The sequence below is a fragment of the Lissotriton vulgaris genome, chromosome 7 (assembly GCF_964263255.1).
Source record: "Lissotriton vulgaris chromosome 7, aLisVul1.2, whole genome shotgun sequence".
In the NCBI taxonomy this organism is placed as follows: domain Eukaryota; kingdom Metazoa; phylum Chordata; class Amphibia; order Caudata; family Salamandridae; genus Lissotriton; species Lissotriton vulgaris.
In genome coordinates this window covers 1,460,497,701-1,460,569,789 of record NC_141695.1, presented here as the reverse complement: position 1 = coordinate 1,460,569,789, position 72,089 = coordinate 1,460,497,701, and positions in this window count along the sequence as shown.

Below are 72,089 nucleotides of genomic sequence, written 5' to 3'. Positions count from 1 at the left end.
AATGATAGGTTTGGTGATATTTTAAGTTTATTTTCTCTTTAACCACATCGCTGCTGTGCATTTTCCCCTCCTGTGCTGATTTATGGAGAACTCCACTATTCATGACGAGCTCAGCTCGTCATCAGCACAGCTCCACTGTGCCTCATGACGAGCTGAGCTCGCCATGAGCATGGAAGGGGTTAAGAGAGTAGTCTGTACTTTGTCTTATTATTAAAATTAGTCAAATAATTATTTACAGGCATTTTGAGTAAATTTGCTTAGAATAAGCCTGAAAAAATACCAGTGTGTTCCATAAATAATTAGTGCCTATCCTACTCTAAAGGACGTACCCATCTTAGCAGGAACCCACGGAGAGCTGCTTTTGGAAAAGAAAAAGTAAAATTCTAGAGCAAAACTCTACTAGCTATGAAAAAGGTTGAACTCCCCATAAAGAGTAGGTCTGAAACTCACCTCACTTCCCTAACAGCCGCAGTATCAACGGTTCAAACAGATAAAGGAATTGATCCCAGCTGTAGCTATGATCGGCATAAGACAGAAAGTCTCCTCACAAATCGTAAGGAAAATGTAGAAAACATCATTAGCAGTATCTTATGGCAATTTTAGCACAATAAAGTGCTATGGGACATGGCAGGGTAGGGGTGCCAGAATGCCTTTACTCTCTAGCTAGGAACATGTACTTTATAGAAAGCGCAAAATATGTTGCAAAAACAGGAGGTTATATCACCTACAGCCAATGAGAAAGGATCTACTGATGGTCCGTCGCCTTCTCCCACAGTAATCGTCCATGTCGACATGTAGTTATTTGAATGTGGCTATAGCATATTACAAAAAGATACATCTAGGAAGGTTCTAATGATAACCTTTTGAAGCCTACTCTGTTAGCTGTTCAGTGTCCCATTGGATAACAGTGGTCTATTCTATAAAATTAACATTAATTGAATTGAATTGAATTGAATTGAATTGAATATTGATTTATATAGCGCGATTGCTGCCCAATGGGCGTCCAAGCGCTGGGCATGTAGACAGAGCTGGGCAGTGCCGAAGAGGTTAGAACTCGGTGGACCTTGTAAACAGAAGGGTCTTCAGTTGTTTGCGGAAGGAGAGCAGGCTCGAGTTGGAGCGGAGTTGTAAAGGAAGTCAGTTCCACAGCTTCGAGGCGTTCAGAGAGAACATCCTGCCTCCGGTTCTATCTCTCCTAATTTTAGGTACCACAGCCAAGAAAGCCTCCGCAGAGCGAAGATTTCTACTTGGGTGGTAGTGGGTGACTAAGTTGTCATTGATTGCTGGGCCTGTCTTCCAGAAGGCCCGGTGGGCAATGCAGAGTGCCTTGAATACCACTCTCTGCCTCACTGGCAGCCAGTGCAAGCTTTTTAATCCGGATCTGACTGACTGAGTGCGTGGGATCTGTAGCAGGGTACGGGCTGCATAGTTCTGTACCACCTGCAACTTTCGTAAGGTCGTCTCAGGGACTCCCACGTATAGGGCGTTGTTTGAATCTAGCCGGGATTGAATCAGGCCTTGTACTGCCACTTTTTTGGCTTCCATAGGCAGAAGGGGTAGAACCTTCCTCAGTGTTCTGAGTAGGCCGAAACATGTGGCAGATAGCTTAGTGGCCTGGGTGGTGAAAGAGAGCCTTTTGTCCAGCCATACTCCTAGGCTTTTTACACTTTCCTTAGGAGTGGGAGGGGTGCCCAGATAGGAAGGCCATAGGGAGATGAGTGGCACTGGTGATACTGGGCCCAGGAGCATGAGCTCAGTTTTGTCTCCATTGAGTTTTAGGGAGGAGGATGTCATCCACTCCTTGACATCTTCTAGACATTTCATCAGGCCTTCCAGGGTTTGCCTGTTGCCCTCTTGAGCCAGAGAAACCACTAGCTGGGTATCGTCGGCATACAATATGATTTTAATTCCGTGCGGTTCGAAGACCCCAGCCAGTGGTTTCATGTATATGTTGAACAATGCAGGGCTTAAAGAGGAGCCCTGTGGCACCCCACAGCTCAGTGACTTGCTGGCTGACACTATTTCCCAGTCAAAGATCTGAAAATTAATATCTAACATGTCCTGGTTAGATCATGGAATATAAATCTACAGCAATAATTTCTGACATTAATATACTTGTTCATTATAAGCATATGGTAGAAGAAATAATCTAGACATAATGAAGCATAAGGTGTGAGGAAGGAAAGAAAAACATTGTGAAGCAAACAGCATATTTCACGAAGATGTCAAGTTCTACAGTAAAGTTATAACGTTAAATCATCATTTTGCAAAAAGGCATTTATTTTTTTAAAGGGGTAAGTAAAGAATCAAGAACTATTGAGGCCTAGCAGTGGAAGAACAATAGAAATGAGAGCTTTCTGCAGAAATAAGCAGCATTTTCATTTTTTGCTCATTTAATAAAAGCACACTTTCAAGCCACTATTTTAATAGCCAATTTCTGTGTTACTGTTTAGGCACATTTCTATGTTATTATAAGGTCAGATATACATACAAATGTTCAATTTTCACATAACCCTACTCTTTGAATAATGAAAAGGTTGAATTGAGATTAATGTGTACCCAAAATTGGGGTTGTTTGCAATATTTTTGGAAGCCTGTTTCCGTTTCTGTTTGATTTAACCCCTTCCGTGCTCCCGTCGGCCGTTGGCAGACGGGAACACTCCCTTCCCAGTGCTGCGCATGACAAACGTCCGACGCAGCCCCGCCCACCCTTTAGAACGCCCACACCACGGCGGAAAAACAGCAGCGGTTAAGGCGTTAATATTGTGTACTTATTTTGCTGTATTAGTCTGTTTGTTTTTATGTTTCGGTTCACATGGGGCACTATGTATGTTGTACATGTCTGACAATCTAGACTATCTAATATCACAAATATATATTTGGTTTGGTTTCATTGTTTTCATGAGATCTCGATGTTCAGATCTCTCTAACTACACCCTACTACAGTCCTATCCATGTGATTGTGCTTCCACATATCCACGCATACAGATATATTTCTGACAAGAGCCTCTGTTGTTGATAAAATGATGTAAGGCCCTGGCACTTGTTAAGTAGGGTCTCCTTTGTGTCTTGAAAATAGGCTTCTTTAACTGGCAAGATTGTGGTGAGATATATATTAAAGACAATTCTACTGTAGAGGAATCTCAGGGATGCACAGTTCAACAGGTACTGACTTCATCTAAATTCGGATGAAGGCTTGCTTTAAAGGTTTTTTTTCTGCTGCCTTTGCGTTTCCAGAAGTAATATGAATTGTTGTTAGATATTTGGTGAGTTATATGTAAGAAGATCGATGGAAACAGTATTTCGACGTAAAGAAAATCTGCAAAATTGTTGTTAATTGTCATATACATTAATTAGTTATGACTGACTATTCTTAACTCCACAACATCGTATCTTAACAATAAATTTCACCCAAGTAACCATGCGTGGTGTTAAGAATCGCAAAATTATATGTAGCTATATTTATTCACCTACATGGTATTTTTGCAGTCATTATTTAAGCTACAGTATTGTTTTGCATGACAATGTTCTGCCCATGATATTATTATAGAAACAATGTTTTACATACGTATTCTATTTAATCCTATACACAAGGACACTGGACTAATGCGATTTTTAGCCACCGTTTTTTTTCCATATTTGTGGTTTTGCTGAATTTTCCACATAGTCCATGATCTGCTTCATAATCTAGAGATTTTAACCAAAAACTTCTTCTATCTCAAATGGATCATATGTGACAATAAACTCTGCAGCACGTGTTACAGCGAAGTGGAAGGCCCTTCACAAATGTAGACCGGCCACCTTTCTGTTACTTATTGCTCTGTTTTTGTATTAAACTGGTACTAATGAGAGAATCCTTTGCCCAAACACATTAACATGCATTTTTCTTGAATTATTTTAACAGCTGAGCAATGCTCTGGCACATGTGGTTTGTATTACTATATTCAACAAGCAATGATAAAGCCAATGGATCTCACCTTTACAATTTGAGTGCTGAGCTGTTGGTTGTGCCCATGTCTGTCAGTAAAATATTGTTTAGAAAATATGGAAGAAAACAACATTTCAAAATTCTGGATGAAAAGCAGGAACATATCCTATGGTATCTCAGAAATGTACATTCAATTAAATATTTTCAATCTTTATAAATAGCATGGTTCATTTTTCACTCAGGATCATCTGAACATAATTTATAAAGAATAAAGAAGTGTCACAATATAAAGGGAAACAGTTTTCAATGAATAATTACTTTCCACAAGATTCTTCCATTTAGTCTTTTATGGTAGACCAGGGGTCAAATGTATGGGCCTTGAGGAGAAGTGTCATGATAAAAACACTTTTTCCCTCAGACACCAGCTGAGTAAGTGCCTAAATGCCTTTATTGTGCCAAAGCTGTTTTTATGCTTTATGTGGAATTGAGGGGATAAAACAAACACAGCCCTAGAATCTGCTCTTCAAAAATACCCTAGAAATAATGTACATGCTGGTGTGCATTTACAGAGAAGCTGGGATGGTGGGGACCAACACAATGTGTGGGAGTGTTTATTTGAAGGGGGAGCAGAATAGGATAGAGAAGAAAGAAACCACCTGCCCTCTATCAGAGTGTTAAATTAAAAAGAAAAATGTAGTTTTTCTAAATGTGAAGACTGTAAGAATATGAGTCAGCCAATCAAAAGGATCATAGATAGGGTATGCTCTAGAGTTAGGACCAACACGTGAAGAGGATGGGTAGCCATCAGATGAGAAGCTTTAAATGAAAGTGACAGTAACGCCAACAAGTGGTAAGCAATCAGTGAGCTGTAAGTCCACTGTAAGTTCACAATGGTTCTTTTGCAACCAGATAGATTGTGCTGCCTTGTCAGGGAGACCTCAAAAGTGGCTTTGCTCCTTCCTTTACTGGAGTCTTTCTAATATGTTCATTAGTCATTCTACAGTCATCAGTCTGCATTACAAAGTTGTTTTTGAAGTGTAGAGATATTGTTTAGCTTTGTCTTTCTTTCTTAATCGACGTGTCAGCAACATCAGTCTGTCCTTGATTGCTCCATTGAAGCCAGCTCCTACATCTGTCATTTGCTAGAAAACAAACTGACAGTTGACACCAGTGTGTTCTCACATTTTCTTGTTTCAGACTGGCAAATTGTTCCTTTAAGTGGCAAACCCCTTTATTCAATACTACACGTCTCTTCAAAAGCATACTTAGGTTGAACGTATGATTTATTCAGCATTCCGTCCATCATTTGTTTGATTAGCACTTTTCACCCTAAGTGGAATGGGTATGCCCAGACGTGGGTCTCTTGCTCACTGTGCCACTGGATTCAAGATAGCCTGACCGATGAAGGGTAATACCCAGAAACTGGTCCCAGGATGCTTGGTTACGGTCCAGGGAGGACCTGGCTTGACAGTTTAGTCTGGACAGTTCCCATGAGGCACCGGGTCAAGACTGATTTTCATATGTCTGGGTCTAAACTGGGGTGGCATGGTGAGCAAAAGAACGATGGATTTAACACAGATCTCTTGACTGGGGGTGAATGTATGATTTATACAGCATTCCATTCATCAATTGTTTGCGTAGCACTCTTACTACAATAAGCACTGTAATATAACACCCATGTCTTAACAAGTTGTTTAAAATTCTAAAGCTATTAAACCTAAAATCTAGAGTTGTGGCTCAAAAACCGTCCCAAAGAGTCTCTTGAATTCAGTAGGGCCACAGAAGTAATATCAGCCTTGATAGAGTATATCACAGTAAGTGATAACTCTTTGCCTTCCCACCTCAGTCAGACAGTGGTAATGAGGCTGACTCTAGCCTTGTTGCCTTTTTTTCTGATCACGTTCTAGTGATATTTTGTTTCCTGCCAGAGTTTAGGAGCCATGTTTAATCTAATCAGTGTTAAAACTATGGCAACACATTGTGGTTTATTGTATCAACGAACATTCAGCGATGGGGTTGGGGATAGTGTGAGAGTTACATTTATTGTTAATTGTACTTATGTTTCATAATAGGTGATTACAAGTTTCCTTTACTTTTGGCAAGCATTCTCTTACATTAACACCCGCACATGTCTTTATAGGCGGGGGTTAATGTAATCTCCTGGAATCAGAAATGGGCTGAGCTCAAAACATTTGTATATTACTTTCTTGGCTGCTTAATGATTTTGCACCCATACAGTGCCACACTTTTCGAAAAGATGACCAGTGAATTGCGCTTGACTTTGACCTACTAAGTATTCCTTTTGTCACTGGTAGCACGAGATTCATTCCACACCTATGTTTACTGTACATGATCCTGTCTCAAGGGATAAGATGTTTGATTTGAAGACCTAAAAGCTCCAAGTTATTATTGACTACTGGAGACAACCATCTTAACAAATGATCTACAATGTGGAGGATGTTTGATGTAAATGATTACAATGTGGGTGTACTTCTAAACCCTGAATGTCATTCTTGCTGCAGCAATGTAGTAGTATATTAACAATCTTTTTGTGTCATGTATTTCCAAGTTCGGTTTTGTAGAAGCTTGCATTCAATGTGGGATCTAACTTGGGTATCAGATCATATCTTATACTTTGTACCATAGTACCAAAAAACCTAGCCTGCATAAAAAGTATTTATATTTTGTGGACTGCTCCCTTCAGCTGTCAAATTGATTGTTATCACTTGTCTTTTACATTAGTAATGCAACCTCCATGGTGGTCTTATTATTTTGGATTTTTAAGGTACCATTTATCTGCCCAATTTAAGAATGTCAATTCACTTTGAAAGCACAACCGTTTGTCTCCGAATGGGCTATTAATCAGTGAAATCAGCCCCTGATGCTAGCTTGGGAAGGGATATTTCTTATTGGCATGTCCTCAATGCTCTTTCCTGGCTAAATGATTGACGTATGTTTTTAACTTACAGTTAAGTTGGGACCCACTGCTATTCTTAAAGGCTCAACAAACCAATAGACCTATAGAAACAATCTTTCGATTTGCATTAAAATTGGGTCATAGACCTGTAAAAGAAACAATAGCTCTTTTTAATGCCAAGTGTCTTTCCATTGCTTCATATGGGGTGAGTGTGTGGGGGTAGTTTGGGTGCTCTAGACTTCCAATTTTAGAAAATTGTTTTCTGATGGGACTATTGATGGTCTCACAGGGAACTTCGACCATTTTGTGTCCTTCGGAGGTGGGCTTACAACTTCTAGAGGACGGTGTGGGTATGGCTCTGTTTCCTCTATGGATGAAGGTATGGAATACACCAGAATTGGGATTCTCTAGGCTCATCTTTCAGGATTTCTTGGCCCTAGATAATGCTGATAGTATTCCCTGACTTGCCTATATTCGACCACAGTTTTAGGCAGCTGCAGCTCACTGAGGTTTTTAAAGTACCACGTGCAGCAAAAACCTCAGTTAAGACTGACTACTATGAACAGGCCCAGGAGAAGCACGTACACAAACTTTCGGCATATTTCAAACATTGTGTGCTCTTTAAAAATCAGTGAGATTAAAGGTTTTAGTCCCTGGTTTGCGCACCTGCTTTTTAAATTGATATTCGGAAGGCTATAGAGTTTTAATCAACTTAGAAACCCTGTAAGTTTGTGTTGCTGCTATAAATTGTACTAGAGAAGCACTTTACATAAGGAAGCAATATGGTCAGTAGTTTTGTGTGTGTGTGTGTGTGTGTATATGTGTCCTATTATTCGATAATATCAGTTGATGCTGCTGTAATTGACACACTGAGTGTTTTTAATGAAGCCTGTATTATTACTGTACGCCCATTTATTGTATGCTGCTGTAATTTAACCATTTGATGTTTTTATTGATATTTGTATTATTATTGTATTTTTTCATGGCTGTTTTTATTCATATCTGTATTATTATTGTACTCTTCTATGGCTGTTCAAGTTGAATAAAGATTTATTGAATGAATGAATGGATGGATGGATGGATGGATGGATGAATGGATGCACCATTCTTGTCAAAATGTTGGTACGTGCTTGGATTGCAAGGTTTAGGATTTTAGATTTAGTTAGTACGCTGCTGCCCTATTATCAAGATTTCCATTATCATTACTATAGTTAGGATAATTTTTAAATGACAAACACAAAGGAGGGAATTACTTGAAAACCTTTTCTCATTTCTAAGAACTGCAAAAGTAGAGGGTTGATGAATCAGAGACAAACAAATGGTATGCATGAGGGAGCAGAGCATGGTCCAATGATTGAAAGTTTAGTGGTCATTCCATTTGGACTAGTGTGGAAATCAGGTACTCCCTCACGTCAATTATTCATCAAACAAGAGTTTGAATTTAAATTGTCAAATTGTAAATGTCTGTTTTTATGAGATTTTTCTAAGCATAATTCAAGTTTTATTAAAGTTCCATTTGGCTTTGTATAGTTTGTCAAACATATTTAAAGCCAAGCTTCAGTAAATACTCAGCTGAAGTTGTCACCAGCAGGGGCGTGGCTTCTATAGGTGCCGAAAGTGCAGTGGCACTAGGACACACAAGCCTGAGGGTCCCACTGAACCCTGTTTATTGTTATATTTGACAGTTCAAACAGAGACCGGAGGACCTATTTCTTTCCTTGCGCTAGGGCCCATGACACACTGGCTACCCCACTGTTCGCCAGACGACTGCAGGTCACCTAGAAAATGATCAGGTCAGCAAGAAGTTCGAGCAAGGCAGGGTAGAGAAAGGGGGCACAAAAACACGACATTTCTGACAGGAAAATACTGAGGTTTTGAGCAGCTGTTCAAAGTTAGGTAGTTCGAAGAAAAGCAAATGAGTGATGTGGCATCACAAAGAGGCCAGAATCCTCGTTGCGAATACTGAACCAGTCACACAAATGAAACAAATAAGAAAAAGTTTACAGGAATCACTAAAGCTACACAAATTGCAAGTAGCATAGAAGATAAAGTCCCCAAAAAATGGCCAGTACTTGCCAGGTGACCGCTACTTACGTTTGTATAAAAATCAGATCTCAATAGATCTATGGCATTTTTTTACAAGCCCAGTGACGTTTCTTTCTCTGATGGGTAATGATTGAGAAAAGGTCAAGAAATCGTATCTAGTATATTGGGATAATGTGTTAGCATATTATCAGGGATGGCGTTAAAATTATCGCCGGTTTAGCGGCAGAAAACTGCTGCTAAAGTGGCGATAATGGGCTTGATAATATGCCCTGGAGAATTCCAATAGAAGGTCATGTTCACACCAGAGCATGGACTTCTACTGGAATTCACAAGGGCATATTATCAAGCCCATTATCGCCGCTTTAGCGACAGTTTTTTGCCGCTAAACCAGCGATAATTTGTAACGCCGTTCTTGATATTATGCCCCGTAGTTCTTATACAAAGTTATTCCTATGATCCAGAGTAATGAAGCAAGCAAAGATGTGACCTTTGTGGGTTTTTTTTACAATTTTTACTGCGATTGTACTGGGTTATTCTGGTAATCCAGAACGATGATTCAAACGAAAATGCATCCATCGTGTGTTTCGCCCCTTAACCTTGCAAAGCAGTTTCATTCCAAGGGTGCCGCAATGGGAAGCGCAAGGAGTCATTCAGTCTTCATTGACCTGCAGTTCAGCAGATCTTATTTTCTTACAAATGTCAAAAGTAAAAGTGCTAAGGCTTCAACCACCTCCCAGATAGATATTCCCTGTTAAGCGGTAAATTGTTGACCATACTTCTGTGTTCCTGTGCACAGAATTCCAGCGAATGTTCTCTGAGAACAGGGTCATAACAATCAAGCAGGAATCGGTACTGGGTCTTTAAGTAGGGCTTAGAGGCAAACTAGTTTAAAATCTGTTTTCTTTCAGGTAACACAAAGTGAAGGTTTTCAAGGTTACTTCTCTGCTAATGTTATTAAAACCCAATTTTCTCCATTGCATTGTATTTCTGATACTAGGTAGTAAATAACTTAGAATCATTTCTCTATCATTTTCTCAGGTGGTGATATAAAATAAGGAACTTATAATCATTTAGGTCTATTTCAGAAAAAATTAGTTTACTTTCACAGTAAAACGCTTTTGGGTAGTTGCTCACAATGAGGGCATACCATTTTAGTGTGACTTATCCAATATACATGAATACGTTTTCTTACATGGCAAAGGCATGTTTAATTTTCATGTGTCACTATACCACATTTAAACTCAAGCCTAGTCGGAGCATAATGGTGTTCCTGCCAACCCTAGATTTTTGTTTTATTTCTGGGTGGTTTAAATAGACATTTAACTTGCACACCACTAGTGCAATTTCTTCAACAACATACAGCCTTAATGACAATTTAAAAAATACCAATTGGGGGGCGTAGCTTGGCCGCCAAAGCGACATGGCGGACCCCGTGTGAGCTCCGTTTCCACATGGAACTCTGCGCTATATTTTAAGCCTTTTTTTACCCGCACTGTCTTTCCTCCGGTGCCTGCTGTCATGACAAGGAGGGGTGAGTCGACCGGAGTGCTTTACTGGGCGCTTCCGCGTTATTACGCTGAGTTTTCCACCGCGGCATTGTCTCCTCAGCATAATGCGAGCGGACGCCATTTCCTACTGTGGCGCTCGCACTCATATTTCTTTAATCTTGCCGCTTTACCTGCCGTTTTGTGCCCTGGTTACGAAGTCTTCTCTTTTTTAATGGATCTATGCCTGCACAATATATTTTGTTAAATATTATGGCATTTGTTGCCTGTTTGCTGAGGACATCGTGCTGTCATCCCCTCCAGTCATTATATTGAAGGCAAATAGGAAGCTTTTCTGACACACTGGTGAAGACTGTAATACCACAGCGAGAAGATACTGAGAATTTTACGCTGAACTGTATAAATTGAGGCAGTGAGTAAGCAGACCAGGGTTTTTTTTGCTTATTTCAACTGGTTCATGGTTTGAAAAGTATAGCAGAACAGTGGAAGCTTGTACCTGTATCCTGTGTGAAAGGTGTGGCATTGTTCACTGACAGAAGGTCTTTCCACTTTTGACTAGCTTATTATGTTCCACTGGTTGCGAGGTGTTCTTAACAGTGCTCACTGCGATCTCTGTGAGGGGAGTTTTGACAATACTGGCCCTCAAGCTTTCCAGCCACTATTTAATGTGGGCTCTTCCCACTTACATGATAATGTGAGCTTCTAGCCCTTATTCAGGCTTCTTTTGCTTTAACAACCTCTTTACCAGCATTTGCAAAGTAATTTCCTGCTGTTTTCTATCTATTGCCTTAGAAGTTCCCTTGTGTTATCTCCAGTGTTCACTATAGCTAATGACCGAAAAGGCATAATGACCCACCCTCTCCTCTCCTCTCCTCACAGAATCCTGTTTTGGACTCTATATTGGATGAGGTTCGTGGTCTGCAACCATTTATGACTACTACTAATGAAAACCTAAAACAGATTGAGGAAAGATGGGTTGTCAAGGAGGGTAAGGTACTGGATTTGGAGCAAAGAGTTAGCGAGATCCAGGATGTTTCTGTGAAAATTCCACTACTTGAACTAGAAATTCACAAATTAAAACTTCACACTGAGGATCTTGAAAATCGCAATCGAAGAAACAACCTACGACTTTTTGGTCTCCCGGAAAATATTGAAGGGACTGATTTGGTTGCATTTTTACAGAAGTTTCTCCCAGAATAATTGGATCTTGAAGCTACGTCATCTCCTCTCAACATTCAAAGGGCACATCAAAGGGCACATCGCCTGGGCCGTCTCAATTCCATGTCAAACAAGCCATGTGGCATCATAATGCTCTTTTTGAAATTTACAGAATTTATGCATGTCTTGAGGGCAGTGAGACTTAAACGTCATCTAACTTGGTCAGGCCACAACATCATTATCTCCCTGGACTTTTCCAATGCTACCAATGCCCACCGCAAAGAGTTTCTTGCCCTACGCCCACAAATGAGGCAACTCAACATCAAGTATGGAATTCTTCATCTTTGCCTTTGTAAAATCATGCATGATGGTCGGTCACGTTCCTTTGATGATCCTACAAAACTGAAGCTTTTCCTAGATCCAATTTCATCGCATGGCATGGAGACTAATGACTAATGTTTCCTTTCTTTCACAATCTTTCGTTGTCTGCTGACTGTATAATCTACTGTTTCTTTCCAGGGTTGTTATTTTATCTCCATTATTTCTGTATTGCATAATATTTTTCTAGTTGCTGATTATTTTTGTTCTTCTTGAGGTTCTTTTTTCTATTACTATTCTCTTATGGGTGTCCGTGTTCTTCTCTGTCACCATGCTTCTCTTAACTTATATTTCTCTCTTTCTTCAGATCTGGATTTTCCTCCTTGATCTGTCTATTTATTTTCTCTCTCTATCTTCCTATCCTTTTCCCTCTTTCTTTTTTCCTTTCCTCTATATTTGTTTTTTATTGGCGGTTTTGTTGTTCTTTACATGTTTTGTTTTTTACAATATTCTCTTTTCATCATTGTTATTCTTGTCTTTCTTATTTGTCTCACAGTTTTCTTTCTGTTGAATATGCAGTCTCGTGTTCCTGTTTCCTTCCATATTCCCTAATCCAACCCCATGGTTAATGTAATCTCGTGCAATGTACGTGGTCTAGGTCATCCTATCAAACGTCAAAAGGTATTGTCTCACCTAGCTAAACTTAATGCTCAAGTTGCTTTTTTGCAGGAAACCCACTGTAATGATGTTGAATCTCTAAAACTTAAGCGCCATTGGGTTAGTCAAATTGTTTTTTCACCAGCTATTGATCATCATGGTGGTGTTGCGATATTATTTCACAAATCCATTCAAGCTCAAATTGTATCATCTGACAGTGATTCTAATGGTCGTTGGGTGATAGTTGACGCCACCATTAACAAAACACATTACTTTTTTCAATGTCTATGGTCCTGTGAAAGCAGACCCTGAATTTTGGCATTCTATAAAAATGAAATTTATGTCTATCTCTAACCCTAATGTGATAATTAATATTTGGCTAGATCCCTTTTCTGATAGAGTATCACATTATAAATGTAAACCTGACAAGGCCCATAAATCATTCCAATCAGCCATTTCCTCCCGTTCCCTGTTTGACTCTTGGAAAACATGTAAACATGATGCCTCTGAATTTACGTTTTTCTCTCCTGTTCACCACACACACTCTCGTACTGATTATATTTTAATTTCCAAATCATTGTTGCCTTGTCTCAAATCCTCTGACATTGGTTCTATTTTTATCTCTGACCATGCTCCTGTTTCTACCCGTATTGATACATCCCTTTCTCCTCTCAAACAAGGTTGCTGGCGTTTTAATAATTACCTTTTATCTGATCGTACCTTTATTTCAGAAGAGATCTCTTTTATTAAAGAATTTTTGTGAACTCAACAGCTCTCTTGATACCTCAATACACAAAAATTGGGATGCTTTTAAAGCATGATTCAGAGCCTTTACTATTGCTTATTCAGCTAAGAAGAAAACATTGTTGAGTAAAGAATATAAAGACATGCTTAGTTTAATCAAATCCTTGGAACATAGTTACTTCTCATGTAAATCTCCCTCTTCGTTACAAGTATTAATTAAACCGAAATCTACGTTAAATACAATTGCCACTGTAGATTAATGCAATGTCCTTCTTAAAATTAAATCAAAATACCATGGGGGTCGAAATAAAGCCGGGAGGATGTTGGTAAACTATTTAAAAATTAAATCTAAATGGAAAAACATTGGCCCTCTCCGTTCAGAAATAGACAATTGACTTTTATACTCTGACATTATTAGTACTTTACAATCATATTATAATAATTATAATAACCTATATACAGAAACAACTAACCCAACTGAGGGGGATTTCACTTCTTTTTTCTAAAACATTCCCAAACCTGCTACCCTTCCTGACATCTTTTCCTCTCTTGAGGAAGATATCTCTCTTCAGGAAATCACTGTTGCTCTTAAGTCTATAAAAAGGCCCAAAGCCCCTGGTCCTGATAGTTTTTCAGTAGAATTATTTTCCACTTGTTCTTCTATTTTTTCCCCTAAATTATTGGAACGTTTTAATTCCTTTCTATCGAATTGTAAACCTTCTGGGTCTTTTTTAGAAGCACTTATTATAGTTATTCCCAAACGAAATAACAATTCTTCCCTATGTAAGAATTTTCGCCCTATATCTCTAATCAATTATGATTGTAAAGTTTTCGCTAAAATTTTAGCCACCAGATTGGATAATGTTATCCCTACTCCTATTAATCCAGATCAGTCTGGTTTTGTTAAAGATCGTTTGGCCTCTGATAATGCTAGAATGTTTTCTAATATTCTCACTCTCAGCAAAAAATACCCTTCCCCCTTAGCAGCTCTATCAATAGATGCTGAAAAAGCTTTTGAACGGATTAATTGGGATTTTATGTTACATACTTCGCATTGGTTTGGTTTTGGTCCCAAGTTTATTTCATATGTTAGATTGTTGTATACAGATCCGAAAGCATGTGTATTTGTTAATGGTCTCTATTCCCCATATTTTTGCCTGCAGAGAGGCACACGCCAAGGTTGTCCCCTTTCCCCTTTACTCTTTCTATTATGTCTGGAACCTTTTCGTCAACGAATCAGGAATAATTTGCAGATTTCTGGTTTTAAGCTAAAATCCCATCATATTAAGTTATCTGCATATGCAGATGATATTCTAAATTATATGTATGACCCTGAATCCTCTCTCCCACATTTTTTACAAGAAATGTCCTCATTTTCTCAAGTTTCTGGATACAAATTAAACTTCTCCAAAACAGAGATTTTGCCATTAAATGAATCCTGTTATCAACATATGTTTGAGTCTACTAATTTTACATGGTGTCCCTAAAAAATGTAATATCTAGGAATTTGGTTTTCCTCTAATATCCGTGACACACTGTCCCATAATTTTACTGCCCTGAAACTTAAAGTTACCAATTTGCTATCCTCTTGGTCTCCCTTATTTTTATCCTGGTGGGGTAGACTTGATTCAATTAAAATGATGATTGTACCTCAGATATTATTTATTTTGTCAATGTTACCTTTTAAAATTCCTAATTATTATTTTTCTCAGATTAATTCCATATGTACTAAGTTCCTTTGGAACAATAAGTGTGCCCGTATTGCACTTTCCATATTGTCCCGTCCTAAATCTGAAGGAGGTGTCCCATTTCCTGTTTTTAGATTGTATCACAATGCATTTTTAATTTGCCAATTTTATGCTTTGTCTAAAGATTATCAAGCTGTATCTTAACCTTCATGGGTTTCCGTTGAAAGTTCACTATTAAATGGTTTTTCTTTTCAGGATGTGATTTTTATGTCCAAATGTACTTTTATCTCTAAATATCCAATTTTGAAATATTCTCATCACATATTACGAACACTTTTCTTTACACCTTTTGATGATTATCAATCCTTTCTGGCTTCCTCATTATGGTTTAATAGACACATCAGATTTCGTCACAAATCCTTTTTTTACAAACATTGGAAAGAAAAGGGTATTTTATCAACTGTTTGCAAATGACGTGATTTTGCCTTTTCATAAATTGCAAGAGATTTAAACCTACCCGATTCATGTATTCAACAATATACTGCTCTAGTTACATCTCTCCAAACCTCTCTACAGAAGTTCAATTCTCAACCTTTTCCGCTCCCACTTTCACCTGATACTCCTCTTTCTGATATTTCTTCTAACATTGTACCCAGTGCCCCATTTATAAATAAAATCTTATCTACTGTATCCTGTCCTCGTAGTAAGTCTAAGGTTGAACTTGAATGGGAACACAACCTATCCCAAACTCTGCCTATTCCTCAATGGGACAAACTATGGCAGAAACTATTTAAAACCTCCAAGGTCGCCAACATAACAAAATCGCTATATTTTATTTATAATAGAGTTGTTCTTACTCCTTCCCTCCTTCATGAATTTAATCACTCAATTTCAGCCTCTTGTTGGCCATACCTTCTTGTGGAAGGCTCATTAATACATCTACTTTTCCATTGTCCCAAAGTTAATTATTTTTGGAAATATTTGGTCAAAATGTTTATTGATTTTTTCATATAATATTCCTTTTTATATCCATAATATCTTTTTAGGTACCATGTCTCCGGATTTTGACCAGGTCTTTCCCAAATCTATTTTATTTGATTTGTTTCTTGCTTTCGCCTTTAAGGTCATATTAACTTATTGGAAAGATAATTCTAAAATGTCTATTTTGCATTTGTGGAATCTCATTTGTAGTGAACACAGAATTGCTTCAATTTCTTATTCTTCACAACACTTAAAGATCAAATCTGATTTGTTATGGTTACCGTTAACTACTTATTTATCTTCGAACTTGCCTTCTACATAAATGCCTCTTTCCTCCTCTTTTCTTTTCCTTTCCTACTTTTCTTCTCTTTTGCTATCTTTTTTCCTCCTTTTCTTCATCTTTCTCCTTTCCCTCTCCCTTTTTATAATAAAATGTCTTAAGATAGTTATGTTATCTACTAGTTGTTCCACAGAAATTCTCCTTTTCTCACTCTTTCTTTTTTCCAATCATCAGTTGATTTATTATGACTATTTTGCACAAGCTCATGTAATCGTATATTATTTAAACCTTAATTTCATTATTTAGTTACTGCACTGTTTGAACATACTAGCTGTTTTTTGTATTTTCTGTGGTTATTTCCTTAATAAAAATCATTTAACAAAAAAAATACCAATTGGATCAATCCAATGTTACAATACTATTTTAGGTCAGAGAACACACACTGTGGTACCAAACAACAAGTCAGTGCACATATTCATAAAATCACCAAAAATAGGAACCCGAAAAAATGAAAAATCTGGGATCACCATGAAGAAAAGATGACTTTGATTACCTGGACATGCCACGTTAATAGAAAGAACTGACTTTTTTATACATGCGTTTGATTTATAAATGCAAACACATGAATGGTGTTGTAAGGATCCAAGTGTAGTTTCCGAGAGAGTGCCAGGAACCGTCGAGAAGACCAGCCCTTCCCCCCTGCACCTATTGCTTCTATCAAGCACTAGCACGCAATGGTGGTACGGAGGGAAAGGAGGGAACAAAACAAGGAAAGGCAGGGAAGAAAACAGGACTCTTCGGGCTGGTATCCCTCAGGTTGAAGGCAGATGCTAAAAGGAATGGGTTAGGTCACTACCAATCAACAACAGACAGATATTGAACATGAAACCTTATAAACCTTACCTAAAAGACAGTGAGAGTTTTGTCAGTAACTAGTCGAAATGACATAGGTTGCAATACTGATCCAGCAACTGTTTGTAGACTTGATACCTATCTACAACAATAATGGACATTATACCTCTTGATGGCTGTAGGGAGTGTGCCAGAACTGTACACAATAATCTCTTACCAAGCTGTACCAATATAAGGAACTGTGACTGTCCAGATTTGATGCAATGCAAATGATCAATGTCTCATCTATGAATGCAATAAATTTCATGTAAGATCTCACAATCTTGATACAGGGTAATAGTAATAAAAGTGGCGCTACTAGCGCTTTACCCGTTCTCCAGGCCCACACACTGTGACGGTTGCCAGTCTCCAATAAGTCACCAGTGAGTCCAAGAGAAAGAAACAACATAAAGAAAAAGGATGAAAGTCCCGGCGGACCACAACTCCCACAATCCCATAGGGCGACCCCAGGCCAAGGCTCCACAAGTCCGGCCGGCCGGTTGAACAACGAGTGTCCGGCCGACAGGCGGAACCGCAAATACCAGACCCGGAATCCCCACAGGACCGGAGAGGAAATAGCCGGCTCAGGAGGAAGACCTGTTCTAAACTTGGTTTGGTTCAGTCCAAGTTTCAGGAAAGTGCGGGCGAACCGCCAAGGGACTCAGGATAACGAAGGGACAAGGGCGGTTCTGAGATGTACAAACGAGTGACGGACAGGCAGCCGAAGACCGCATAGAACGGTAACCGGCTCCAAACCCAGATCAGGATAGAACTTCATGAGAGCGAAAAATGCCGTAACACAGACGGCTCCGAAACAACGGAAGCGGCTTCCACGGAAGTGACGTAATCGCAATGACAACTGAAACACTAGAACGCAAAGCCAAGAGATGCGGGGAGGTCAGGCTTTTGACTCTAGCCCGTTCCTCTCGCGTATGCGTGTTAAATGGACAGCACGATCCTATCGGAGGACTGGCAGGCGTGACAGGTGTCTACTGTCGCTTGCAGACAACCATCCCTGCATGCATGGCAAACTACAGCCATATAGACCATTTTTTGACTCGCCGTTGATGGGCAGTTGGTTATAGGTGGCATTGGGCATTACATCCCTGTTCGCAAACCAGTCAGTATGCAATTTGAACATCTTATTTTGCAAACAAGGATTATTACATCAGGCCCGAAGATGGTTGCACGTTGCAGTGGCTCGTTACTACATTCACCAGTTTCCTCTCTTGCTGAAATTATGAATGGAGTTAGCATAAAAAAGTGAACAACACATTTTTGGAGTGAAAGTCCTGTGCAAAATTTTACAAATTTGAGCTCCCCTCTCTTTGTACGTGTCTGGGCAGTTCTGTGAGCTTTTCGGTCACTGGGTTTGATGAGCATGCAACCTCAAAGAGGGTTCTCCCATTGTAATTGACCTTGAGACATCAGAGCTGGGTTGTGATGTTGGGGTGCATCCAACGTACACCTCCTTTCAAGAGGGTGTTTATTACAACCTCTATCGAGGCTATGCATGACTGACAGTGGTGAACACGCATTTGTGGTCACGGGCACGCACCTCTTAGCATTGTACCCATGTGGTCTAAAGGACTGCCTACCATCTTTCACTTTGTAAAGTGTTGGAAAAGATGAGGTCTTCAACACAGGTGAGGATTCAGGAGAACTTATTTAATGAAGTATAAGATCCTCATAAGGAGCAGTGCCAGCGTGTGGCATTACATAGTCTCCAACTAACTGCTAGAGTCAACTGACCTCCCTACAACCATGGTACCATCATTCTATGTTCTATATTCCACTCCACACCAACTTTCTACTTTTTTTACCTACCTAACTTTATCCCACGCAAAGCTTTGTTCAGCACCGTCATAACTGGGGTCTATGCCTTCATCATGTCTGGTAAATGATAAAGGTTACTTGTGGTGAATATTGAGTGCTGTGTTTGATTGACTGGTGGCTGCTGCACAGAAGGGCTCATTCCACATGACCTGTTTCAGCTTAAACCAGTCTTAAAAGGTGCCCTGCAAATTGTGGCCATAACATTGTTTGTCCTGCAAACAATACTACCTCAGAATGGGAGAAGCATCTGGACATCCACATGGTGCAGCTTTCAAGATTGGCCAGGCTTGGTCACCAGAACAAGATGAATGCTGGCCTTGTAAGCAAGATTATGACATCTGAGCTGAGAAGCAGCTCCATTGCCTTCATACAACAATAAGCTGGCTCTGTGACAAACCTCTCTTTAGCCTTGGTGTTCCGGTGAGGTGCTTGTACTTACTTTCCTCTGCACCTTAAGTGGTTTGGAGAAATCTGGACTTTGATCACTGGCCTGTAGTTAATTTCTTTGGTTGAAGGAAGTCACCCCGAGTCTGCGACCAGTAAAATCAGCTTACTAGTTCTCCTGGCACTGAAGATATCACTGACTGAGGCTCAGGTCCACAGCCCACTTGTCCAGGCCAGTAGCTGCTGGCCACTGGACTTTCTAGTGGTCCGACCTATGACTACTCTTGCCAGTGGAAAATCATGACAGTGACTGTCAGTTCCTAAGATATAATTACCAACCCCTAAAGCACCACCTAAAGAACACACGTTGGGCCATATTTATCAACTCTGCACTAGATTTGTGTCATAAAAGTGACTCAAACCTATGCAAATTGTAGATTTGGGGATTTTTCTTTCAAATGCAACACATTTTGCATTGGAAAGTCGCACCAAAGTAATGCAAAATAGTGTGTTGCACTACTTTGCACTGTTTTACGCTAGTTTTCTAAAAGGGGCGAATTGTGAGTAAATAAAAATATAAAACGGACTGGTCTCCCATTGGTGATACATAGGCATTCCCACGCACCTTCAGTGGGTTTTGATGCAAATCCATATCTACTAACATTGGTAGAGCAGCGGCATAGTCAGTTTGTGTTTACAGGTCCCTTGTACAAGGATGGAAAGTGGCTACTAGCCACTTTTTGAACTGTGAAATACAGCAATAATCAGAGATCAGTGGGCACCTCAGACCTCAGTGCCACTGTACCTGCTGTACCAATGGAAGGTGCAACCCTGTGTAGACAGGGATTTGCACCAACATTGGCAAATGTAACGTTGAAGAAAAGTTTTCTTATCTCAAAATGTTTCTAACTTTGCCTGTGTGGTGGGTGTATTGCACAGCACACATACATAGTTATAGAAGTGTTAAACTATGTGAAAGCATAATACTTTGTACGGGAAGCAGTACCAACAGAGAGGCTAATTGGAGCAACTAAACCAAATTATTGGTGCATTGTTAGATTCCCACAGGCAAAACCATTTGTTTCAGAAGAAAATGTTCTATAATGTTTGAGAATTTGAGTTAAAGCATGATATCTGATGCCATGTTTACACACCAGGGATGTCTTTCAACCTGTATTTCAGGATTCTGTTATAGTGTAAGATTACCACCAAAATAACTTCTATCAACAGGTTTATCAGGGTTTGTCGCTAAGAATTTTTCCATACCTTAGACTCAATAGAGAATTACCTATGTATCCTAAACATACCTGGGCAACTGTAAGAGGAACAAGGAGGTTAGCAATGGCGGCTGTCTCTTAATGGGGGTGGTGAGGTGGGGTGGGTTGGTGGGTTTTGATGGTTGGGTGAGATTAAAAGAAAAAAATTGACCAAATCTGATGCTTCAGCCCTCTCCTCGTCCTCGCTCATCTGCAGCCCCAGAAGCTCCCAGGCTTCCATACTCTGCCAGCCAGTCACGACGCTGCAGGAGCAACATCGTGATTGGTCTGAGCGTCCTGTTTGGTTGCTCAGGCAGTGCCTGGAGAGACTGGGCATGTTCTTCATAGGGCTGTACAGCCCCATGGAGAACATGCCAAGTGCACTTGTCGGTTTGGCTGGCCCTAGAGGGCCGGTCCAATCGTCATTGCGCACTTAGTAGTGGGCAAATTACTCCTGCTCCCTCTGATGCGGGGAGCCCAGCCCTGCCCGCCCGACCTGGCTGAAGTCTAAAGAAAAATAAAACGACAACTGCTTGTTATTATCATTTTATTTTTATTTTGCACTGCTCAAATGAGCAGTGGGACGAAGCTCTTCCTCCTTAGCGGAGGAGCCGCCACTGGAGGGTCTTCAGTCTGATATCCGAAGAAGATACAAAGGAAATATTACAGACTATATCTATTTTTCTTTAGGGGACCATTGTCTAGGGTTCAGCGCCTTTGTGACAAAATGACCTAATGTGATCTTAAAATAAAGACCCGTGCACAGGCTGTTAGATATGGCACATTAATTATCTTCTCCAAGCCATTTAAAGAGTAAACAAGGAATGGAAAAGCAAGTGGGCCTCACCTACGAGATATATTGGCTTTGTCAGTGCTTAAGGCATGTTGTTAAGTAGCACAGCTGCTGTGAAACATGGCTGAAAATGTAAAGCAAAAGCACTAAGAAGTGGTTAGCGCTGGCTGCATTACAGAGCAGGTGGGGTCAACATGGATAGTGGAGGTGTGGGAAAAAAAGCACTGCCACACATTGTCAGCGTCATATTGTTTTTTTACTTCCAGCCTGCAGGCAACAAATGTGTGCTGTTGCTTGCAACACTCTAAAAAAGGGTCTGTTAGCCTGCTCTTTACTTACCATTGGGACATTTACCCTGTCCTTTACTTACCATTGGTTTGCTTCATTGTCACTCTCATTTACTTGCTTTTCATTGGTCAGCGCATCATTTTTACTTTGGTCTACTTTGTGCACTTCTCTGTTCAACAGAGCGCGGACCAAGTACAGCTTAAATGTTGCTTTATTGACATCTTTCTGCTGCTCTCACACCATGAACAGTCAAAGAAAGCGAAGGCCCCATAAACATTTGCATTCCCTGTTTATTATACAACAAAGACACTCTGTGCAAATACCAGCAATGACAAATCTCAGTCACGGCTTTCTGTAGTATAACAAACAACAACGTTTAATTTACTATATTACAACTGCCAGATTTGCTTTGGCTGTTTAAAAATATATTAAAATATTGATGCATGGGGGCGTGGCCAAGATGGCGGCGGAGTAGGACGCTCTCTCGAGTTGCTCCGGCGCCGAGCCCGAGTTTAGCCTTATATTAGCACCATTGGCGGCCTGCTTTCCCCTGCCTGGGCCCCGCTGTACTTCTGGAGATGAGAGGCCGGGTCTGGTGCCTCGGTGGGAGCCGCAGAGACTCGAGTGTGAAGATGGCGGCGGCGGCGGCCTGCGGCCTAGCGGAGGCCCTGCAATCCCCGGCCTGCAGTGGGGCGAGATGCCGGACTTCTGGTCCACGGCATAACGACACAGCCCTGGTCGGAGAGGCGACGTGGAGCGGACGACCAGCCTGCGGAGCAACACAGCGTCTCAGCGTCACGTCGGGGGCCGGGACCGGCGGGGGGTGCTGCGGATCGAGGCGGCAGAAGCCGGTGAGTGCTGCGGGCATGCAGCTCCCCCCCCCTCCCCCCCGGCTCGGTCTCCGTGCTCGAGAGGAGCGGGCCGAGCGAGGCTTCCCCGGCTGCTTCTGCCCTTGGGGAGTAATCCGGAGCTGAGCAGAGACAGGTGGGGGACCCAGCTGCACTGGCTGACTTCTGGGAGGGCCCCCGGGCCCCTGGCGATCCGGACTTGAGTTGTTTGGCCTTGGGAGCCAGGCGGGCCCGGACTTGGATTGCTGCATCCGGCAGGAGGGGACGAGGTGAGGGCCTGAGGTAGGAGGGCCCTGACCCCTGGAGCCTGAGCTGACGAATCCCGCAGACCTGGGATCTGCCCATAGTGTGGTTGTTATTGCCCAGTGGAGGGGGACACTGAGAGGCCCGGTTGCGCTGCCCTTTCTCCCCGAGCTCTGCCCGAGGTACCCCGAGGCGCCTTGGTTAGGGGGGGAACCCTACTGAAGCGCTGCCACCGAGACTTGGGCATTGAACTGAGGCCTGGCTGGCCTTGCTTGGCGCTGATCGCCTGGGCCTGCGGAGGGGTCTGCCGCACTGCATAAGCGAGGCATGACGGGAGTGCCAGGCGCCTACAGTCTGCCGCACAGGAGGGGTGCACCAGAGTTTGGCCCTGACTGAAGGGGGACGTTTACAATTAGAGGGCCAGTGACCTCCGGCCTTGCATTGCACCTGCACTGCGCCAGAGCCTCGTCTTGCTGTATTGCGGAGCGGGGTGCCGAGGACGCCTGAGTGGACGCTGGGACCACCCACGGAGAGCGGCTGCGGTGGCTTGGATTACGCAGCGTGGGTGGAGCGCCTGCCCCGGTCTGTTGGAATACCGGAGTCGTCCCTGGCTGCGAGGAGCCCACTGCGCCTGCCGGAAGTGCCGCAATGTCGAATGCATCCCGCATCAAAGGGAAGGCTGGTAAGGATGGTGCGTCGAAGTCTACCCTGCACCCGGCGTCCCCCGGAGCCAGCGCGTTGCCTAAGAAGTCGGATGATGAGGCCCCTGCGACTAAGGCCTTCATGACGGAGCTCTTTGCCTCCATCAAGGAAGACATTTCGGAATTGCGTGCCCAACTGGCGTCGGACCTCCGAGAGGTGCGGAGGGATGTGGATGGTATCGGGTGGCCACCTTGGAAGACCACGATCTGAGTGTTGCAAATGATGTGCATCAGCTGCAGCAAGACATCATCCGTCTCACCGAACAAAACCTGGACCTCCAGTCCCATACCGAAGATTTGGAGAACCGTTCTCGACGGAACAATATTCGCATTCGAGCGGTACCATGGGACGGGGAGGCGGGGGACCTCCGGGGCTATGTCCAGGCCCTTCTACTGCAGGTGCTAGGCGACGACGACGTCCAGGAAATCAGGATGGACAGGGTGCATAGAGTTGGGTTGCCGAGGAGAGGGGGGCCGCCGCCGGACATATTAGTATGCATCCATGACTTTCAACTGAAAGAACGCATTCTGCGGAAGGCCCGAACCATTACCTCGCTGCAGTTTAGGGAGCATAGGCCACAGCTGTATCAAGACCTAGCGGCAACGACCCTCCAGAAAAGACGGGAGTTTCGCCCAGTGACTTCCTTCCTGCGGGAGCGTGGCATCTCCTACTCTTGGGGTCATCCATTCCGCATCATATTTCGTTGGGAGAACAGATTGGCGCAGATTCGCTCCCTCCAAGTGGCGAAGGATCTCCTAGGCTTGAATGATGTGCCTCCCTCGCAGGCCGCGGATGGCTCTCCGCACAGGAGGCGCAGGCACTCCTCCTCTTGGCAAAGGGTGGGCCCAGATTTGGATACCCGACGGCCTGACCTCTCAACTAGCCTCCAGGAGAGGGGGGCCGCTGTGGCCTCAGTGGCCTCGGCGACTTTGGCATCCTCCCAACAGAGCTCTGGGGCTGCCTAACTTTTGGTCGATAGCAGGCATGCGCCGGGGGGGCGCATGACTGCGGGTACCGTGGGTTTGAATGTACTTTTGGAGAAGACACCCCGGTCTGTGGTCCCTGGGGGCGCCTGATGTGGTCTCCCGGCCCCATCCCAAGAGGATTCTTCTGTTCCGTCCTCTACTGGGAGTGTTAAGTGTGCTGGTTTATAGTGCCTTGTTTTTTTACTATTGACCTTTTGTTTGGGGGGAGTGTTCGGGGGACGGGGGGTTTGGGGGGGGGTTGCATGGGGGTTCGATGGTGGCGACGTGGGTGCTCTTTGGCTTGTGTGGCCGGATTGGGTGTGGGTGAGTGTGGAATGCGTGACGGTATGGGGGGGTCATGAGGTGGCTGTAGAGCGTTCTGATTTGTTACTCCATTATGCCTGTTAGTATAGGAACTTGGAACGTTAAGGGCCTGAATTCACCGCAGAAGCGACAGAAAGTATAGAAATATGTGACTGATCATCAGTTGGATGTGGTGGGGCTCCAAGAGGCCCATCTAGCGCGCAAGGACGAGCTGCGCCTTAGGCATAGGGCGTATCCCCTTATATATAGATCTTCTGCGTCCACGAAACACAGGGGGGTTGCACTCCTCTTCCGAGCTGCGCTACACTTCCAACCTGTTGACGTGCGCAATGATAAGGAAGGCCGCTGGCTGATGGTGAAGGGGCATGTTCAGGGACGGCTATGTACCTTTGTGGTAGTGTATCTCCCCAACGCTGGCCAAAACAAGTTCCTACAAAGCTTGTTGCAGAGGGTGGGCGATTTTGCTGAAGGGCACTTATTCCTCTTGGGGGACTTTAACTTGGTATGGGATAAAACAGTGGATAGCTCTGGGACCCATAGGGCTGACACGGGGATGCTCTCTGCCTCATCGCAACAGTTGGTAGGGGAGCTGGGGCTGGTCGATGGTTGGCGCTTTTTCCATCCTACCTCCCGGAATTACACATTTTTCTCTCATGTACACCACTCTTACTCCCGACTGGATCACATTTTCCTTAGCCAGGCTCTTAGAGGAGACGTTCTTGATTCTACCATTCTTCCGCTTTCAATCTCTGACCACAGTTTGCTGGTGCTTAGCCTCCGCTGGTCGCCGTCTGGTGGCGGGCAACGGAAATGGTACTTCCCGGCCTCGGTAGTGAGGGACAATACCTCTAATAAGGCGTTACGGGAGGCTATCAGGGAATTTTTTGTGCTTAATCCCGCGTCAGATACCTCGGTCACCAACACTTGGGACGCCTTTAAGGCGTACATTAGGGGCACATGCCTGGGCCTCAATGCGCGCCTTAATAGGTTGCGGCGAAAGGAGCGGGAGGACCTGGAGGCGGAGTTGCTGACACTTGAACAGGCTCACAAGCTCAACCCATCGAGAGTGACTCTCCGGCCCCTGACAGCGGTCCGAGGGAAATTGAGGGCCCACTACAATAACAGGACCGAACTCACCCTGCTGCGGCTGGGAAGACAATCCTACTCTTGTGGGAACAAGGTAGGCAGACATTTGGTGGGCCAACTGCGAGACCGGAGGGAACGGGAATACATCGGTGGGATTCGTGATGCGGCGGGGGTGTTACAACATCGGGACGAAGCAAAAGTGGCCGTTTTTGGACGCTTTTATGCAGACCTCTACACGGGGGACAGGTTGGACGCGGAGGCTCAGGGGGAGTATTTACGGCGCCTGCCCCTCCCCCAGGTGTCTAAAGAGTGGAACGAGCTGTTGGGGGCCCCGATAACCAGGGAGGAGGTGCTTGACGCCATTAAGAGTCTTAAGTTACACAAGGCCCCTGGACCGGATGGTTACACCGCCATTTTCTACAAAACGTACGCCACCGACCTCTGTGATTTTTTGGTATCCCTCTTTAATGGTATGGCCGAGTCTGGCTCCTCACCTGGCTCCCTAGCGGAGGCGGTGATTACGGTCTTACCGAAGCCTGGAAAGGACCCCGCCCGGTGCGCCTCGTTTCGCCCCATATCGCTCCCTAACATAGACGCTAAACTATACTCGGCGATCCTGGCGCATAGGCTACAAGACTTAATGCAGGCGATTATTCATCCTGACCAATCGGGATTTATCAAAGGGCGCCAGACTCACGATAACACTCGCAGGGTGGTGCACCTGATTGAAAAAGCGGACAGGCTTCGCATTCCGGCGGTTCTGGTGGGGCTGGACGCCGAAAAGGCTTTAGATCGTGTGGATTGGAACTTCTTGTTTCATACGATGGCGGCCTTTGGCTTCTCGGAAACATTTATCGCCATGGTGAGGGCTAACTTTAGCGGTCCTAGATCCCGCGTGGAGGTAAATGGCCACATGTCGGCATTCTTCCCGCATTCCAGAGGCACTAGGCAGGGGTGCCCCCTTTCCCCCCTCCTATTCGCGCTGAGCATAGAGCCCCTGGCGGTGGCGGTGCGAGAGCATGAAGGAGTGAAGGACTGGGTTTCTCTACGACCCAGCGGTGCCAGGGATAACACCTGAAACCTTCGTGGGTTACCTGTTCCGGCGTACAAATGACAGAGACACGGGACACTTCCTTCGGCGTCAAAGATTCGAGGTTTATTTACTGCAGGGAACACAGAAGTCACGAGAAGTACATAACATGTAAGTTCATGGAGTCTGATTCGAATTGTATCTGTGGATCGCTCTTTTTATACCGTTTTCCGTCATAGGGTAACATGACAGACAAAAGGTTACAACCCGGTTCCCACAGTAAATATCATAGGGGGTCGCTTTCATGTATTCAGGGCCCGGAACATAATTACAGTAGCATTTGGCAGTTCCCAACTGTAAAAGTACATCTTCCCACCATTAGTGCATTCCGTTCAGCTGTAAAGGAATCAAGGAAGAGTCAGAAACAGGTGCAGAGGAAGACGAAGGATAGCGAACAGATCGAAGAAAGTGTAAAAGGGGTGGTATCAGGAAACACGATTGCAGGGATCAAAAGGACGTGCCTAATAAATGCACAACTGAGACAATAGACCGGCACGGCAAGATGAGCCTCGAGTGGGGCCATCTGCCTTACAGTGTCATCCCCCTCATCATAAAGACATCCTCAAAGGAACACGTGTCTTCCGCAAGAGCTTGGGAATCCCAGGGTCACAAAGCGGACAGCGTCCGTTCGCTGGCTACTTGAGGGCAAGAAACAAAATGGATGCCATATCTAAAATGGAACCCGTGGGTTCAGACGAAGAAACCCACGAAACAAACGAACGGTTTAAGCTAGTACAGCGAAAACGCGTACACCCACTAAACTCGTCATTTGCGGTTCATAGATACCAGACTCGACCATATTCGGGCGAGTCGAAAACACCACTTACAATTGTCACGGAACCTCAGGAGTTAGGGGTCTCCCGTTTACAGGAGAGCAACATAAAATCACGCTCTTCGCGGACGATATTCTATTTTCCGTAGCAGATCCGGAACACTCACTGCCCTGTATTAGGGAGCTCCTGCTGCAGTTTGGAGAGGTGGCCGGCTTCAAAGTTAACTATAGTAAATTGTATGTCTTGAATCTTACTCTTTCGCAGGCTGCGATCGAACGCGTGCGGCCTCTGACTCCGTTGGCCTGGGCCGACGGTTCAATTGTCTACTTGGGGGTCCACTTGACTCCGACGGTGGGCAAGCTGTTCTCGGCCAACTTCCCGGCCGTGTTAGCAAAGACCCGAGCGGAATTGGACAGGTGGAAACCTAAATTTTTGTCCTGGCTGGGTAGGATCCATGCTGTAAAAATGGTCCTCCTCCCTAAATTCCTGTACTTATTTCAAGCCCTGCCCATTCCTCTGGACAGCGATTATTTTCGGCGTCTCAAGACCCAGATACTGCGCTTTGTGTAGCAAGGGGGTCGGGCGCAATTTTCCTTTGCGGTACTGCGTCGGCCAAAGTCCGAGGGCGGAGTGGGACTTCCTGACTTACAGATCTATTATAAAGCGGCGCAATTAAGAGTGCTGGTGGAGTGGTCGCAGCAAATGTCGGAAAAACATTGGCTGCATATGGACCGGAGCGTGGCTGGCAGATCGGTTTGGGACTTGGCGTGGAAACCGAAGAAGGACTGCCCTCTGAACGCTTATATCAGTACCCCCACGAGCACCACTCTGAAGGTGTGGGACACCCTGGCCTTGGACGACCGCTGGACTACGTTCCCCTCGCCGTTCACACCCTTGCACTTCAATCCGGCTTTTCCGCCGGCATGCCGGGAGGGGGCCTTTGACGCCTGGAGGGAGGGAGGCTGCAGGGCCTTGACTCATTTGTTCCACGGACAAGATCCCCTCACCTTCGCTAACTGCGTGAGGGACTACGGGGTCCCCTTGTCCGACCGATATCGCCACGCACAACTACTTCATTGGGCCACGTCGCCGGGGGTGCTAGAGGCAGCTACGAGACCTCCGTCGCCATTCGAAGCCTTCCTTCTGCGGACATCTGCTATGAAGGGGGTTATCTCCTTCTTGTACCAGCTCCTGCTTAAATCGGTAGTGTTGCCTCGGCCTCGCTACATGGAGCAATGGGAGGAGATGCTAGGGAGAGATATCTCCGATATCGAGTGGTCGGCACTATGGCGGGATCTGACAACATTTAATCATTCGCTACATCTACGGGAAGCCCATCTCAAGACCCTTATGCAATGGTATTTATGCCCGACCAGGCTCCACCGCATCTATCCGGCCTCCTCCGATAAATGTTGGAGGGGCTGTGGGTCTCTCGGGGACTTCCGCCACATCTGGTGGGACTGCCCATCGATCCGGCCGTACTGGGAGGAAATCCTCTCACACATTAGGGAGATTCTCCGTTACCCCATTGAGGACTCCATGGCTTCTATCTTGTTAGGCCTATGTGAACCTGGCCTTGAACATCAGACCCGGGCAGACAAGAAGATACTGTGGCTCTGTCTAGGAGCTGCTAAGCTCATGCTGGCCGCTGCCTGGAAGCAGAAAGAGGCACCAGCAATATCTTTGTGGCACGCGAGACTATGGAAGCTTCTAAGCTTGGAAAGAATGGCGGACATCTTCCTAGGCAATTTCAAGAACTTTCAGTATCAGTGGGGACCTTTGGTTACCTACCTCTCTAAGGGTTTGCCTTCAGCTGTATGCCCTGCATCCTTACGGTCACTACACCTGTTTCAAGTCTAGATGGATGATAGAATGTGAGTTGGTTTGAATGGAGTCGCCACCATGGGAAGGGAGGGGGGAGGGGGGGAGTTTTCTTTTCCTGGTTCATGGTTCACTGAGGTGCATGTAGTGGGTCTGTGGCTTGGCCGACTTGGACATGGCGAACTTGGGCTTGGAAGCTTCCTACTTGGCCTTTAGAGCGCTCAAGCCCGTTGATAGCCTCACCGAACTGTTACTATGCGGCTGTATGGCTATGAAGACGTGCTTTTGGTTTTGATGAACCTATGTCGTCTTGAGATATTGACGCTTTCTGTCTTCGGATTAAGCCCCCTGCGTGGGGAAATGTGCGGCACTTCGGTGGCCTTCCTTGTTTCTTGTCTTTCTCAAAATAAAAATTTTACAAAAAAAAAAAAATATTGATGCATTATTAAATATTTTCTTCCTAACTGACCTGCGCTGACAGTACCTATAGCTTTGTTTGCCCTAAAAGAGACAAGTCCCAGCGCGCACTATACACACTGTCCCACCTCCAGAAACTCACTGTCACCTCCATAATCAATTACACTTCCATTCTATTGTACTGATAGAGCGCGTAGGTCACCCAACTAGAATTGGACCAATACTCACCTGGGCCCATAATTCCAAATCGTATACCTTAACATTTATTTAGGTAACTCACGCTCTACTACCAGAATATTGTGATTTTATCTCTAATTCCTATACCAGTATCTTTCCAATCATTGTCACTAGATACCTAAACACGATGAATCAGGGAGTTGAGTTAAGAGAAAGGCACTCAAATATCATAACAATTGTAATTATATAATAACCACAGACTCAGGGTAGGTTCAAACTCTTTATCTAATCATCATCATCATAAGTCATAAGCCACAAGTTAAATGCAATTAGACTATCAATAACCAAACTCAGAAACAGCGTATAGCTATGAATAAGATAGATTATGCCAACCATTTAGAAACTTTGAAGTAAAGGGAAAGTGGAAACAAGGAACATGCTAATTTTAAAAAACAGACTTTCACAACTTGATTAAAGGAGGGTAACTTTTATCAGCAAATTGCTTCGCCAGCACTTTCACTTCCCAAAACCCCGATTGGGTTCTCGAATCTCCCAACAGAGTGCTCCGCAGCTCTCTGCTCTTACAGCTAGATTCATCAAAGTAAAATCAGCTTGCAAAGGGCCAGATTCTGAGAATCTGGCCTTTTGCGAGCTCTATTTTTGCATTTGGGATTCATCATCCCAAATGCCAAAATCGCAATTCTAGAAATCGCTAAATTGCGAATAATTGCATTTAAGGAATTTCAATTTGAGATTCCTTAAATGCAATTCATGAACAATTTTAATATTGCGAATTCGCAATCTGGGTCCGCTATTTACCGCGAAGTCTAACTACGTGGTAAATAGCAAAAACTTAGAAAAATGTACTTTAGTGCATTTTTCTAAGTTGTATGTTACACACACACATGTCCTTTGGACATGTGTGTGCGCAACACCAGTGTACATTACCACTTCAGGGGTGCTACAGGGTGTCCTTTGGACACCCTGGCACCCTTGAAATCGCTTCCTTATTTGTGAATCGCTATTTGCTAATCGCAAATAAGGAATGAGTGGGACAGCCATTCCTTATTTGCGATTAGCAATTAGCGAATCGCAAATAAGGAAGCTGTAGAAATCACAAAAAATATTGTGATTTCTACATGCATCCCGTTTTGCGAGTCTTTAATAGCGATTCCTTAAAAATCGCTATTAAGGACTCGCAAAACAGGACTTTGATAAATCTGGGGGCTAGTCACCTATTGAGTGCGTTGGGTCAGTGACAGGTCAGCTATTTAGACAAGTCGGACAATTTCTCTAGCTAAACCTAAGTCAATTATACTGTTTTTCAGGTCAGTGTACCACCCCCCAATGTTGCAAGTGTAAGGATCCCCAATTTTGATTGGACAAAGGAGGAGGACAGGTCATCACACCACCTAGATTTTGGACTTTCTCAGTCTCCTTATTCAAATTCCGTCTACGCCCCTTAAATTTCAGTTTCTCATGACATATGCCTTTTGGTTAACAATGGTGAATATAACATTGACTACAATGTAACAATTCTCAGTACAGTCCAGCTTCTTCTAGCTGGGTTACAGGTTGTCTTCCCAGGCGCATCATGGCTGCTGCTGCTATCTGGCTAGGTTCCAATACTGCAGAGTTCATCTTCCCTCTGCAGTGTGACATGCGCAGAAAGGACTTCCAAAATGGAGTAGTAAGCACCTCCCAGGCCCAAAGATTACGATTCATGAAAAGTAAAAGGAAACAATTTAGAACACAGTAATAAATGATTACACTGTATACCATGAATCTCTACACTGTACCCATTACTTTAATATAAACTATAGCATTAGGATTAAGCAAAACGAACAGCTTAGCGAAAGCAGCAATGCAAGCCTCTCGCATGTGAGAACACAGGACAGCCATTTTAGCACTAGTGCGCAGATGCGAAAGAGTTCCCTCCAAAGCTGCGAGCACGTCATGTCACGTGGGTATGACAGACGCATGCGCAGTAGAAATTCCTGCGTAGCAGCAGCCATTTTAGATGCAAGCGTATTAGGATTAGAAAACACATAAGAAAGCTTCTCTCGGTTTCCCCATGTATGTGTAAAATGTATGAATTTAGTAAGAAAAACAGGTTGGTTATTTCATTATATGTTATTCAAGGTTCATGAGTACGAGCAAGTCGCTTCGTATGCGAATCCTTGCTCCATCAGTACCAAGATGGCAAAGAGTCTTTCTTCAGACTTTGAAGTACTTATCCTAGGTATGAGAATTAACAACTAACAACTCTGGGTGGGGAGCTTAAGGGTGTAGTACTGTTTGACACCAAATAGCATGGACAGAAGCTGCTGTGACGTACAGGAGCATCCAATATCCTTAACCACATCCTGGTAGTGCCTGTGATATAGACAAGTTGTGAGTGTGTGTTTCCACATTTACTGTTCTACCCAGGGCACAAGTCCTAAAAAGAGAAGTGGGGGGACTAACCAAGTTAGGCATACGCATGTTATGTTATGTTATGTTATACCGGGGTTTTATATAGCGTGCGGCTACTCGAAAGAGTGTCCCGACGCTTTGAATTGCACACTAATCTCATAACACAACAGGGAAAGAAAATAAAAGACAGAGAGAAAGGAAACCTAATAGGGCCAGAAACTAAGAGGTAAAAAGCCAGGTTTTGAGCCCCTTCCTAAAAGCCAACAGGTTAGGAGTGCTGCGCAGGGGCACAGGCAGTTTATTCCACAACTGAGGCGCTAGTAATTTGAAAGAGCGACCTCCGATGCGAGCTCTCTTCACACGAGGAACCGCAGCAAGAAACAAGGATTCTGACCTGAGCGACCTGGCGGGATGGTAAAAGGTCAGCCTTTTCTGAAGGTATTTTGCTCCGGAGGCGTGCAAGGCTTTGTGTGCCAGAGTAAGAGTCTTAAAAATTATCCGCTTCCGGACAGGAAGCCAGTGCAGAGCCTCCAGGAGGCCCGAGGCTCTGGCACGGCGAGATAGTCCAAAGATGGCACGTGCTGCCGAGTTCTGGACAACCTGTAACCGTTGGAGCAGGTATTCTGGCAGGCCGAGATAGAGGACGTTGGAGTAGTCAATTCTCGAGCCTATAATCGCCTGCACCGTGATCTTCCTGTGTTCCTCCGATAACAGGGGAAGAAACTTGCGTAGCATCCGGAGCAGGCCAAAGCAGGTGCCAGTGAGACCGATTACCTGTGAGCGTAGTGTGAGGCCATTGTCGATCTTAATCCCAAGGTTTTTTGCCACCTGGGACGAACTTGCTGGTGGAAACATGTTCTCAGGCCACCACACTTTCCAGTCCGGGTCCGAACTGCACCCAAAAAAGAGGACCTCGGATTTATCCGAGTTGCACTTGAGGCTGTTATGTTGGAACCACTGAAACACAGCCTCAAGGCAACCCTGGATCCTACCTCCATCGAAGTCCGCACCCCTCTCACAGGTGAAGAGGAGCTGGGTGTCATTGGCGTAGGAAACGATCTGAGCCCCGAAAAACTCCGCCAGAGCTGCCAGAGGGGTCATAAAGATGTTAAATAGAGTTGGGCTCAGTACTGAGCCCTGAGGAACTCCGACACCCAATGGCGACATCTCGGCGGAGCAAGCAGAAGCCCAGACCGTTTGTCGATGGCCTGCCAGAAATGATCGAAACCACTGGAGCACCGTCCCCCGGAGACCAATCTCTGAGAGTCTTGTAAGAAGACCCTCATGGGGGACGGTGTCAAAGGCCGCCGACAGATCTAACATCACCAGCATCGCTCTCCCACCCGAATACAGCACCTCCTTTATCGCCTCCGAGACTTCCAGGAGAGCTGTTTCGGTGCTAAGATTGGCGCGGAAACCCGACTGGGTGGGGTGCAGTAGGTCGTGGGACTCCAAGTAATCGGCAAGCACCTTATGCACATGCTTTTCAATGACCTTCGCAAAAGCCGGCAGGAGCGAGATAGGTCTATAATTCGCCAACACCTCCACATCCAGACCAGGCTTTTTAAGCAGGGGAATAATCATTGCCTGCTTCCAGGACTGGGGAACCACACCCTGTGCAAGAGAACAGTTCAGCAGGGGGTTCACGAGTGGATTAATGACAGCTGCCATTTTAGCCAGAAATTTTGCGGGGCAGGCATCCCGAGGGGAACCTGATTTAAGCCCAGCCATCAGGTCAAATGAAGCGGTCATCGAGAGAGGAGGAAAGGCTGCCAGGGCCACACCTGCGTTAGGCAGGGTAACAGCGGCATTCTCCGCCCGACAGGGCATCTCAGGCTCCAGCACAGGGAAGGAGTCCTGGATCCGTTGGATCTTAGAGGTGAAAAAGTCCGCAATCGCCCTGACCCAAGGCGCAGGAGGGGGAGTCTGAGTTGGTGCCGCGCGTGAAGTTGTAAACTCCCGCACAATGGCGAAAAGCTCCTTACAGGAATTGGAGGCAGCTTCAATTTTTCTCGCGAAATAAGCCTTCTTCTCCGAGAGGATGTTCCGATGATAAGCTTTCGCCAAAGACCTGTAGGCGAGTTTCGCCGTCGCGTCGTATTTCACGCGCCATGCTCTTTCCGCTACCTTGCATTGCCGACGTGAAGCCGCCAATGCTTCCGTAAACCAAGGGGCAGATGCACCTTTTTCGGGTTTGCGGAGGGGTCTCAGAGAAGCAAGATCATTAAGTCTCTCTGAGAGCCAGGCCTGCAATCGCTCCACATCCTCCTCTAAGTCCCCCGTTAAAGCACAGGGATGGTCCGCGCAAGACTGTGCCAGCAATTCCGGAGTAACCCGGTGAAGTGTCCTGAATCCCACGGAAGTCTGCCGGGGGGCACCGGAAGGCTTCCTAACTTCCGAGAAATAAAATTTCACCAGCCTGTGATCAGACCAAAGCACCTGGATAGGAGCCAGCATCTCTATGGGGGTCATAGAGAAGGTCAAATCTAGAGTATGTCCCTTCTCATGGGTCGGTCCAACATGATCGGGAACCAGGCCCAGAGGGGCTGTGACATCCAACATTTTAATCGCGTCGGCATCCGTTTCCACGTCCATGTGGACATTAAAGTCCCCGGCAACAATACAATGCTCCGACGTGAGTAACAGGGAAGAGGTCACCGACTGGAACTCTTCAAAAAAAGAGCCCGTGGGCCCTGGCGGCCGATAAACTAGAAGACCCTTCATCGATTGGTGTGGTGAAAGGACAATGGCAAAGGCAAGGGATTCGCAATCCTTAATCGCGTCCGAGGGGATGATGGTACAGGTGGCCATTTTGTTTACTATTAGTGCAACCCCACCTCCACGCCCCTTTGGCCTGTCCTGCCTGAAGATGTTATACTCGGGCGGAATAGCAGTGGCAATATCTGGGTTGGACGCCTCGCCGAGCCACGTCTCGGTGAGCATCAGAAACAAAGGTTTTTCTGACTCCAGCAGATCAAATATATCCAGAGCATGCCGGCCAAGAGATCTAGCATTAAGCAGTAGGCCCAGATGTTTAGCGCTGACCGCCGCCTTCTGCGGCGCACCGACCAGATGTTTCTGCGGGCGCCAGCCACACTCAGGGCAGCAATGCTTGCCCTTGTGGCGAGCAGGAAACACCGTACGGCGGAGCCATTAATATGCTGCCAGGAGCGAAGTTCCGATCCCGAGTAGTGGAGCATAATGCTCACATACACAAGCTAAATACGAAATAAAAAGCCCAGTCCTGCCCGTCGCCTCGAACGCCTCCGGGACGCTGACGGGCGCAGACGGGCAGGACTCTGGCACGACTCCGGCTAAGCGACGGCGTCCCGCTGCGCGATCCCGCTGCGCGGGAGAAGACGACTATAAATAGGCGTCTCCCACATCCACTCGAGCGTCGGGACGCTCCAAGATGGCGCCCGCGCACACACACACTCACCCCAAACAAAGATGGCACCCGCAAATGATTCAGCCCCGGAACCCGGACCCGCCAAATGGCGGTGTGTTTTCCAAAATTAAATGCGGGTGAGGGGACAGGAGCCCAGTGGAGCGGCGATTAAAATCAGGGGTTTAAAGAACCTAAATAAACAAAGATAGGCAAAGGGAGTTTTAAAAACACCAGTTGTCAGAGCTAGATGTCAGCGCGACCTGCGCTCGTGTAGCAATAAACAGGACGCCTGAAAAGTCAAGTCCGCCTTAAATAGGCGTCTCCCACATCCACTCGAGCGTCGGGACGCTCCAAGATGGCGCCCGCGCACCCACACACTCACCCCAAACAAAGATGGCACCCGCAAATGATTCAGCCCCGGAACCCGGACCCGCCAAATGGCGGTGTGTTTTCCAAAATTAAATGCGGGTGAGGGGACAGGAGCCCAGTGGAGGCGCGATTAAAATCAGGGGTTTAAAGAACCTAAATAAACAAAGATAGGCAAAGGGAGTTTTAAAAACACCAGTTGTCAGAGCTAGATGTCAGCGCGACCTGCGCTCGTGTAGCAATAAACAGGACGCCTGAAAAGTCAAGTCCGCCTTAAATAGGCGTTTCCCACATCCACTCGAGCGTCGGGACGCTCCAAGATGGCGCCCGCGCACACACACACTCACCCCAAACAAAGATGGCGCCCGCAAATGATTCAGCCCCGGAACCCGGACCCGCCAAATGGCGGTGTGTTTTCCAAAATTAAATGCGGGTGAGGGGACAGGAGCCCAGTGGAGCGGCGATTAAAATCAGGGGTTTAAAGAACCTAAATAAACAAAGATAGGCAAAGGGAGTTTTAAAAACACCAGTTGTCAGAGCTAGATGTCAGCGCGACCTGCGCTCGTGTAGCAATAAACAGGACGCCTGAAAAGTCAAGTCCGCCTTAAATAGGCGTCTCCCACATCCACTCGAGCGTCGGGACGCTCCAAGATGGCGCCCGCGCACACACACACTCACCCCAAACAAAGATGGCGCCCGCAAATGATTCAGCCCCGGAACCCGGACCCGCCAAATGGCGGTGTGTTTTCCAAAATTAAATGCGGGTGAGGGGACAGGAGCCCAGTGGAGCGGCGATTAAAATCAGGGGTTTAAAGAACCTAAATAAACAAAGATAGGCAAAGGGAGTTTTAAAAACACCAGTTGTCAGAGCTAGATGTCAGCGCGACCTGCGCTCGTGTAGCAATAAACAGGACGCCTGAAAAGTCAAGTCCGCCTTAAATAGGCGTCTCCCACATCCACTCGAGCGTCGGGACGCTCCAAGATGGCGCCCGCGCAGACACACACTCACCCCAAACAAAGATGGCGCCCGCAAATGATTCAGCCCCGGAACCCGGACCCGCCAAATGGCGGTGTGTTTTCCAAAATTAAATGCGGGTGAGGGGACAGGAGCCCAGTGGAGCGGCGATTAAAATCAGGGGTTTAAAGAACCTAAATAAACAAAGATAGGCAAAGGGAGTTTTAAAAACACCAGTTGTCAGAGCTAGATGTCAGCGCGACCTGCGCTCGTGTAGCAATAAACAGGACGCCTGAAAAGTCAAGTCCGCCTTAAATAGGCGTCTCCCACATCCACTCGAGCGTCGGGACGCTCCAAGATGGCGCCCGCGCACACACACACTCACCCCAAACAAAGATGGCGCCCGCAAATGATTCAGCCCCGGAACCCGGACCCGCCAAATGGCGGTGTGTTTTCCAAAATTAAATGCGGGTGAGGGGACAGGAGCCCAGTGGAGCGGCGATTAAAATCAGGGGTTTAAAGAACCTAAATAAACAAAGATAGGCAAAGGGAGTTTTAAAAACACCAGTTGTCAGAGCTAGATGTCAGCGCGACCTGCGCTCGTGTAGCAATAAACAGGACGCCTGAAAAGTCAAGTCCGCCTTAAATAGGCGTCTCCCACATCCACTCGAGCGTCGGGACACTCCAAGATGGCGCCCGCGCACACACACACTCACCCCAAACAAAGATGGCGCCCGCAAATGATTCAGCCCCGGAACCCGGACCCGCCAAATGGCGGTGTGTTTTCCAAAATTAAATGCGGGTGAGGGGACAGGAGCCCAGTGGAGCGGCGATTAAAATCAGGGGTTTAAAGAACCTAAATAAACAAAGATAGGCAAAGGGAGTTTTAAAAACACCAGTTGTCAGAGCTAGATGTCAGCGCGACCTGCGCTCGTGTAGCAATAAACAGGACGCCTGAAAAGTCAAGTCCGCCTTAAATAGGCGTCTCCCACATCCACTCGAGCGTCGGGACGCTCCAAGATGGCGCCCGCGCACCCACACACTCACCCCAAACAAAGATGGCACCCGCAAATGATTCAGCCCCGGAACCCGGACCCGCCAAATGGCGGTGTGTTTTCCAAAATTAAATGCGGGTGAGGGGACAGGAGCCCAGTGGAGGCGCGATTAAAATCAGGGGTTTAAAGAACCTAAATAAACAAAGATAGGCAAAGGGAGTTTTAAAAACACCAGTTGTCAGAGCTAGATGTCAGCGCGACCTGCGCTCGTGTAGCAATAAACAGGACGCCTGAAAAGTCAAGTCCGCCTTAAATAGGCGTTTCCCACATCCACTCGAGCGTCGGGACGCTCCAAGATGGCGCCCGCGCACACACACACTCACCCCAAACAAAGATGGCGCCCGCAAATGATTCAGCCCCGGAACCCGGACCCGCCAAATGGCGGTGTGTTTTCCAAAATTAAATGCGGGTGAGGGGACAGGAGCCCAGTGGAGCGGCGATTAAAATCAGGGGTTTAAAGAACCTAAATAAACAAAGATAGGCAAAGGGAGTTTTAAAAACAGCAGTTGTCAGAGCTAGATGTCAGCGCGACCTGCGCTCGTGTAGCAATAAACAGGACGCCTGAAAAGTCAAGTCCGCCTTAAATAGGCGTCTCCCACATCCACTCGAGCGTCGGGACGCTCCAAGATGGCGCCCGCGCACACACACACTCACCCCAAACAAAGATGGCACCCGCAAATGATTCAGCCCCGGAACCCGGACCCGCCAAATGGCGGTGTGTTTTCCAAAATTAAATGCGGGTGAGGGGACAGGAGCCCAGTGGAGCGGCGATTAAAATCAGGGGTTTAAAGAACCTAAATAAACAAAGATAGGCAAAGGGAATTTTAAAAACACCAGTTGTCAGAGCTAGATGTCAGCGCGACCTGCGCTCGTGTAGCAATAAACAGGACGCCTGAAAAGTCAAGTCCGCCTTAAATAGGCGTCTCCCACATCCACTCGAGTGTCGGGACGCTCCAAGATGGCGCCCGCGCACACACACACTCACCCCAAACAAAGATGGCGCCCGCAAATGATTCAGCCCCGGAACCCGGACCCGCCAAATGGCGTTGTGTTTTCCAAAATTAAATGCGGGTGAGGGGACAGGAGCCCAGTGGAGCGGCGATTAAAATCAGGGGTTTAAAGAACCTAAATAAACAAAGATAGGCAAAGGGAGTTTTAAAAACACCAGTTGTCAGAGCTAGATGTCAGCGCGACCTGCGCTCGTGTAGCAATAAACAGCATGGAGCATGTCATCACAGCGCATGGCATCGCATGTGGCATTGCAGGAAGTGGCATCACAACCCATGACCTCAGAGGTTGTGACATCACAAAAAGTAGACATATGATTAGCAGTTCTATCACAAGTACATTTGAGTGCATTATGAGATTTAATAAGTAAGATTTTGCATTGAGGTTGTGCCAAAAAGTGACACATTCCTGACACACAATCTGGGCTTCAACTTATACATTTATGTTTTTTAAAACGCTGCCACAAAAAATTGGCAACAAGGAGAATCGTGGCAGTAGATCGGTTCTCCTTAATTGGCTGCAACATCTTCATTTTAAAATATCTTATGTGGTTAAGGCACCTTCTGCAGAGATGTTTGTGTGTCCAGTAAATCTTAGTGAATAATAATAATAATGATAAGGTAACTCTTGAGTTTAATGCATTTGCTGTAGAGATCTGTGCTTTGTCTATCCCCAGTTTTGAATCAAAGTAGCATAGAGGATTAATGTGTCTCCTGCGAAGCACATCATGTAACATGTAGATTACAGAGTTTTATTTATGTAGCTAGGTAAGTGGGTTACTGCTTTTAACCCAAAGATCCTTTTGTTACTTGTAGTTCATAAATTGTAATCCTTCTAATATAGCACAGTGGGTTATGAAGGGCATGTGACTACTACATCCTATAACACTCACTGTCTTATGTAACACATTTTGTACATTGGTTTACACACATAGTATTTATGGTCAATGTATAATGATTAGGTGTAATGTAAAGTGCTCTGACATCCTGCATTGGGAGGAGTAGCTCTAAAAAAGTAATAAACACAACAGTGGTAGTTATATTTGACATTCTTACAGTGCAGGCATTTTTCTTATATAAATAAATTGTACAAAGTCAAAAGCATGCCTCTCATGAGTACCTGTGAAGTGATAAGCTGTGCGCTTTTGTTTCCCTCCATTGCTTTTAGGTGAGAGGCTCCAGATAGGTCCCATTCAGGATACTCAAACAAAAGGAGGTATGATGGCCTTTTAACTAAATCGGCCTTTGTTTTGGGCAAGATGGAATTTGAAAATAGGAAAATTCACACCCCGCCTGCATGTTGGTGCTCGGAAGAAAAGCAGACAATATGCAGGAGCTGCTGAAAGTGTCCCTGTAGGAAGCTGGCTCTGTATATAATATACCAAAATGAGGTATAGTGTGCACAGAGTCCGGTGGAACCCCAAAGGTAGGCAGAGGTAAAAGTAGATAGCACCTTACTCTCTATTTGTGGTAGTGTGGGCGAGCAGTAAGGCTTTATCAGAGGGTAGTGTTAAGCATTTGTTGTACACAATTTATCAGCAAATGATGTCACACACTCAAAGACTGAACTCATACCAATTTTGTTTATATGCAAATATTGTTAAGTTATTTTATTTCTAGAACCAAGCCAAGCCTGGCACAGGTAAGTCAAATGAATGCTCTGCAAAATATTGTGCAGTGTTTACAATTGAATGCAGGTTCAGATGCAGTTTGTTTGAACAAACATTGAGGCATACTGAGGGTGGATAAAGCACTAGATACATGCACTAGAGCCAAACCAGGGTTTACATTCAGGAGGAGTGTCCCCCAAGATAAACATAGGACCAGTTGGCTCAACCAACACGGATTGGGATTCCACAAATGTGGTTCATGTGGGGTTTGCAGATGGGCGATAAACAAAAAGAAAGTATTCAGAGGACATGATGATAAAGTCTAAACAATCAGACACAACATTAATTGCAACTCGAAATATGTTGTCTACATCATCGAATGCAGATGCAATCGTTTGGATGTGGGGAGCTCTATCAGATCCTTGAAGGATAGAATCGGGGAACACATTAGAGAGTAAAAACAACAAGACGCAAGATATCCCATGGCAATACATGCCATGGAATGTGTGGCACAGGGTCAACACAAACAATCTGCTTTCCATGGGATTGATACACAAGCGCAAAACCCCAGAAGGGGCAATAGGAAACTCAAACTTAGACACACTGAGGCACTGTGGGTAATGTGTTTGAAATCTGTGGAGATGGTCTCAATACAGACCACGAACTGCAGGATTTCCTAGGAGACTAAGGGTTGAATGTACACAGGAACCTGGTGGTTATATACTGAGGGTCATGTGGGTTTGAGGAAAATATAAATGAATCTGACAGCTAATGTTTTCCGAAATGTAATGTACAAAGATTTGAATTCATTGTGTACAGTCTAAAGTATCCTGAAAAGTATCGTAATGTTTCCGGAACATGTATTGCATTATATATAAGCATGTGAACAGTAGCAGCTGATCGAGAAGGAGTTCTTCTTGCCAGGAATTGCATGATGTGTAATATGACTTGACTGAGAGTAAACACATGCGGTTGGTCTCATGGGTGTACGAATTACAACATAAAAGTAACAGTCTCACTGAGGTAATTACTTCTATGGGGATGGAGGTAGGTCTAGATATTGGACGAAGTGAAGAAAGATTACTAATAATTAAAATTGACGGGTATTACTATTATTAGGAGGTGCGTACTATGGTAGGTGCCGGATTTGAGTAAATAATAAGATAACAGACATAGTGGAAACAAAGTGAGTGCGTCTGTTGAGAGATTCTGTGACACTCAGCTGAGCATATGAGTGCTCTAGTTTATAGGGATCTCTGATGTGCCAGATCTAGTGTGGATCAGATGTAGATCTAACTCAAGGCACGCACCCACGAGTTGATTTTGTATTTCAGTAAAACGTGACGGACATTTAAGAAATAATATCAGCGTGCCAACATGAGGGCTTAATACACAATTGTGCGGATGAGCACTCTAGTAGTTTAGGAAACAGAAGATAAGTACTGGGGCTGGAGGCTCCTCTTCCACTTCCGGTTCTTGCATATCACTACATGGTCAAGGGAGACACTGAATGAGGAAGCGTACTCGCTTGAAGGTAGGTGTCTAATGATATCCGCGGGATCCGGTTGAAGGCAAGGGGATGAGGTTGGATTACCATGGATGCATTAATATGCAATTGTAGGTTTGCTTAATTGGCAGGAAAGGACGTCAAATATGGGATACATACAAGGTCTATTTTGAATAAAGGGAAGATAGTATTGGCACCATTAGGATCGAGATAACATAATAATGTCTGCCCTAGATATATAGTGGCACAATTGGGGGCATGACTGAGTAGACTAATAAGGATTGTATCTCTACATTAACAGGGAATAGCGACATTAGAAGCGGCAGGCCAACATAGAGGCAGACATACTAATACTTGACCAGCCGGGTCGGAAGTAGAACCGGCGAAGAAGGTATCAGGAGTGAGATACCACGGAGGGTTTTATGACAGTATTGTTGGGTTACTCCAACATTAGATAGGATTCGGAAAGCACATCACAGATCATTTGGTGGTGTCTGTTTGTATGTTGCTTTACCATCTTTTCTAGGAGATAAGAACCAAGGAACTTGGCAACCCTGACAGGTATGTTTGAAGATTAGACAATGGAGGGACGGGTCACCTCCTAACCACATGGTCGCAAATGGCCATAGTTTAGCAAGGTTCATAAGCATGATGGGTCTTGTAAGATATTCAGATCGTAGGCACCACACAAATAGGTGTACTTGATATATTGGACATCACGGGTCCCAGACGATTAGGAGATATTAGCACATAATTTGGCATGCACGACAGGAGTGCACACAATGCATGGGATTCCAACATATAGAGAAGGTATTGTCTTCTCCACAATTAGTATATATCCTTCAAGTAGGTGATAACACAGTGGTGAAATGTGTCTTCACCATGTTTTGAAGTTTTGAACAATTTGAGTACAATCTGTTGTTGATTTTGATATTATCATGTTTCTGTAGCGCTGAAGAAGTTGTGGGGTAACCCCGTTTCGACTAAACACGTGTTGGCTGGGCATAGAGAATTAAAGGACAAAGAACAGAATATCACAATCTACTCTTCTTTTTGTTTGTGCAATTACTGAAATGTGAATGTAATGCAATTGTTTGTGTGTCCATAGGATTATGAGTTAGTTTGATATTCATGTAAGTCAAGGATTCAAAATTACTGTACAGATTACTTTTCAGTTACCTTTAGATTACTTTTTAGATTACTTTTTCTACTCGGTGTGCTATGCCTAGACATCTCACTTGGACATTTCCTAGAGAAAAGGTAAGTAAAATCAGTTTTGCACAGTTGTAGCTTTTCAAGTTTCCATACAAATCAACTCCACACAAAACATTTTTCAGAGAAAAACAGTCAATGTATTCCTATGGAGAGAAATGAAGTTATCAGTTACCAGGTAAATACTTGGTCTTTGGGGATGAGTTTCTGGAGTTAGAACAAGGGTTCCCCCAGGGTCAAGGATGCACTCTTGTTACACCCTCAGTGCACTAGGGCAGCCTGGTGCAGAGTGCTGAGGTCCAATGTTATTCAATTGGGGAAAGGGGGCCTCCAGATGGTGGCTGCTCACAAGCAGGCCACAAGGTTGTGAGAGCAAAGCACCATGGGGGAGTGAGCACAATCCCTAATCCTGACAGAGGAGTGACTGCCATCTGCAAGATGGCAGGCACTGAAGAGTGGGCTTCACCTAGACTCCCCCACCTGACTGGTGGGGTTGGTAGAGGTGGGCACACCTTCTGGGCTGGCTAATTTTTCCCACATGTCTCCCTCCAAAAGGTAGGGGAGACAGGAAGGGGGCCTGCTCCCAATAGCATGAGAGGCTGGGGGTCGCATTACAAAGGCTGAAGCTCCCCTGCCACAGATGGCTCTTCCTGGCGTGGGGGAGGTGTGAACACCTCCGCCCAGGAAAGGCTTTGTTTTTGGGCTCAATGAGAAAAGGATCTCATCCGCGTGGGCCTAGAAACATGCCTTGTGGTGGCAGGCTGGTGTGTACCAGTCAGGGAACCCACCAGAGGCTGGTCATTTTTCAGGGGGCATCTCTAAGATTCTCTCTGCATGCATTTTTCATTAAATCCCACACTGGCATCAGAGTGGGTTTAATGTGCTGAGAAGTTTCATACCAAACTTCCCAATTTTCAGTAAAGCCATTATGGTGCTGTTGAGTTCGTAATGACAAATTCTAAGAACCACATACTCTTAGTGGCAGTACTGCACCTACAATGTCTAAGAATTGGCTTAGACACTGTAGGGGTACAGCGCTCATGCACCTGTACCCTCAGCACTGGTATAGTGCACCCAGCTATAAGGGTGGATGACCTATGCCCGGGCAGTGGGTTATAGGCATGGCACACAGGGATGTGTGTCATGTCGACTTTATAGTTTGTTCTGCACCAAAACACGCAGCCTACAATGGCAGTGCGTGTGTGTAAAGGTACAGGCCTCTAAGGGTGGCACAATAAGTGCTGCTGTCCTTATAGGCCTTCCCTGGCCACAGTGCCCTTGGTACCCATGGTACCTTTTACAAGAGACTGATGGTAAACATCCTTTACAATAGCTGCGTTACAACGCAGTTCTTTACCCCACATTTTTTACTCCGCAAAAACTGTTACAGCGCAGGTCATTACATCGCAAACCATCACAACTCATTCCCCATTACAACTCCCTGGTGGAGTTAGAATAGTAAATTGCATTGTAATGGATAATGTGTTGTAATGGAAAGCGTGGTAAAGCCCTTCGTTGTCAAAGATTTTGTGGAGTAAACAATGCGGGGTAATGGCACGCCTTGTAAACATGTGTGGAGTAAAGAGGCATATTAGGGACTGACATGTGGCCAGAGAGGTGCCAATTGAGGGTACAAGGTACAGTTTTTGGGAAAGAACACAGGCCCTGGGAACCTGATTGGCAGGGACCCAGCGCACATCAGGTCAAAGTGCATCATTGGTCTGGCAAAAAAGTGGGGGGAGTTACTGCAACAGAAACCCAGCTTCCTACAGTCCCTGTGTCTGAAGCCTACACCAGGACGAATTGAGCATACTTTTGATGGGGTCCAACTTCTTGGCAGGGTGGACGGCGTCCAATCTGTGAAAATAGTGGGTGGACACCACCTACCCATGTGTAACCTCACCTTGTACCCTGGTTCTGCCCCATGGGATACATTTGGAATAGTAGCCCTGAATCCCAGTGTGAGTTCTTAAATGGTTTTGCACACCCGGGTGGAAGTCAAGGGAGCCTTGAAGATACAAGTTCTGATTACAGAAATACTGCATATCACTCGTTCCCTCTGGCATGTGTTTGTTTTATCCCTTCTGCATTGCATGTGGAATTGGAATGTTAGGTTTCGAGTTTAATAATGTCAAAATATAAGCATTCTATTTGAGAGTGCATGGGGTGCCATATTGTTGCGGTATATTTTAGTAGAGTGATTGGGAAACTGTTGGGTGGTATGCTTCAGTGTGCGGCACGCTACTGTGCTGCACACCCCAAATAAATAATGCCCTAGGACAGCTTTGAGTAGTTTACCAAGACTGCGGTCATTCAGTATTCCTACAGTCGTAAATGGCTGTTCAGTGGAATTGCTGTACCTCTCTCTGTGTGAGGTTGACAAGACAAGACTTTACCTCATAAGTGAGTCTTATACAAAAAACAAGCACTGCCAAAGCCAATAGGTTTCACCTATGCAAGAGCTTATTGTTTTGTCAAATTGTGTTGTAGCCATGATGTACAGCTGCACAGCTGCTGACACCATGCCTGAAGGTAATGAAAATAAAAGGTGCTATGACATTGGTCATAACTGACCATTTCATACCACATTTTATCCTTATTTTCAGCCATTCTGCACTGTCCAACATGGCTAAACAAAACACTGAAAAAGACTATAGCTCTTCGCGAATGTCTGACATAATATCGACAGACAAAATATCTACATACAAAAATATCGACACAAAAATATCGAAATCAAAAATATCGGAGTTATATCTTTATAAAGGTAAGTACAAAAATATCGTAAAAAAAATATCGTAGTACAAAAATATCGAAATTAAAAATATCGTTTTTTTAAATGTATTAATAATAATGTAAAAATAATTTAAAAATACATATAATTTTACAAATATTAAATAAAAACATTAAAACATATTTAAACAATAATAGGTAATACATATACATTTAAAATACATTAAAAAGTCTACATATAAATTAATATATATACTCACTCCACATTTTGCAGCAGTAGGGAAAGCGTTCGATAGCGTAGGGGTTTAAAGTACTATTCCCACTCCAGAGGGTGCAACAGTAGGGAAAGAATTGGATAGCGTAGGGGTGAAAATTACTATTCCAACTCCAGAGAGTGCAACAGTAGGCAAAACGTTGGATAGCGGCAGGGTAAAATTTACTATTCCCACTCCAAAGAGTGGAACAGTAGGGAAAGTGTTGGATAGGGTAGGGGTAAAAATTACTATTCCCACTCCACAGAGTGCAACAGTAGGGAAAGCGTTGGATAGCGTAGTGGTAAAAATTACTATTCCCACTCCAGAGAGTGCAACAGTAGGGAAAGCGTTGGATAGCGTAGGGGTGCAAAATTACTATTCCCACTCCAGAGGGTGCAACAGTAGGGAAAGGGTTGGTTAGCGTAGGGGAAAAATTTGTATTCCCACTCCAGAGAGTGCAACAGTAGGGAAAGCGTTGGATAGCATAGGGGTTTGTATTACTATTCCCACTCCAGAGGGTGCAACAGTATGGAAAGCGTTGGATAGCGTAGGGGTAAAAATTACTATTCCCACTCCAGAGGGTGCAACAGTAGGGAAAACGTTGGATAGCGTAGGGGTTAAAATTACTATTCCCACTCCAGAGGGGGCAACAGTAGGGAAAGCGTTGGATAGCGTAGGGGTTTAAATTACTATTCCCACTCCAGAGGGTGCAACAGTAGGGAAAGCGTTGGATAGCGTAGGGGTTTAAATTACTATTCCCACTCCAGAGGGTGCAACAGTAGGGAAAGCGTTGGATAGCGTAGGGGTTAACATTATTATTCCCACTCCAGAGGGTGCAACAGTAGGGAAAGCGTTGGATAGCGAAGGGGTAAAAATTACTATTCCTACTCCAGAGGGTGCAACAGTAGGGAAAGCGTTGGATAGGGTAGGGGTAAAAATTACTATTCGTACTCCAGAGGGTGCAACAGTAGGGAAAGCGTTGGATAGCGTAGGGGTAAAAATTACAATTCCCACTCCAGAGGGTGCAACAGTAAGGAAAGCATTGGATAGCATGGGGGTAAAAATTACTTCACACACTACTCCCCCTTTAACACACAACACAGTACACATACAAAAAAACACAATTAATGTAATTATCAATTAATCAATTAATAACAATTAATATTATTAAATTGATGTAATTTTAATTGAACTAATTAACACATATTAATTACCAATTAATTAACAATAAATACCAATAAAGAAATACAATCTCTTTAATTAATTACATTTAATTATATGACACCCTATTACCCTATAAACACACTACCCACTACACATAAAATATTCATATCATTTAATCACTTAATAATGATTCATTACCAATTAATTATTAATTAACAATAACAAAAAATTAAATATATTAGCACATTAACCCTAATTATTGTGATTAACTAATTAATATTAATTAATTACCAATTAATTATTAATTACCAATAACAAAAAATTCTATATATTTGCACAATAACTCTAATTAATGTAATTAACTAATTAATATTAATTAATTACCAATTAAGTATTAATTAACAATAACAAAACATTAAATATATTAGCACATTAACTCTAATTAATTTAATTAACTAATTAATATTAATTAATTACCAATTAATTATTATTTAAAAATATTTAAATAAATATATAAATTAATTAATTATTATTAAATTACTTCCCACCCTATTCCCCTATAAACCCACAACCCGCTCTGATACTAAAACGCAAAATGTAAACTAAATTACTAATTTTCAAACATACATTTAATAACATATTTAACAAACATAAACAACATAATAAAATACATAAGCCCCATGGTTTACTGGTGAGCTGAGGCTAACAAAGGCGAACTGCAGGCGGGCAGAAAGAGTCTGGAGGGTGTCTTATGACAACCAGGCTAGGGAACTGTTTTTGGAAAAAAGGCGCCTTCACCATAGGCTGATTAAAAAGTCTAAGGCAGCCTACTATGCTGGACAAATCCTGGGGGCGGAAAATTCGGCCAAAGAACTCTTCGGCATCTACAAGTCTCTGACCTCGGTAAATTCACCTACAGAGCCGGAGAGTTGCTCAACGGAGTCATGTGACCGTATTGCCGAATATTTCTCCGCTAAAGTCGAGAAGATCTACTCGACTTTCCCTAATCCGCCGACAGGGATTGACTTTGAGGTAGCATTGGGGGACACGGAGACGGCAGGGCATCTTACAAACTTCCGCACCCCCCCTTTTGAGGAACTAGTAGTGGTGTGTCGCTCTGTCAAATCAGGGTCCCCGTGGGACCCGGTGTCACCCAAACGCTTGGCGGACAGCCTGGAAGTTCTGAAGCCTTATATGAGGCACGTCCTGGACACATCTTTCGGATCGGGAAAGTTGCCTGAGGGGTGGAAACAGGCGGTGGTGCTCCCGCTCCGGAAGAAATCCCACTTAGGCTTCGAGGTATTAGAGAATCTGAGGCCCATCTCACTCCTGCCTTTTCTGTCCAAAGTGGCGGAAAAGGTGGTTAATACCCAAATTATGAAGCACGTGGAAGAGACGGGACTGCTCCACGCGACGCAGTTTGGCTTTAGGCCACGCCATTCTACCGAGTCCGCCCTTCTTATGGCTACGGAACATCTGAGAGAGGGTGTGGATGCAGGCCAAACTATGGCTTTGATCCTGTTGGACCTCAGCGCGGCGTTCGACACTGTAGCTCACAACATCTTGCTACAGTGTCTGAACAGAGGTGGTATCTCTGGCACCGCGCTGAGATGGATCCAGGACTTCCTCAAGGGGAGAAGCTTTCGAGTCAGGCAAGGGGACTGCTATTCAAAGGGGGTGCCCCTGGGCCAAGGCGTGCCGCAGGGTTCGTCATTGAGCCCGACCCTTTTTAATATGTATGTCGCGCCTGTTGCCTCGATTGTGGAGAGTCATGGTCTCCAATTGGTTTCGTATGCCGACGATACGCAGCTGGTGATCTCCCTATCGCACGCGCCCTGTCTTGCTGCCGATGGCTTCCGGTCATGCATGAAAGATCTTGCCGAGTGGATGGCTATCAACTGTTTGAAGCTTAATGGCAGCAAGACAGAGGTGCTGGTGGTGGGGAGAGCCCAGTCTGCTTGGTCGTCGGCATGGTGGCCATCTTGTCTTGGACCAACCCCAACCCCCTGCCAAGAGGCACGCAATCTGGGGGTGTAGTTTGATGCGGGTCTTACTTTTGGCCCCCAGATCAACCGGGTGGTGGGAGTTTGTTTTGGGATTTTGAAGAAACTGAGAAAGGTCCTTGACTTACTCCCGATTGAGGCCCGTCAAACCCTGGTTCATGCTCTGGTGACAGCTAGGTCGGACTACGGGAACCTGCTGTACCTGGGGGCTCCAGAAAAAAGCATGGCACGCCTGCAAGTGCTGCAGAATGCGGCAGCACGTTTGATTCTCAGGCTGCCCAAAAGGGCGCCTTCTAAGGCGGCCCTCCAGCAGTTACACTGGCTCCCTGTGAGGAGAAGAGTGGAATACAAAGCCCTCTGCACCTGTCATCGTATCTTGAATGGCAGGGCACCCGACCCTCTGAATAAACTGATCGAAGTGTACCAACCAACACGTGCGCTTAGATCCGCAGGGGGCGGCCTACTGAGGATCCCTAGAGTCAAGAAAGCCCGCATGGGAGGTAGGTCCTTTAGATGCCTAGCGGCAAATAATTGGAATAAACTGCCAGCGGACCTGCGCCTGGAACCAGAGGAAGCTAGGTTCCGAGCGAAACTTAAAACATTCCTTTACACTAAATAATTGTCCGCTCAGCTTTTGTGCTCCCTGCTCGCTGCCTCTCCCACTTTCAGCGCGTGGACACGCCGGTGCGCGTAACGCAGCGCTTTACAAATGTCCCAATAATAATAATAATAATAACACTTAACATAATTTCAATATTAGTAAATTTCGATATTTGTAACATACATACCATAAAAACGATATTCTGTCTGTCGATATTTTGGACATCGATATTCTATACCATCGAAATTAAAACATCGATATTATTGTACATCGATATTTAAATTTCGATATTTTGTCTCCCTACCGCTCTTCGCATAGGCAATACCTATTGGATTTGTTAATGTTTATTTTTGTTTTGGGGGAACATGGACAAAGAAGGGAGCGGAAGGAAGGAGGAAAGGCGGGTGTTGGCAAGCAACACAAACAATGGAAGGAGGGTTGACAGGTGTTGCATGCAACATGGACATCAGACATCAGACGGAGAGTGGGTTGATCAAGGCAAGCAACACAGACAACAGAAAGAGAAAGAGGGCTGGATGAGCAAGCAACATAGACAATGGAAGGAGGGAGGCCAGGTGGGGGAAAGCAACATGGGCAGTGGAAGGTGAGCGGCCAGGAGGAGCATAGAGGTGGAAGAGGTACACAAGAGAGACAGCTGAAATTACACACTACCCTATAGTGCTTACGAAAAAAGAAAATAGCATTAAAAAAAAATAACAGTTTGTGTGCCTGCTCCAAGAAAGGAAGAAACCCAAAGAGGAAATTAGCCTGCAGTATCTGACCAATAAGAAACATGCAAATAAGAATGACAATAAAGCCAGAGAATGGTAAGCAATGGGTGATCTCTAAGAGCACTTTTGAAAAATAATATGTCTCAGGGGGAGACTATAGTCTTATGACATGGCTGAACAGTAATTATAAAAATTATATTTTATACTATTGGCTATGTGGCTACAGGCATTTGCAAAGAATGGATGCTTTTTATTGGTGCACAACTCGTCATAAATTCTCACAAGATTTGGCAGAATCTGAGGGGGAACCAGTGACTGGGGCCTTGTTAAATGCACTTAAAAAGAAGAGAGTTTTCCCTATTCAACCTAGAAAGGACCGGGACATGTAACAACTAAAAAGGAATGTCCTTTCTGTGTATTCAAGTTCTAAATATACAATACCATTTGTAATAGTCAATTATACCAACAACCCGCCACACATAACATTTAAGTCAAAACATAACATTTGATGTATCTAATTATTTTTATTATTTCTTTCTTATTAAAAACCAGTTTCTTTCATATACACAGTATACACAATTCATTAAAAAATATAAGTTTTTCAAAAAATCATTTTATATAAGTCCACATAGTTTATCTTGACAAAACATATAAAAAAACACAAAGGGCTCGATTCCGATCCGGTAAAATGCGCTCCGAATCGTCGTACGGAGCAATTTTCCCTGTACGAATCGTACCCGTACACGTCCCCGTACGTACGACGAAGTGCGATCCGTGCCAGGAGCCAAAGACCGTACGAGTCGTACAGGACTCCGTACGACTAAAATATCCGTACGAGTCTCACTCGGAACCCGCTGTACGTGACATCGCTACGGTTCGCGGCTGGTTTTTACGACCCAGCAAGTACGATTCGTGTCGGGTACGCAACGTACAACCCTTTTTTTTACGGGAGCTGGAAACAGCCGTAAACGCATAGTTCGTGCCGAAACAAGTACAGAACGGCCCCCACGGGGACGCCGCGTACCCCCCATGATCGCTGGGGTACGCGCCGTACCCCTGCGATCATGTGGGGTACGCGGCGTACACCCAGCATACATGGGGTACGCACCGTACCCCATGTACGGGGGGTGTATATTGCGCACCCCATGTACGCTGGGTGTACGCCGCGTACCCCACATGATCGCAGGGGTACGGCGCGTACCCCGGCGATCATGGGGGGTACGCGGCGTACGGTGTGTATGTGATTGAGCGCTTTTCCGTACGAATCGCACTTACCTGACGCGGACCGTACGAATAGCGTCCTGATCACCCGGTCCGGATCGTACTCGCCGGGTCATACGGTGTGTTTACGAGTCGTTCGGAAACGGCTACGAATACGAATCGTACTGGGGATTTTTTTTACCGGATTGGAATCGAGCCCAAAATAGTACAATTAAAAAATGTATTTTTGTCAAAAGCTTGTCGACGCGTTTCGGTGCTTTGTTGTTTGGAACACCTTCCTCAGGACTATTTAAAACATCTTCTTTCTAGAAATAGATACAACATTTGTTAGTTATGAATTATAGGGTGGTGGTTTTAACTGTTCAGCTCTTCAGGCAAAGAATATTGACTATATCTTACGTGTAAGGCAATTTTTATTTTGCAGTACCGTTGTTAAATGCATGCATAAGCAAAGTCTTTGACCTGTTGATTTGAGAAAATGTGGAAGCTGAACTGAGAGAGTGTGGCCTTGCGGCTAGAGTGGTTGACCTTGATGCTGGGGAACCGGGTGCGAGTCTCAGCAGAGACGCTCAACATCCTGTGATTCTGGAATCTCCCCGTGCCTAACCAAAAATTAATATGTTTGTCTGTAACCCAGCTGTTGCTCATGTAAAGTGCTATATAAATCTCCAGACAAAAAGAAAATGCATTTTCACCCCAATTCACAAGGTCAATATTGAATATGCATTTACAAGCATCCATAATTTTGCTTAGCAATGGCTCTTCTTTGCAATGTATATTGAACTCTTAAAATCACAATATGAGAAACAAACATAAAATACAGGGGGGGCATCACATCCGGTCAAAAATATTAGCCTATATTTGATACCTAAAAGAAGTTCAATGGTTCTGCATAAAAATTAATATTTTTCGAAGGTCTGTAGATGTGGTTTGAATGTGAATATAATTGAGATTATTGCAGTACTCACCCAATTGAACATTTTTCTAGGAGTATTTTGAGCTTCAAATTTGATTAACCCAAGCAAATATTTACATTAAATCCCTAGTGTAACTCTTTTTTAAAGATCACTACTCACTTCTAATATGTGTTGCTAGAAGACTGAATTAGATAATAATTAGCATTTTGCCACATTTTTTATGTTTTTATTATTTAGCACTCTACTCTTTTACTTAAATGCAAGACTTTTTACAGATCTGAATAAGGCTCTTACAGCACAGATTTGGATTGGGATATTGAGGCATGTATTCAGACATTTGCTACAATTTTGGACAATGTTACAGACATTAAACTCCTTGAACTAAATGAAAATGGTCATTTTTGTGCAGTGAATGAATCAGAGGGCAAGACATAATAAGTGTTAAGGCCTGGAATGTAGGTTCTATTAGCGTCTATTTCTTAGCTTTCTTTCTAACGGCTAACAAAGATTATATGTGTTGAATTGTTTATTTTTTCTGCTCCTTACAAAAGTAAAGTGAGAGGACTATATTGGAGACCTGTAAGCAGATTGACCCCAGGCAAGGCCAATGCCAGAACAACTGAATAATACAATACAGCAGCTTCAATGTGCTCCATAAAACCTAGAAGCATTATTTTATCTCCTGTGTAGCCAATGCCAGATGCAAGCTCAAGGAGTACTCCCTTGCACCATAGTATTAATCCATGTAAAGCAGTGATACTCAAAGTAGGGCCTGGGCCGCATGCAGTCCTTCTGACCTTAGATGCCGCCCCCTGGTCAACAGGTGCACTGGTCTGCTGTTTACTCGATTCAGCCCTAACATTGAAAAGATGTTAAATAAATGGGCAAGCATTTGTTTTCAGGTTAGTTGAAGTTATTGAAAGGAAGTAACTAAGGTTTCCTGCACCAATTAACTTTAGGAACACTTTCATTTTTAAAGACATCTTACAACAAACCTATGAAAATATGATAACATTTCTTCAAAATTCAAAAGTGTAATTCATTAACATGCAGCCCACCTTAGTACATCAGACTATTTCAGAGCATTGAGAAGTGTTTTTTGTAAGTGATATTTTTCAAACATAAATTGAAGAAACATTCATGCTTCCTTCCACCCACACTGACAACAATTGCAGTAGTGAACTAAGAGGCAAGTTACTTGTTATGTGCTCTCTTTGGGTGGCCGTGGTTTATATTATCCTTGGGCAAGCCATGTATGTCAAGGTCCTATTGTATGTGATAATGAAGAAAAAGGAGGGAAAGTTAAATAAAACAATTGGCTAAAATCACATTAAGTGAGGAAGCGGGGATTGATCCCAAGTTGTCTGGTTTCACATTGTGCAATTCAGCAACTAGATGTGTATGCTTCATTTCCCCTACACCCTCCTTACAGTCCAAACCTATGAAAGTACAGTTTTGAAGATTTACACAAACTTGTGGTGTGCGATACCAGTCCAGTTAACCTGTTGGAGCGAGACTTGCTACGCAAGATGAACTGTTACATCTATTGTACACCAGATGGGATAGAATTACACACGAAAGATGAAGATGTGGTGTTTAAAATGGCTAGACAAGAGTTGGAAGTGAAAAGCTTATATCATTCACTTACAGCGAATGATTTGCCTGTTGAAGTGAAAGATACAGGGGAATATTACCAAGCAATAGCGATAATTATCGCTATTGCTTGGTTAGCAAGAAAAAATGATCGCCGAGCTGCGGCGATTTTTATCGCAGATAAAATCTGCCGCAATGCATGAATATCGCTGAAAAGTCCGCGATATTCAGGCATTACCAAGCTAATGCTCTTAGCCATGTTATCCACCTACCATTGGATAACATGGCTAAGAACTGCTCAGGGGCAGGTGTTTGCTTTTGGAGGTATTCGCGCTTAGCGCGAATATCTCCAAAAGTTGGTAATAGGGGATAGCGATGTTAGCGACTGTTTCCAGTCGCTAACATCTTGGCACGCCCACTTTGCATGTCATTAGTGATAAATATCACTGACATGCAAAGTGGGGCCCAAGATGGTCGCTATATCCTACTAGCTGTCGCTAACTGGTGTTAGCGACAGCTAGGTAATAGGGAGATAATTTTATCTCCGCTTTCGTGGCTTTTAAAGCCAAAAAAGCGGAGATAAACCCCCTTGATAATATGCCCCACAGTTCTGCCTGATGTGTGGTATTTTTCAGGTAAAGACAATTGGTCTGATGAGACGAGTTGCTCCAATTCGAGTTACTGTAAAACCAAATGCAGGATTCACAAGAACTCCACCATATAATTTGAGTCCTGAGACAGTGGCTGGAATAACCCTTTTGATTGAAACTTTGATTAAACAGGGCATCCTGAAAGAAAAATTTGGGAGTCCATGTAATTCGCCAATGATGGTTATCTGAAAACCAAATGGGAAATACAGAATAGTGCAGGACCTTCGGAAAATGAACCAGATTGTGATACCTTGTTGTCCAATAGTGCCAAACCCAGCTGTTATTCTATATCAGATCCCATGTGAAGCAGAATGGTTCTCAGTGATTGATTTGTGGCAAGCCTTTTTCTCGATTCCCTTGCATCCCGACAGTCAATATTATTTGCGTTCCGGTTCGGAGACCTCTTCTGGTATGGTGCCAAGTTCCACAAGGGTATACTGAAATTCCCTCAATCTTCAATCAGATTTTGAAGAAAAATTTTGAGTCATTGGTAATGCCTAATCCCTCTGTGCTGGTATAGTACATTGATGATCTGCTGATGGCATCAGAAGATCAAGAGGCTTGTGTGACTGATACAATTGCTCTACTGAACCATTTGGCAGTGAGTGGGCATAAAGTGTCACCAGTGAAATTACAATGTTGTCAGAAAGAAGGGGCATATTACCAAGCAATAGCGATAATTATCGCTATTGCTTGGTTAGCGAGAAAAAATTATCGCCGAGTTGCGGCAATTTTTATCACAGATAAACCTTGGTATTACCAATTTTTATCGCAAATGCGATAAAAATCTGCTGCAATGCATGAATATCGCTGAAAAGTCAGCGATATTCAGGCATTACCGAGCTAATGCTCTTAGCCATGTTATCCACCTACCATTGGATAACATAGCTAAGAACTGCTCAGGGGCAGGTGTTAGCTTTTGGAGATATTCGCGCTTAGCGTGAATATCTCCAAAGGTTGGTAATAGGAGATAGCGATGTTAGCGACTGTTTCCAATCACTAACATCTTGGCACGCCCACTTTGCATTAGTGATAAATATCACTGACATGCAAAGCGGGGCCCAAGATGGTCCCTATCTCCTACTAGCTGTCGCTAACTGGTGTTAGCGACAGCTAGGTAATAGGGAGATAATTTTATCTCCGCTTTCTTGGCTTTTAAAGCCAAAAAAGCGGAGATAAACCCCCTTGATAATAGGCCCCCAAGTTCTTTATTTGGGACATCACATTGAAGGGCGACTCAGGAAAGTGTCTCAAGATCAGATCAATGCCATATTACAAATTAATCCGCTGAGCACACAAAAAGAAGTTTAAATGTTTTTCGGCATAGGTGGATATTGGAGACACTTGATACCCAGTTTTCACTGATAGCAAAGCCCTTGCAGAGACTGACATACAAAGACGTGCCAGATCCTGTGCATATGGATGAAGAATGCATGCGTTCATTCCAGGAATTGTGAGACAGTTGAGGCTCCATTAGGATGGCGGGCGGCCTTTGTCTGCCTGCAATTCTTGCGGGAATTGGGACCGCCCGCGATATGTGCGGGGGTCCCGCCATGAACATTATGATGCGCCTGCCAGACTGGCGGGCGCATTATGGATTTTTAACAAAGCAGCACCCGCAGCAATGTTAAAAATGCATATTTGGCATTTGCATTCACAAAGCGGCAGGCACCATGCGGTGCCTGCCGCACTGTGCATGCAAATGCAGGGGGGTACCATAGGTGCCCCCCATGTGCACCCCCACCCCCCTTCACCCTGGGGGCCCGCAACGGGCCCCCAAAAGCAAAGACTGTGTGCCAATTGCCGCCGTGGAAAGGCATAGGACCGCAAGCATTGTAATATGGTTGGCGGTGTCTCGCAGACAGCGGCACCATATGTATGCACTTTTTCTGCCGGTCGCAGAGGCAACCGGCGGAAAAGCGGCGGAAGGTCTTTCCATCCGCCGCGGACCCCCCTGCCATCCTAATGTGGCGGGGGGTCATTTCAGTGAGGATGGCGGCCGGATTGCCCCCCCCCGGGCCGGCGGAGGCTACCGCCAGCCCGGCAGGGGCAATCCGCCCACCACCCTAATGGGGCCCTTGGTGTCGAGCTCCAGCATTAGGAATGCCTGACTTTAATAAGAGTTTTACTATATTTTGCCGTGAACGAGGCGGTTGTACACGTTCAGTTCTGACACAAATGCATGGAACTGAACATCGTCCTGTGGCATATTGTTCAGCCACATTGGATCCCTTGGCTGCTGCCTTACTTGGATGTCTGAAAGCTGTTGCTGCAAAATGTGTGAGTTTGGAGCCATGTAAGACGATTGTCATGGGGCATCCAATGAAAGTGCATGTTCCACATTCAGTTGGAATTTTATTACCGCGAACTCGCACACAGTATCTTACAAACAGCTGCTTAACAAAATATGAGCAAATGACATTGGGTGCTGAGAATGTAACTGTAGCAAGGTGTATGAGTCTGAATCCAGCTACCTTGATGCTGCTCCCAAGTTGTGAAGTGGCTGTGGAAGAAGCTGATCATGATTTCCTTGATGTGACTGATTTGTGTAAAAAAGCTGAGACCTAACATACAGGAGACTCAGTTGCCAGAATCTGATCAGGTTGTGTTTGTGGATGGATCATGCTTGAGTGACTCTGGAGCCGCAAATGAGATGTGTAGTGGGTGTTGTTGAAGCATCATGGTTGAAAGGAGTAAACTCAGCACAAGTGGCGGAATTGATTGCGCTTACTAGAGCGTGTCACATTACAGAGCAGAGGCGAGTCACCATATTCATAGACAGTCAATATGGGTTTGGAGTGGTGCATGATTTTGGGCAATTGTGGTCTCAGCGGGTGTTTATAACCTCTTCAGGTTCACCAATACGAAATGGAGAGTGTGTACAGAACCTACTGATGGCACTACAATTGCCAGCTCAATTTGAAGTGGTTAAATGTTCGGCTCATCAATCTGGCCACGATGATGTGACTGTTGGCAATAGATATGCTGACAAGACCACACGTTATTGTGCTCTAAATTCATATGCGTTTAATGGGGAATTTTTGAAAGAACAATCTGACTAATCTGAGTGCAGGCTAATGTTTTCAGTTGTTGAGACATGGGAAGAGATTCGTGAATTGCAGATACTCAGGTGGAAAGGGAAGGGTGGATCAAAGCTGGATGTACGCGTAGACCAGAAGTTGAAGTGTGGGTTTATACAGATGGAAGACCTGTAATGCCAGATAGTCGGCTGTCAAGAATGGCAAGAGTCTGTCATGAACCAACACATGTAGGCAGGGATGCAATAATGCGATTTTTTAGACAGTCATGGTACAACCCAAAATTCAGAGCCTTTGCAGAGAGTCTGTGCCAGAGATGTATAACATATCAGCAGCAAAATGCAGGAAGAAAAGCTGTGGTTAGCATGGGTCAAATTGGAAGGTCGGGAGGTCCTTTTACCTGCAAGCAGTTGGACTTTATAGAGATGCCTCCTACTGATGGTTTAAAATAAATGCTCCCTGTTTTCGGTTTTTACTTATTTTTACAGATAAATACAGCCAGAAAACAATTTATTTTCCGGTCTGTATTTATATTTTAAATGTGGATAAAAATGGAAATCGGGTAGATTTTGAGTAATTCTAAATGCTGTCAATCATGACTGCCAGGCCAATAGCTGTGTGGATTGGCAGGCAAGGGATTATGAAGAGCCTTAAACAGCAGTAGATTTACACAACCTTGATACTAAAATGTACATATTTTCTTACAAGTGCATACTCCACCCCCTGAGTGGGTATATATCATTGAAATTTGTCAGGCATTCAAGCACAATTGCACATTAACTGGTTGAATAAATGCAGAAATAAACACATTTCAGCTACATTTGTTCACAAAACCTAAAGTAAATATGGATAAATACAGGTAAAATTTGCAAAAAATAAAAATGGATAAATGCAGATGGAAATGACAAAAATATAAATACCCTAGAACTGATTAAAATATGTCCTTGTGATTGTCTGTTTTCACGTTGGGTTGAAGCTTATCCTACACGATAAAATAAAAGCCTAAATGTTGCTAAACTGCTACTTAGAGAGATTATCCTGAGATTTTGATTTCCAGTCTCGTTGGAATCAGATAGAGGAACACACTTTAACAATGAAATGGTGCAAATGCTCTGTGCAGCTTTACAGACTGAGCAAAAATTGCATTGAGCCTATCGACATGTGGCGTCAGGTGTAGTTGAGCAAATGAATGGCACAAGAAAATCACTAATGGCAAAGGTATGTGCGTCTACGTCACTGAAATGGCCCAATGCATTGCCATTGGTGTTGATGAGTTTACAAAGTATCCCAGACAAAAGAACAGGACTGTCCCTTCATGAAATAATTATGGGGAGGGCTATGAGACATCTTACAGACCCAGCAAATCAGCTTGTGAACATATCGGATGATTTGGTGCTCGATTATTGTAAAGAATTAGATGATGTGGTGCATTCTGTGTCTCATTAAGGAGATCAACAAAAGGGAGGAAGAGGTAGTGCCGCGTGGCACTGAGGTGGGCACGTCCTCCTCATGCACAAGTAACTATAATCAAAAAGGGTCCACCTCAAAATGGGGTCTGTTTGTATGTATCCTGGTGTTTCTGGAATACACACATTTGTTTAAAATACCCCTCACACACCAAAAGGGCCCTTGGTGTCATGCTTCATCATCGGGGTCTTCCCGCCCGGCTGCCGGACGGGGCAGTGCTGCGACAAGCGACTACGCTGGAGCACCTTTTTAATGTGGGTGCTATGTGAGTGAAATGGAGTGAGTGTCAGTGAGGTCAGGAGTGATAGGAAGGTGATGTTAAAAAATACCTGGCCTAGTGATACAAAAACTATTTAATAAACACTGGCTGGTATTGTTAAAAAAGTGAAGTCGGAAAGGATAAGCGGGGTTATGTGCTTACTTTCCTATGTGGGTCGACATGTTTCGGGGCTCCATGCCCCTTCGTCAGGACCGGGGTAAATGATCCCCCTGTCACTCACTAGAAAGTTGCCACAATGGGTGTATTTACAAAAAAGTGAAGGAAAAGGGAACTATGTGTATGGATATAAAATAGATATTCTAATACACATCCCTTACTAACAAGATACTCATGTGATATGCTTATTGTGATGAGGAACAGTGCCTCATGGGCCAACAGTAGATGGAAGGGTATTGGGGGGGTCCAGTCAACTCCCAGCCTCTATGTGCTTCCTCCTCCGTCCGTGGCCTCCGTGGTAATTAACACTACCAGCCAGTGTTTATTAAATAGTTTTTGTATCACTAGGCCAGGTATTTTTTAACATCACCTTCCTATCACTCCTGACCTCACTGACACTCACTCCATTTCACTCACATAGCACCCACATTAAAAAGGTGCTCCAGCGTAGTCGCTTGTCGCAGCACTGCCCCGTCTGGCAGCCGGGCGGGAAGACCCCGATGATGAAGCATGACACCAAGGGCCCTTTTGGTGTGTGAGGGGTATTTTAAACAAATGTGTGTATTTCAGAAACACCAGGATACATACAAACAGACCCCATTTTGAGGTGGACCCTTTTTGATTATAGTTGCATTCTGTGTCTCACCAGGTTGGAGAAGTCACCACTACTGTCCAAAAGGAGCATATGCATGACTAGTGCCCAGGGGATTGGGTGATTGTCAAGAAACATGTGAGAAAGTCCTGTTTGGAACCTCGTTAGCTTGGGCCTTATTAAGTGATTCTTTTGAAATTAACCGCCGTTAAATGTGGTGGTCTACCTAATTGTGTTCATGTAGGCCACACTCGTTGAGTACCATGTCCACTTGAAAGTGCAGAGTCAGTTGCAGGTGAACCGTTGGTAGCAGTGAGACAGCCTGAACAGACTGATCACAGAGTAGAGTGGGGGCCAGCGACTGGGTCTCGAAACACTGTTGAAAGTGATAGAGAATTGGTCCCTGTAGCTAACGAGGGTAAAAAAGAAATGGATTCAGCTAAGCGAAGTATTAATACAAATTAAATAAACAGGGTGCCAGAAAAATGAGTGTGAAAAGGTGAACAATGGACCAGAACAAATGAACGATTTAAAGACACTCTGACTGTGGGCACAATACCATCCACTGTAATAGAAGTCTCCAGTCAATCTGAACAAAGTGATACTGACGGAGAAGAAAATACAGTACGCAGAACAAAGAAAGCACAAGTCCCAAGTCAGAGATACGCAACACCTGAATGGACATAGCTTGCTGCAGCAAACAATTGGGAGAAAGAGTTTATCACATTTTGTTCTAAAGACAATGCACCGTATAAGCCACACTAAATGAATTGTGTGAAAAAGAAAGAGTGCCAAAAAAGATAAAGGCTGAAGAAAAATAAGGCTTTGATCAGACGCTGGATTAAGTAATTGATCGAAAATGCTAAACCTGTTGCCAATCATAGATTTTATAATAGAAAAAATATTCTAAAAATGTATGCCTCTGGTTACGAGATTGAAGATTCAAAAAGTGTTGCTTCACCTAAGTGAAAATGTGTAGGTGCTTGATTTTTGTGTGTTTTTGTCCTAATAATTGTTTTGTTGTTGCTCGTTCTAAATGTACCTCATTTTGTTTATTCTGATAAATCTACTAATGTATACGTGAATATGACTACTGAATTACAAAAGTCCCTGGAAAAGAGATAGACATTAAATAATTAACAAGCAGTGACTTATACAAGGATAATTTAATCGATCAATCAAACAAAGAAACTATTCGATCCATTTAAAATACAGATCATAAAACTACATAGAAGTAAAATGTCATTTGTATTCAAATACATTTACACAATTCCTAAATTGATTTTAGCACTAAACATATTAAGGATAGGACGAATAAGAAAAAAATCAACTTCATAAATACTAATTACAAATATCCATGTTATAGTTGGATTAATAAAAATAGTAACCAATTCATCAATATTCACAAGGCATGTACGAAACATTTGTCCTTCTCCTTAGGCATGTCAATAAGAAAGTAGCTACTGAAAAGCATACATATGGATCCGAACGTTTCTTTGAGAAGTCTAGTCCAGGGCGGCATCGGTTAAAATTCACTTTCTTTAAAATTGGACGAAAAACCTGATTTGTTAATTTTTATAAAACCCACAGAAAAAAGTATATGAAGATCCGACTGCAGGGGCAAGGTAACGAAATCAGCATGTCTAAATCTCTTCACAAGAAAACCAAACATGAGCAGGATTGGATTCAACCAGAATCTAGTAAGGAAAAATCTGTGCTGCGAGTTGCTTATATGTTCTAAGTACAAGAAACCTCCAGAAGGTGTTCCGGGAGAGGTATAGTACAGCATCAGAGCAACCTTGGAGCAACCTTGGAGTAGTTTAGATTTTGGCACTCATGTATCAATTTCTCTAAGAGTATAGACCTCAGTTTTCCCTTTGTTATCGTGTTACACAAACTCGAGTTAACAAAAAGTTTTCCCAATCCTAGTGTCGCCAATGAAGATCTCATGTACCCGAGCCAGGAAATTTTACGAGTATTGTCCAGATCTATAAAAATTTTAATTAGGACCTGGGTCAGGTTCACTGTGTCCCTGCTCCAGATCGAGTGCCACAATAGTACAGGGGCTATCTTAATGTTGTCAATCAAATATGGGATTTCTAGTTCAAGATTGTGATTATAATTTGAATATGGAATAGAGACGGCGTACAGATTTTTGAAAAATCTACCCTCCAAGGTTTGGAGTTGGAATACCGTGGCCGTCCCCATACCCCTGCCTCATATGTTACTGGTGTTACTATCTTTGCCTGGTATGCTTTCTTATTGTCAATAGTGGTTTAGACCCTAGTATTTTTGCAAAACTTTAAATTGCTTCCATATCCCGCTCCATTAGTAATGCCCTGTTATTCACCATAGTTGCCCATGACTGTTTTTATCGAAGTGGACCCCTAGATATGGAAACGAGTCTACAATCTCCAGTCTCCGTGAACCTATTGTAAAATTCTGGACTCTTTTTAAAGATGAAGTCCCTGTAATCAGGACAAAGGATTTTCATTCAGTCGCCTTCAGACCCAATGAAGACAAAAATACAGCATACGCTGTTTTCAGTCATTGAAGGGCCACCCCTATTCTTGCAATTAAAACTGCATCATCAGCATATGCTAAAATAGGTTTAGGAGTGGAGCCAAATTTAGGAACAATGAAGGTTACTCCTAGAAGAGCTGCCTCAACTCCATCAGTGTATACAGAGAATAATAAGGGGGCAAAGACAAAACCTTGCATTACATCTCTTTCAATTCAATTCAAAAGACTTTATTTCGATCTCTGCGGATCATAAAAGTACACCATAAAAAAGACAATGACAAACACACAATACAATAAAATAGGTCACCCTTAGTAAGCAGTCACAATCTGTCTACAGTCTTAATATTATTAAATGATTAAAATGCGCTAATATTTGTTCAAAATAGAGGTAGATCCACATAGTAGCAACATAATTGAACAGTTTACATTATTAATTATAAAAACAGACTTCATATTTTGATTGACTTCATAAATGTTCCTTATTACAGAAAAACCAATTGCATATGTTACAGCGGTAAATGGTAAAAATATTGATTCCAAAATATAGACAAACCAAAATATCGAGTCCAAAATATAGAATGGGCAAAATATCGAATGGACAGAATATAGACATCAAAAATATCGTTTTGAAGGTAAGTAATGTAATATCGATTTAAAAAATATAGACAGTCAAAATATCGAAGAAGATAATATAGTTTATTAAAAATATCGAATTTTTAATAATATTGATTTTTTAAAGTGTTTTTTATGTTAGTACATGTGTGAAAAGTGTATATATTTTTGTAATTTATTTTAACTAATTAATTTTATGTTATTTAATTATTGTGTAATTGAATTCTGTAGCGGGTTATGGGTTTATAGGGAATCGGGTGGGAAGTAATTTAATTATAATTAATTAAATATGTTAATTAATTAATTGGTATTTATTTTGATTAAATTGTTAATTAAGTTTTTAATTGGTAATTAATTAATTCTTAAATGATTATTTTTTATTAATTGATTAATTGATAATTATGTAAATAATATTAATTTATTTTCTGTAGCGGGTTGTAGGTTTATAGGGGAATAGGGTGGGAAGGAGTTTAATTATAATTAATTAAAAATGTTAATTAATTTATTGGTATTTATTTTGAACAAATTGCTAATTACTTTTTAATTGATCATTAATTAATTCTTAATTGATAATTAATTTTATTACTTGATTAATTGATAATTATGTAAATTATATTAATTTATATTCACTAGAGTGGGAATAGTAAAATTTACCCCTATGCTATCCAACGCTTTCCCTACTGTGGCACTCTCTGGAGTAGGAATAGTAATTTTTACCCCTACGCTATCCAACGCTTTCCCTACTGTTGCACTCTCTGGAGTGGGAATAGTAATTTTTACCCCTACACTATCCAACGCTTTCCCTACTGTTGCACTCTCTGTAGTGGGAATAGTAAATTTTACCCCTACGCTATCCAGCGCTTTCCCTACTGTTGCACTCTCTGGAGTGGGAATAGTAATTTTTACCCTTACGCTATCCAATGCTTTCCCTACTGTTGCACTCTCTGGAGTGGGAATAGTAATGTTTACCCCTACGCTATCCAACGCTTTCCCTACTGTTGCACTCTCTGGAGTGGGAATGGTAGTTTTTACCCCTACGCTATCCAACGTTTTCCCTACTGTTGCACTCTCTGAAGTGGGAACAGTAATTTTCACCACTGCGCTATCCAAAGCTTTCCCTACTGTTGCACTCTCTGGAGTGGGAATAGTAATTTTTACCCCTACGCTATCCAACGCTTTCCCTACTGTTGCACTCTGTGGAGTGGGAATAGTAATTTTTACCCCTACGCTATCCAACGCTTTCACTACTGTTGCACTCTTTGGAGTGGGAATAGTCCTTTTTACCCCTACGCTATCTAACACTTTCCCTACTGTTGCACTTCCAGGAGTGGGAATAGTAATTTTTACACCTCTGCTATCCTACAGTAATAATATTGTGTATTTTTTATTCATATTATGTTAATATATATATATATATATGTTTTAACAGATATGATTGCATTTTTTTATAAGTTAAATTAGTTATTTAATAATTTTAAGGTAATTTAAGTATTTTAAGTATATTTTAGCAATTTATTTTTTATATTTTTTTAATTTTACATTAATTGTAAGAAATTCGATATTTTTATAATGTATATATATATATAAACGATATTTTGGGGTTGCTATTTTGGTACTTACCTGTTTGTAGATAGGAATTCGATATTTTTTCTGTCGATATTTTGGATTCTATATTTTGGGTAGTCTATGTTTTGTCCCTCGATATTTTGTCAGTGATGTGTTACAGCTTCTTTTAAAAAGAAATAAAAAATGTAAAAAAGTTTATAAGTATGTGTTACATCATGGGTACCGTTGTATTATCATTTTCATAAGGAGAATACTTGGCACGCCTTATTCAAAGGGCCATTACGAACTTTGCTACACAAAAAACAATCATGCATGTCATGTTAGACCTCATTATTCTAAATACCTCCTTATATCTCCTTACTCCCAAATTTCTACAAAGGGGGGCTATCCATTAGTGTCGAGATCAGGAGTAGAGGGGGCAAAAAAATAAGACATGATCAGGAGTCTCAGCAGTCCCTAGACAGCAGGGACAACACTCATCTACACCACGCTCCCCTTCTCTACTCCAATTTTATTTATAGTGATTTAAAGGAAGACAACCATATCTAAACTGTAAATACAGTTTCCTCGCTAGAGGTGGCTCAATTTCACACAATGTGGCCTCAAAATGAACAGATTGTTTAACATTCATAAAATCAATTGAAAGTGACCCCTTACAATTCAATATCAAGTGATTTTCGATAGTACCCCAATACATCATTTTAAGGCTGGATTTACTTATCTGACTCAGAGTTTCTGGTTCACTTAAATGTACAGCCAACCCCAGTTTACCCATCAGGTTCTTAACTGTAGACAACCAAGGGATTTTGTCCACACCGGATACTATCATTAACTCCCGGAGCCCCACTCTGTAAGAGGCAAGTGCTTCAGTGGTCCACAACCGGTGCCAGAACCGGCAAACCAATTTTATGTGACACACTCTTCTGACCAAAATCCAAATAAAGAGGACTCAGGGTAGTAGACACTGGAAGACTCAATAGAGATCTAAAAAACTTGTATTCAGTAGTCAAAAGATTATTACAATTTGAACAACCCCAGAGTTCTGCACCACAAAGGGTTGCCCCTAGAGCTTTAGTATTATAAATTTCCAGTGCTGACCCCATCTTTCTGGATGTCGTTTTCCCTTGGATTTTCACAATGCTTGCAGTTTGGTATATCTGGGTAGGATGTGCTTTAGCCATTTATGGGGCCCAATTCATATTCTGGATGAGTTTGATACCCAGTGAATGACTGGGTTTTCTTAAGACCCAGCGGTGCCAGGGATAACACCTAAAACCTTCGTGGGTAACCTGTTCCGGCGTACAAATGACAGAGACACGGGACACTTCCTTCGGCGTCAAAGATTCGAGGTTTATTACGGCAGGGAACACAGAAGTCACAGGAAGTACAGCATGTGTAGGTTCGAGGAGTCTGATTCGACTTGCCTCTGTGGGTCGCTCCTTTTTATACAGTTCTAATGCATTGAACATCATGGTACACAAAAGGTTACAACTCGGTTCCCATCGTAAAACCATAAGGGGTTACTTTCATGTATTCAAGGCCCGGAACATAAGTACAGAAACGTTTGGTGGTTCCCAACTGTAAAAACCCATCTTCCCACCATTAGTACATTCCAATCAACAATAAACAGATCGAGGAAGGGACAGAAACAGGTGCAGAGGAAGACAGAAACAGTGGGGAGATCGGAAAGGGTGTAAAAGGGGTGGTATCGGGAAACACGAGCTGCAAGCATCAAAGGGGACATGCCTAATGAATGCACAACTAAGACAATAGACCGGCACGGCAAGATGAGCCTCGAGCGGGGCCATCTGCCTTACAGTGCCGTCCCCCTCATCATAAAGACATCTTCAAAGGAAACGTGTCTTCCGCAAGAGTTTGGGAATCCCAGGGTCGCGAAGCGGACAACGTCCATTCGCTGGCTACTTGAGGGCAAGAGACAAAATGGATGCCGCATCTAAGATGGAACCCGTGGGCTCGGATGTAGAAACCCACGAAACAAACGAATGGCTTAGGCTAGCACAGCGAAAACGCGTACACCCACTAAACTCGTCATTTGCGGTTCATAGATACCAGACTCGACCATATTCGTACGAGTCGAAAACACCACTTACGATCGTCACGGAACCTCAGACGCTCCTTTTGCCCTCATGTAGGCAAGCACTAGTCGGAATCATATTCGATATTCATCAGACCATCTAGATGTTGCTGCAACATAATTCTATCCATCAGAGCTCCTTTGGTAACAGGCGGCTGTCTTATACACGTCGTAGCACAGAGGCCACATAAGGCAGGACCACACTGCACACAAAGGCAACACGTGAACAGAAATGCTACAACAACCCCGACGATCATCAGAATTTTCCAACCCCAAGTCGACATCAGGCCCCAAAACCACCCAAGTAGCGTCCAATCCCCTACGTCCACGTGTATGGACTCAGAGATCTTATGCAACTTTGAGATGGCTTGATAGACAGTCGGAGCGTTATCTGGAATGAAAATACAGCAGCTCGAATGGATCACCTTACATACTCCACCTCGATCTGCTAAAACAACGTCTAAAACCATACGGTTTTGTAACGTCATGAGCCTATCCGCCTGATGTTCTGCTGTGATGTTACCAAGGGCACTGGCAGTGATATTAGCTGTCGATTCCACCACTCGGGTCAACTGTCTCAGGTTCCTACTATTAACCATAGGTCCCCAAAACGGAAAGAAACCCTTGAAAAAGTCTCCTGCCTCTTGACCGGCAGTGTCCTCTTCGCTAAATCAGCGATCGCTATAGCCAAAGGCTTGTGGTACGGACCGGGACCAAAGTGTGGAGGACGTGGCTCTCGATTGGGGTAGGAATCTAGTGCACTTCGAAACATTGTTTGGAATGCTCGAGCTGAACCCTGGGAACTATAAGGAAGGACCAAGTACGGAATTCCCTTATCGGTGGTATGTGGCATCAACCCACACACCCAACAATTGGTAGTGTTGACCACCAACTGATGTTGATGAAGGAGCTGAATAAAGGAATTATTCATAAATTCCGCACGTCTGGCCTGCTCGTGTTGGGGTAAGATGTGGAAGGAATGAGGAGAAACAGTGGAGGTAGTTTTAGGTTCAGGAGAAGGGGTAGGTGAGGCAGAAGGCAAGAACGTCAATATCAGATAATACACCCCACCTCCCAATAGCAAAGAAACAGTTAAGAACAAGAGGAACACTTGAATCATGAAACATTTTGTGCGAGTAATTTGCTGCAACTTGAATCTTTGGGCCTGAGCTTTTTCCAAATCCACCAGCTTAGAGAACGGCATCCTCTAAAACCGTCCGCAACGTTTCTTGACGCACTTCGTTCTGTGTAGCAGTAGTCAATCCCCAGGAGTTCCCAGGAACCGACGGCCTTCGACCTAGTGTCAAGACCTACTAACCAGAAGGAAGTACACGCGCGGCCCTACGGTTCACCCGGATGTAAGGTAATTTATTTACAAATATACGCAAAATCTCCTAGCTGTGGAAGCAAAAACATATGTGGAAACAAACTCACAATATTTACAAAAACCAAATTATACGAGTGTGCTCAGACTGACTGGTGTCAATCGGGTGATGTGGATGTCAAGGGAGAAAGCAAAAACTTTTTTATTTGTCCTTAGTATTGGATCTCAGGAAGTATCGGCTTCTCCCAGGACGTGTCTGTTCATCAAACAACTGATCCGATGGTGGGACAGAGTTCTGCTGGTCAGTCAATTGTTCAGATCTTGAGTTTTTAGGTGGCAATTGTTCAACAATGTCGTCCTGCTGCGCTGAGGGTTCTCCAACAAGCTGAGCGTCGCTAAAAGGGACGAAGGTCTGTGCGGTTTCCGTTTCAGACGAAGCAATGCCTTTCCTCACCCACGAGTCTGCCGGCAAAGGTATGGGCACCTTTTTAGTATGGGTGGCGTGCACCCAGTATTTACGACCTTCCAAATGAACAGCAGTCCTCGTGGCGAGAAGAACTTGGTAGGGTCCAGTAAAGCGGGGCTCAAGGTTTCGCTTGCGTCCGAAGTTCTGCGTCACCACCCAATCTCCAGGCTGGAGCTGGTGGCCTGGACCCTCCGTCTGCGTCGGCAGTGCTTCAAAGACCTGTTGGTGAATTAACCTCAGTTTAGCAGTCAGATTATGCAGATAATCGATCAACATTGGGTACTTAAGATCAGAGAACACACTCGGTCTAGGAACCCCCCAAACATTCGCAGGGCGGCCGAACACAATCTCGTAGGGACTAAGCCCTACTCGGGAGTGTACAGTCGCCCTAGTAGACAGAAGGGCTAGAGGTAAGGCGTCAGGCCACGAGAGACCAGTCGTAGCCTGAACCTTCGCCAGGTTCAATTTAAGGGTGCCATTATACCCTTCAACCAAACCTGCTGACTGGGGATGATTGGCGCTGTGGAATTTCTGGGTAATTCCAAGGCCCTTACACACACTCTTCATCACACTCCCCACAAACTCACTTCCGTTATCAGACCATACAATTCGTGGCATTCCATACCGAGGAAAGTATTCCTTCAGCAGGATTTTCGCAGTGGACAAAGCGGTATTATCTTTGAGAGGGTAGGCCTCGATCCATCGGGAGAATGCGCAAACCACAACTAAAACGTATTTCAAGTTATTGCATCGCTCCATATGGATGAAGTCTAGCTGGATCACTTCAAAGGGACATGAAGGGGGAGCAAAATGGCCAGGAGGTGTAGGAGTTCCCTTTCCAGGATTGTACATCATACATATCATACAATTCTTCACCAATCTCTCAGCACACTTCGTGATACCATCATTCTTCCATACAGGGGACAACAACTTACAAATACCTTTCGCGCTAATATGTGCCAAGCCGTGTGCCATCGTCACAACAGCTAGTACATACGCATCTGGCAACATCCACCTCTTATTCTCCGACAGATCAATCCAACAACCATTCGCATCCAACTTTCCCGTACTCTCTTTCCACTTCGTCTTTTCAGTTTCGGTGGCCTCGTTCTGAATCATTTTCACACTCTCGATGGTATCCTCACACATACCCGTTTCTGTAGGCCACCTAACCGAACTCGTCACATACATTCTGGTACTAAGATTCCGAGCAGTCTCCTTAGCAGTTTCATCAGCGAACGCATTGCCACGACCAACATCATCCGTCACCTTACGATGTGCACAACATTTAATAATCGCCACCTGCTTAGGCAATGTAAGTGCATCTAAAAGATCATTCACGAGCTGTCCGTGTTGGATCTTCGTACCATGCGATGTCATAAAACCTCTCTCTCGCCACAATCGTCCAAAGCTATGTGCTACGCCAAATGCATACTGACTGTCGGTAAACACATTCACCCGTTTCCCTTTCGACAACACACACGCTCTAGTCAAAGCAATCAGCTCTGCCGCCTGAGCAGAATTCTGATTCAATCTCGCAGTCTCCACAACAGTATTCAATGTCACCACAGCATACACAGTTGTTACATCACCATTCGTCAACTTAAAACATGAACCATCCACATACAAGGTCCCATCGGGATCTTCTAATGGAGTATTTTTCAGGTCTACACGACCTTTCGTTTCCTCTTCCGTTCGCAAGTAGCAATCATGGGGTGCTACTTCATCTGACTCCATACTAATTGGCAACAAAGTCGCCGGGTTCAGGACGTTGCAACGTTTTATTTGAATATGACTTGCCAACCGCGTCAACTCATAACCAGACAACCTTGCACTCGTCAAGTGCTGAGTTTTCGTACGATTCAAGAGAGTGTCAACTGCATGCGGAACCATCACCGTAAGCATATTATCCATGACCAATCCTGCAGATTGTCGGATGGACACCGCAGCTGCCGCTGTTGCTCTCAAACAACTCGGCAATGCTCTAGCTACTGGGTCCAAGGTCGAGGAAAAATATGCACATGGACGTTGCTTACCACCGAATTGTTGCGTCAAAACACTCAACGCACAACCCTCTCTCGTGAACGTATAGTGTAAACGGCTTACTGTAGTCAGGGGTCCCTAACACAGGAGCCGAACACAATGCGTCACGCAGTTCAGAAAAACTTTTCTGACATTCTTCCGTCCATGGTAAAGGAGTTGGAACATCCTTGCACGTGAGAGCTACCAATGGTTTCGCTAGCAATGAAAAATTTGGAATCCACTGCCTGCAGTATGACGTGATACCTAAAAAGGCACGCACATCTCTCTGAGTCGTTGGCACAGTCATTCGAGCAATCGCTGCAATTCTCTCTGGGGTCAACCTCCTTCCCTGCTTTGACAATAAGTGACCTAGATAGGTTACTTCTTGACAACAATATTGAAGTTTAGAAGGCGACACCTTGTGATGTAAGTCACAGAGATGCTGTAACAACG